Source organism: Simochromis diagramma, unplaced genomic scaffold (genome assembly GCF_900408965.1).
Source record: "Simochromis diagramma unplaced genomic scaffold, fSimDia1.1 OVJJ01000343.1, whole genome shotgun sequence".
Lineage (NCBI taxonomy): Eukaryota > Metazoa > Chordata > Actinopteri > Cichliformes > Cichlidae > Simochromis > Simochromis diagramma.
The window spans coordinates 1,073,749-1,145,837 of record NW_024386831.1 but is presented as its reverse complement, the minus strand read 5'-3'; the positions used below and the strand labels follow the sequence as shown (position 1 = coordinate 1,145,837).

Genomic DNA, 72,089 nt, shown 5'->3' with positions numbered 1-72,089 from the left:
CATACCACAGGTGAATGTTTGATTTAATAATAGTCATAATAAAGTCAAATACATTTAAAATGACCTGAGAGTGATAACGCTAACTGTGGCAGAGGCAGATGCAGGGAGCTCTTCTAACCGAGTAAAAACGGAAGTTGAAAATAACATTAGCTCATGCATTTCACATTTGATATCTATAAACTTTAATGAAAATAAAAACACACTAGCTGTGGTACCACTTGTAGTCTGGAATCGTGTAGTGTGATTTAGGGTAGTTTGGTTTTCGGTTGAGGATCGAGTGTACACTTGCCTTTGTATAGTGCAGTTGGCTTTTTAGGCTGTCTCTGTATGTTTATTTTACTAGTATGTTTAGTATGTATTATTGCTTACTTCAAAGCGACTGCAAATGGAAGCTAAAAGTTAATATATAAATGTGTTTGTGTGTGCTAAGCTTGGTTAATTATTTGTCTATGAAATAAGATAAACAATTGTGCATTTTTCATGCAGGTAAACATAATTTAAAATAAGCTATTTAATACAAATAAATATAGCAAAAAATATATGTATATAATTATGTCATGTAATGTCAGTGTCTGTCAGTATATTGTTATATACAGGCTACATTACTGCTTTATATATATATATATATATATATATATATATATATATATATATATATATATTGTTGGCTACATGTGCATGTATTAGTGTCAGATTAACTAACCTTGCGGTTTAAATTAAAATACCTGTGTTAAATGAATAGCAGGGCAGAGGTGTCAGATTTAACCTGGCAAAATGTGTGGTTATAAAAGTCTATATATCATGTATGTATACTGCATAAACTTTACCATAACCTCAATATATATACAAATGTAAAAACATACATATTTTATGTACTCATGCTTTCTAAACCGGTCAGCTCTAACATTCCTGTAATAAGGTGACCTTTCAGATTTTCTGCTATAGCTTCCATAGTTATGTCAGTCAAAAAAAAAAAAAGTATTCTGATGTGACTAGCATATCGACCAGTTAAGTGTTTAAAATGCTGTTTATGGGAATGTTGTTGTAGTTTTAAATGTCAGAAAAATCGTGACAGGCCAGGCTAGTTTTTTAAAGTCAAAAGCGATGATTACCATTTACATTTATTTAAACAGTCCTGTAATTTATTTCTGTTACCTTAATTATATTCATGAGCATTTTTAAAATTGTATCCACTAGATAAGCATTTTTTTCTAATGGCACATTTGAAGAATGTATCCTGTAAACATGTCTTTGGATACGTTATTTATACTTGTGTATGTGCTTTACATTTATATGTTAGCAACAGTAGCTGCACACGAGTAGCTTTTTTGGCACCTAGCAGGATGTTCAGCAGGAACAAATATAGTCCCAGAGGACCTTGGGTTTGCCAGAAACCTTGTTTTTACAGCAAATGTTTAACATCTGTTGTCTTGACAGATGTTACCCTGCCTGTTAACCTTTAAATCATGTGGTAGCCACATATTTCTCCTTTTTGTTTTTAGTAAAAATGTTTCATACTGTGAATCTTTCAGTCTACTTCTTCACCCGACTTTTCATAGATTTTAAAGGCACTGTTCCTAAATTATGATATTTTGCCGTGAGCCATGGCTAATAGAGTCCCTGCTACAGAAGTCTTTATTTTAAGTGTTTCTGCGCAAGTTATTTTATTACCAAACCATGTTTAGTTTAAAAGTGAAGGTGAAACTCGCTATGATGACTTCCCTGCAAGTTGTTGTTGATCAAAGATTTACGGAGCAACAAATTTATCTGTACTTGGCTGCGGAAATAATAATAGCACACTATAATAGGTAGACGAGATCGCTTTATAAAAACGGACAAACGAGGATTGCCAAGATAAATGTAATTTTGCTTGTACAGTTTGTGTTTTGACATAAAAATGATTATTAAAAAAATTAAAGACATTAAAACCTTTTCAATAAAGGATGCATTTATATTTATTAAATGGACCGAACTTGGTGGTAAAAATGAAAGATGATAGGTACTGGAACAGTTTGTATATTCAATAAAAGGGTGAGGTGAGAAGTTAGCAGTGAGAAAAGGGCACGGGAGCAATTAAAAATTAGCAAGACAGATTCAGTAATTATTTAAAGATAGGTAGTCTTCTAAAATGAAAAAAAAAAATCCAGTTGCAAATAGAGTAAGAGCACAGGAGAAAAGACGTTTCTAGAAGTACCGAAGTGCTAAATGTTAATAAAAGAGTTCCGAAACAGCAGCATCAATGGTAGTATAAGTAGAAATTGTATTAGTAACAAATGGTTTGTGCTGAACCTAAAATATGAGGAACAATTAGCATTCAGTTGTTTATGAAAATGTTATTACAAGTCATCATTATATCAGTGATAATCAGCTGTAAGTGAGTCAGTGAGCGTCTGACGTCGATGAAAGGCTGCAGTGTTTCAGTGAATGGGAAGAAAATGTTGGTGACTAATGCGAGCGGACAGAGGCTAGAGGACACGCTGAAGAAAGATGGATTCCCAAGTTTCAGTGGAGAAAATAGGTCAGCCGTCTTTAATGTGCCTGAACTTTTGACCTGGAATAAGTGGAGCTACTGTTTCAACAAAAGCTTTGCTGTTCCTCATCAAATTTGCTAAACTACTGTTTTTTCACCTCAGAGATTGAGGAGACTGTTACTGCTTTGCTTTAATTTTGCGACTCCTGAGGTTTAAAAAGCAGGCGGCAGTGGCGGCAGCAGTGGTGTAGCGAGCCTCCGCTAAGCGTGGCGGTGATAAAAGATGAATGAACGAGGAGCAGATAATTAGTTCTTTACTGTGGCTTAGGTGCGGTTTAATTAAACGTCTTTTATTGTTTTAATTGTTCAGAAATCTCTCCATCTGCAGCAGAAAGAGGCTCTGAGGTGGGTTTTTGTGCAGAGCTGTTTGCGTCACGCCGCCTCTGACCTCATTTCTGTCCACAGCAAACCTCGATTTAACAGGGCTGCTCTGTGTGCACAAATAACAAGATGGCGGCGTACGGTACCTTAGCATGTCGCTCATCTCTGGCACCTCTTCTTTCTTTTAGATTGAGCCCCCTTGATGAGGTTTTTTTGGCCAACTTGTGCCAACGCGTTTTACGTGAACTCCACGGCGTTACAGCATGCTACACAGACTACAATAAAACGAGCGAACACCTCGTCCTGCTGTCGCTGTCTAAAAATCGTTTTGCCCTAAAAGCACTTTGGCTGTGTGTCCATCCCCTGTTTTTTGCCTGTCTTTTTGGAGTGCTACTTGGAGCCCTCGCTCTCTCTGCGGCGGGGCTCATAATATCAGATTGCACAGCCGGTCGTAGCCAAATGTGAATTTTATACTCTAGTGAACACAGGCTTTACACTTTCATTAGCTCACATTCTCCTCAGCAGTGCAAATGCCATGTCGCTGGTCGAGGGGGAGGAGGAGGAGTGGGGGCCTGATAGCGCCCGATGGGGTGAAGGAGGACAGGAGGGCGGGACAAGGAGGAAATAAAAAGAGCTTCCGAAAAGTGCAGTTCACCTCGAGGTGTTTGTGTGTCTGTGAATGTTAAAATGTGGATCACTGAGAGCAGAAACATACCGGATACAGGTCATTTCAGGCCCTGAAGGTATGAAGAAGTTCGATCAACTCGCAGGTGCTGATGTCATCAGCAGGAAACTGCACTCTTGAAACTGCACAGCGAAAATTCACCAATTCACCTGAAATAATGAAGCGATACCTCATTAAAATGAAACACACCGGTTTTATTAAAAGATCGTTTAGACAGTCTGCAAAAAACCAATATAATTAACTTTATTAAATTGCGCCTTAATGCCTTAAATTTTTAGCTGATCTCACACCTGCTGATAATGTACAAAACACCAAAGAAATGACCTAACTGTATAAATCAGAGCAAATCAGTCTGAACTCAAAAGAAAAGGTATATCATTCCAGATGATCTGCTGACATTATACTTTTATCAACATGGAATTTTAGTCAAGTCATCAAAGCTACACTGTTTGTCATCTGCTGTTACCTCCATGCTTCTGTTTGAAAACATCTTTAGATATGCGAACGATTTTCTGCAGAAACACTGATCAGGAAAATATGAAAAAAGAAGCACAAAAACATGGATCTAGCCAACAAGGGGTTACTCTTGTGCATTGAGGTCTTTGAGAAATGTGTCCACTGACCATATAACTTGTCTGCCATTTTGGATGTTTCACAATTGTGGTGACAATGTAGGATCAAAATAATAAGGCACCAATCATTGAATGAACCCATAGCAACCACCTTTCGCTGAGGACAAAATGTGTATTTCTAACACTGGTAAAAATGTCCATGTGATTTCTCTGGTTGCTAGCATGTTGCTATAGTCACAGTCTGAATGAATGTCATGTACTTGTCTACAGACAGCTACTCTCCGTGCAGCAGAAACTGGAAAGGAAGAAGGTCTCCCTTCAAAGTTAAGGTTATGTCTTTTGAAATATGTCGGCTGTAGCACTGAAGTTTTTACTTTGAAGGTGAATCTTCCATTTCCGGTTTGTGTTGCATTTTTTAGAGTGTCACTTCAACTGGGCTAGTAGTTAGCAAGTGTTTGCAGACAAAAAAAAAAGAAAAACAAGAAGCAATCTGCGATGAACCAAAGCAAACACTAGGAGCCGATTTTATCCAATGAGAGCCACCAACCTGCAGGAGCCACTTCCAGCCAGGCAGGGAATGCACGTTTCCCTAGCAACCAGTGGGTGTATCACGTCCAGTATGGTGGACAACTCTGAGCAATGGCTCATGACGTCTCATATGAAAGCTCAATATAAGTCCATGAGAAAATGAGCCCACGGCTCACTTGATCTGTGACCTAAGGAAACTCTTCTCTGATGTGTTTATGGTCTCAATCATTGTGTCGTGTCCTTTCCTGAGCTTGTGGCTTCATAGCAGGACTTCACCAGCCAATGAACCATGTTGTCAGAGTGTCTACGTCCATCGTTTTTATACAGTGTAGGAACTTTGAGTTAAAATTATGATGTTTCCTGATCAAATACTGTTTAGTGTTGTTTTAACAGCACTGAGCTCCCTCATTAGGATTGAGTTTTTTCTTTCACTTTTCACCTTCTGCTGGAGAACAATAATCAAAAGTTGAAGTGCACATGTCTGGATATGACAAACGGAGGAGGGGAGGCAGAAAGGAATGAAAATCATTTGTGTCAGTGCTCCCCCTGAGAGATGAAAGCAAATGCTGGCTGTGTCTTAAGCTATTAGGGTAAGAAGCGGCGTTTGGCTTGCCTCCCCCTCGTCCTGCCGCCATGCCAGACATGGACGGGTAGAAAATACTGCCCCACTGCCACAGATCTGCCCTTCTCCCACTTGAGAGAATTAACTTTCACTCTGGCTCTGTGAAAGTGCAACGCTAGGTATTTGTATGACTTTTTGCCCCGCCATTTTTCCAATTATCCGCACGCTGCACTGTGGCAGCGAGCGATGATCTAACGAGACAGCGACATATCTCCAGGGCTCCGCTGGATGACGGCACAAGGTTGTCATCTTCCTATCAGCACTTGTTTCTTTTAGCGTGCTTTTATTTTGAAACAAATAAGAGAACAGGTCTCTTGAAGCCAAGGGGATGCAGGGGGCGGGTTAAAGTCTAGTCACATGGGGCAAGGCGGATACAAGTCACTTCCTTTTTAAGGTTTGGATTTTTTTAAAGGAACAGGTTCACGCAGAGGGCAGCGATTAGAGATATGAATGGAGCTAAAATGGAAACATCTTCGGGGCACTCGCTGACCTGTCAGCCTTATTTTTCTCGAGCGGATCCGTGCCGCGATGCCATCACTCTTTCTTTTTCCTCTGTTTCCACATCTCCATCCTTTCCTCTAACCCTGCCAGGCCGGGGTTGGCACACAGAGGCCACCTCCCTCCTCCTCCCATAGCCCATGCACACACACAGAGACACATACACATATACTTGGTCCATTGTGAGCAGCGCCGAAAGCAGATTTGCTCTTTAAACTAATGGCCCGTTATGTGAAACAGACCTGATTACTGCCTGACAGAAGGAATTAAGGCCATCCGAGGCCAAACGAGTGTGCCAGCATCCATGACCTGGCACAACCACTTAGGCTGAATTTTATTTATACTGCACGCAGTAAACATGCATTTGATATATTTAGGAGCAGAAGAGAAGAGAAAACACAATATTCTTGACTTTGGTGGGACGTCATATTGATTTGACTTTGCCGAAGTGACTGTTGATGATTTATTAAAGTAGGAGAGAGGAGGGAGGAAACATAAAACTCTGTGTTAGAGATGTTAAACAGGAGAGGAGATGAGATCTGCTCATCCTAATGCCAGCCATGCTTACCTTTAAACACCAAAAGGACTTTTAAGGTCTTGTGTTCTGTACTTGTGAAGCACTTTGAGTGGGCAATAAAAATTAAAGCAAGGGCTCCTTATAAATGAAGTCTGTTCAGCATTTCTGTTCTGACATTAAATTCAGATTCTAATTTGTAATTTTAATTTTCAAACTATTAAAAGTCAGCAGTTTAAGACAGAATTACCACAGGCCTGCTTTTCACTACTCACCTAGAGCCTGTACTATAACATATCAAGGATATCTATCCTTATCCTTACATCAGGAACCAGGATAAGGAGTCACATTAATGCTTATAAGTTAACCCAGTGAATTATTGGTACACCTAGAAGTATTTTCATATGATTTTACAAAGGAAGATAAAACTATGGTATTAGTGCAATATGAAGAGATTACCAGCAACACAGCAGCATGTGGCGTCATGAGTGTGTGTGTGTGTGTGTGTGTGTGTGTGTGTGTGTGTGTGTGTGTGTGTGTGTGTGTGTGTGTGTGTGAGAGAGAGAGAGAGAGTGAAAGTAAAGTATTAAAACCAATGTACAGGTTAGGTATGTAGCAGAAGTTATGACAGTTATGGAACCTGCTCTGATGTTTCAGGATTATGAGTTAGAAGAAGATACCTCGGTATGCCTGAAATCCTGCTGTGTAGTACGGACTTCTGGGTTTGCTGGGAATCCTCTGTTAATCATTGATTAGCTTCTGACTGGTGAGCGATTAGAAGCAGTAAGGCGGGCACAAGTGAGTGGTTTCCTGTAGTCAGTGCACTGTTACAAGACAAAATCATTGTAGTGAGGTTGTATATACATTTAATGTAAATAAGTACATTAGTAAAATAAACTGCATTTACATGCAAGTGGACAAAATAACAACATAATACATTACATGTGCCCATATCTAAAGTATATGTCAGCAGGATTTGTTTTATTCTTATATTAGTTTATATTTTGGTTATTTATGTTGTATAGCAATCCTTCCTTACCTGTGAAGGCCGTTAAGTCTATTGCTCCCTGAGTTTCTGAATCAAGCAGAGGCTTAAAAATGTTGCAGATTCTTTCATCTCTAGCAAAATATTTAGGCTTTACCAGGTGTTCCAATAAAGTTTCATATCCAGTTGTCCATTAAAAAGAAGATTTAAGAAGGTTAGCTAGTTAGTTTCCATCTAAAGCTGATATACCATAGTCTGACTGAAGTATTCCTAAATACTGAAAAGGTTCTTGTAAACAAAGATTATTAAATAGCAGCAAGATTTGGAGGTTTAGTAAAGTTGGGCTAATACACACATGCTAAGTACTATCTGATGGCTAGCTTCAGAGCTGTAGTCAAACTAATATACAAACATGAGCAAAAGGAAAATGGAGAATGAGAGTAAAGTTTGTATCAGTGAAAGTAGGTGTTGGTGTTTCCCAACGGGCAGAGACAAATCCCATCATATAACAAACCACACAAACCAAACTCCAGCTAAGAGAACGTCTGAGATGATCCATCCACAACACCAGGTGAGTCATTAATATGTTGCTGCGTGGTTTGGGTTGCTCGCTATGAATACATCGATCCTCAGGGTAATCTCCACACTGAAATGTAAGTCAGCCCATGAGCCCATGGGCGGTAGTCACACCATAAGTTTTTAAAAATTAAAGACGTGTTACTTATAAAAAAACAAAAAACTGAAGCATGTTAAAAAGACAAGAGCTTTATCTAACACGTGAGACGCTTGGACTGAAAAGTGACGGAGCAGTTTAGGAGTCCAGGCTCATATTTGACTCTTTCTTTTATATTCCTAAGATTTTGAACTGATTTACAAATGTAAGGGGAGATATGAATACAGCTTTTCTTACATTGAAATGCAAAAAATTCCTAAGTGATTAAAAGGAGCTGTAAATGTACACATGTATAACCTTAGGGACAGTTACTTTACTAAGGTTCATATATACTTTATACATATAGTTGATGAGGAGAATATTTCTGCTTTAATGATATTTAGTCTGCTTTAACATATTTGTGATGGTAAAAGGCAACAAAGCAGAAACTATCTGTGGCATGATGAGCACTTTGCCAGAGCATTAGCAAGCTTTAAATTTCACTCTAATTTTCTGAAGGCCAAGGTGAAGTCTTGGGGGAATTTCTCAGTTTTTAATGTCTGCTATATAAAGTAAAATATGTTTTTTAAAGATTTCTGAAATTACAGAGCTTGAATTTATTGTTGATATGTTTATTTATCTCTGCAAAGGTATTTGTCTGTATATGAAGAGCCTGTGAGGCAGGGGACATAGGAAGCTTTCTCGTTCATGTTTGAGGTCTGTTAGTCTAAGCTCTAATAATCATGCCTGGACAGTCTTTGGCAGTCCGTTTTAAACAAGCATTTGTCTGTTTTTGAGATTCATCTGAATTTATAGACAACAGATGCACAAAACAGGAAGTATATGTCTGAGTCACCAGAAGCTACACTGCAGGAAAATTGGACCTTGTTCCAAGTGGGCTAAAGAGGCCTTCGCACAGTAAGAGACTAGCAGCAATGTCAGGGCAATTTAGAAGCTTGCAGCTACAACAGGTGAGATAATTGCTAAAAATGCAAGTTGGGTAAGGCTACAACTTGCATTCAGTCTCATAATTTTGGGTTAAGAAAAAAATGAAACTATGGAATTGTGTGAAAACATGTTTGTTAGCATGGTGATGCTTAAAATCAGACTTTATAATGTTTCTGTTAATAAATATAAAGTCAAATAATAGAAAGCAGGTTGAATTCATTTTCCTTTCAGTTAATTCAGGAGCATTATTGGTTGTGGTTGGATGCCATATTAATATTAATCTTAATATTAACAGCATTCTGCTTACAGCAGTATAAAGTTGCTGAGTCACATGACCGGGCCAGTGTGCAGATGGAAGTTGTGACTCATTGCTACTACTGCAGGGACTGATGGGAAGAAGGCCCCACTGGTGGAATAGCTTCACATCAAAGAGGAGAGTTTTGGGTCACATGCTGCCGCTCCTCATCCATCAGCTCATTCCCACTCCACCCAGTAAAAATGATGGGAGGGGCTGGTGCTTTAAAATGAAATAAAGGAGAAGCCCAAGGAAGAAGGCGGGCCAAAGATGACGGGAGGGCAGTCATGTGATACCACTACACAATGTCCTCACTGATCTACAGGTGCCGGAGTGGAAGAGATGTGACTTTGTGGTGACCTGCGAGCACAATATGTCTGAGCTGCACACATGCATGCACACACAGTTCTTGGCATGAACATGCATGACACTCAACAAAAACTCATGAAATTAGCAAGTGTGGCTTTTGAAAAGCAGAGGAGGAAACACAGGAGAAATGCATTAGAGATCCCACATCAGATGTCACAGAGATGTCTTCAGAATCAGCAGCTTACAAAGCAGAACAACAACAAACAAATTCATATCAGTTTCATTTATACAGCATTATTTAAAACAACAGGAGTCAAACCAAAGTGCATTCTAGTCAAAGAAAATGTATTAACATACGAAGACACCAAAACAAGGATCACATTACATTATAATAAATAAAAAAAATAATGGAAAAACCTTGAAATGAAGTTTTAAAACAGTGTCTTAATTAACAATTAATTAAATCTAAAAATAGAAACAACAAATTAAAAGAGCAGAATTAAGTCTTGTACACTTCCATGCCCCAAGAGACTGTGTCTGCTCCCAGACCCAACAAAACAAGCCAAAAATCAGTAAAAAAACAAACAAACAAACAAACAACTCTTTAAAAGTCACAAAGAAAGAACAAAGTAGTATTCCCAACTGCACCAAAGAGCATGGATATGGTATGGAAGCAGTCTTCCACACCAGCTTATCAGTTAACTAAAACCCAGGCAGAGTTAAATTTCATTTTAAACCTGATGCTTAGCCTGGTCCACCCTAACTGGAAAACTCAAAACAGTTTTATTTGTTGATATCAGTAATGGGAATAAAGTCTTGTGTAGTTAGTGTGTAGTGTTGTGGATAGTTTTGTGTTGTGTGTCAGAACAATGAGGCGACTGCTGTCTCTAGGTAGAAAAAGGAGTGATACACCTGCTGCTGTCAGACCTGCAGGTATCAGGCTGTGATGTTCTCCTTTATAGTGTACAGAAATATTTGGAGTGGCACAAATAATTTGTGTGGCAACTGATTGAATGCAGAACAGATTGTTCTGTAAATAGTTTGAAATGGTTATTTAAAAAAATCAAGGTAAAAGGTAAATGGATGCAAATAACTTTGTTGTTTGCAAAACTTGTGCATATAATTTTAAAATTGACAATTTATATTTGCATTTAAAGTTATGAAATGTGATTCATTAAACATGTTTGTGGTTGTTACAGTAAAAAATATATAATAACCTTTTCTACTCAGATTTAATGTTTTTTGTCTGATTTTAGATCAATTGTGTTAATACAGTATGTCAAAATGAAAACATGACTGTAAACTCAGACACCTGAGGTTGTGCTGAAAAGGACGATACCAAACAAGGCAAAGTAAATCGTTTTTAAAGGTAAAATGTGGAGGGAAAATCAAAAGTAGTTAAAAATGGCCAATTATACCCTGGACCCCAGAGGGTTAAACATTTTTTTAAAGTAAGGCAATAGTTACTTTTCAAGTAATTAATTACTTTTAGAATATTGTAACTCAGTTACTAACTCAGTTACTTTTTTGAAGAAGTAACTTCTAACTATAATTAATTACTTTTTTAAAGTAACTTGCCCAACACTGGTTGATATCTATTCTCCACCTGGCTTTTACTCAGTTTCCATGTGATTTTTCAGACTTTAAATGAATTTAGTGCCCAGCCCAGATAAAATAGTTATTGTGGGTCATTTAAACATCCATGTAGACACTGAAAATAACAGCCTCAACATGGCCTTTAATGTATTATTAGGCTCAGCTGGCTTTTCTCAAAATATAAAAGAAGAATTTTGGGTAGTTTGATTTTGAAACATTTTATTTTTTCATTTTACCTGTTACAGTTGTTGCTATTATTATTGTTACTTTAACACTTCACACTTGACAGTGACTTATGGATACAAATATAAGACCTCTTACAATATTTTTGTTCTTTTTTGTTCAGTTACATGATATTTGTCATTGGTGGAGATAGTCAGGTAGAACAATGTTTCTTTCCCCCCCCTCATTAATCAGTTATGGGGACAACCAGTGTGACCGGCATGAAAACCAACTTTACACTCCATGTTTTAAAAGAACATTCTGATCTGTGGTCTCAGATGCTGTGTTGATATCGAACGTGACTCAAATGTTACAGGAACCAAAGGCGACAGATGAAAAGATATAACTCTAACAGAACAGATTCTCTACTGTGCATGCTCTGAGGTAGAAAATGGTTGTGTTGATGGTTTGGATGCAGTACCAAATGAATCCCAAGTGAGGCCTGATGGAAGCTTTCTCTGGCACAGAACCTAAAGGATATAAAGCCTGAGTGAAAGCTGTGAGAAAAATTCAATAATGGAGCAACATTTTTCCACTTTTCATTTCAAAGTGGCAGCTTTTGTTATTGCCCTGCACCTTCTGGCTGGCTGCTTCAGGGCTCGAGGCAGCGCGAGCTCAAGTCTACCTCAGTCCAAGCTGCTCTGTTATAATAATATTCCAGCCCCGCTCTCGGGTTTCATTTGCTTACACAGCACGTTTTAGCATGCGTGATTATTCTGGTTTCAGTGGAAAGTTTTTGCTATGTCTGTGTCAGCCGGCTTATTACTTTTACTGCTGGTTGCTTTTAGTGCTGTTAATGAGGAAACTGGAGCTTTTTCTACTGAAGTGCGCACTCTAAAGTGAGTCACATTAAATAATAGATGAAAAATAAATTGCAAGTAGACACACGGAGTTGCAGAACATCAGCTAAACACCCTCAAAATAAGATGAACGAAAAGACTCCTGCGCAAGGCCGTGCTAGGACATCAAGCCAGATAAGTCCAAATTGTTGCATCTCCAAGAAAATGATTAGTGTGGCTGTTTTCCCAGGTCTTCTAATAAATATCCAGGCATCCATGAGAGGAGGATTTATGAGATTTAGTTTACTGAGAAGTTAGCAGGAGGTTAGTTGTGCAGACATGTGAAGATAATACAGGTTACATGCAACTTGCTAGAGCTACAACATAACTGTTTACCTGATTGACCATGAAGGGTACTTCTCACTATTAAATCAGCCAAATCTCTTAATTTGTATTTACTGAAAGTCCATTTAGGCTTTTTTGGGTTTCCCCCCCATCACTAACTGGTTGTCAAACTCTGTTTTTTTTTCTCTTTGTTGGAGTTTTAAAATCAGATGTCTCGAGCAAAGGTCTTGCAGAAATCCTCCTTTCTGACTGACAAAATCAACTTAATGTTTTATTCAATATGAACTGGAAATAGCCTCAACACTAAATACCGTGTATATTTCAAAATCCATATGTATAATCCATATAAATATAGATTATTAGGAGATTATGATTTAAAGTTATCCTTGGAAGTCATCGGTGAGTAATGAAACACGTCTAAATTTTCTAAAATACAAACTTCTTGCCAAATCTCTTTTATAAATAATGTGTTAAACTGTCAGAAAGACAACTGAGTTTCAAGCACAAAACACTCGAAATGAATGAAACCAAACCTCGGACTCGTTTCTGTGTTTGAGCACGTCGGTTATTTATCGCCGCTTCCTGTCATCCTCTGCCTGTGGGCTGCAGCGTGTAACAAATGGAGCCGCTGAATCAATAAATTACATTTTCTGAGCCAAGGTGCATATTTTGTGGTGGACCCAAAGTCATCTGATATGAGCGCGTTTTATCCTATTGAACATGCATGAGAGATTTTCATACTGTACCCTCGCACATTTAGTGAGGGCTGCTATACTTTACCTTCTTTAGCACATCAGCACTCACATTTATGAGCATTATCCAGTCAGATTTAATAATCACACATCTAATAAACAAACACACGGAATAAGCAGCCTGTACTCGATCCAGCCCATTAAGCAGCATATTGATTTTATCAGCAACAGTAATGTAATTTGCAGAGTAATTGTGGTAGTAATTGAATGAATTCAATGGGAGCACAAAACGTCTGTGTTGCCACTTCTGCGTGATAATCATAACAGAGCTGGCAAAGCAATCTCACCCCGGGGTCCATTTAGCTTTCAGTTATGTTACATGAGCTTCATCAGCCTCATTGAATTATAGATGTTCATATTTCCCTGTTTTTCCCAAACCATTTTAAGGACTTTTATGTTTATTAAAAAGTGAGATTTAAACTGATTGCTTCACCTGAGAAACAGAAATCTGATCGTGTAATAAACTGGAGCTCCTAAAACATAGAAACAAATTTAATAATATTAAATTGGAATAAGGATAGAGTTACTAGTGATTTTGTTGTGCACTGTGTTGAGATAAAATTCCAACTTTTCCCCAAATTTTGGAAAAGCCCCAATGGTAAATATATATTAAACATAAAAGAGCAAAATTAAATTTAAAAAAAATTAAAAAACTGTTTTATTCTGCTCTGCTTGATTATGGACGATTATGATATAAACAGGTGGAAATGAAATTTAAAACATCTGTCTGGTTCTTTAATTCCTGTTATAACTTACAGGTTTTAGTATTTAGGTATGTATGGATATTTAGGATTGTAGGTTTTAGTAAGTATTATTTAATAGTTCACAAAAAGGAAATAAATACATTTAAAAAGCACAGACTCAAAAAAATTGAAATGGCTTTGAATAAGCTAATTTGAATAAGCCTGACTTCATTAGGTCCAAATACTCAAGTTCCTCAAGTTGAAAATGGTCCAAATTCATCCAACTCCAATCAAAGGATGTGTTGCTGTTCTCCCAGGTGTTAAAATAAAGTTTAATGTCTGTCATAATTGAAAAAGGATTTGTGGAGGTTAGCCAAGTTACAAGTTAGCAGGGAGTTAGCTGGCTGGTTTCCATTTAAAGATGGTCTGACTCAAGTATTACTAAAAATATATAATGTACCGCTCTGCTTGAACTTTGAACATAAGCAAAAATGTAAAAATAAATAACATTTGGAGGGTTAGTGAAGTCAGGCCAGCTAACATATGACATGCTTCCCAGTGGATAGCCACAGAGCTATGGTGAAGTTCAAATAAACACATTGGCAGAGGGAAGAAGGAGGATGAGAGTTAAACTGTTCCTAAAAAGTTCCTGTTGAGGGTTTAGTGGACTAAACCTTACCCAAGAGAATCTCTAACTTTTCAAGAGATAATGCTTTTTGTTTAATTTCATGCAGATTGATAAAAAGAACAGCATAAAGCAATTCTTAGACACAAATTTCAATGGAGCAGATGGTCCATTGGCCCCTCCCTGAGCCTGGTTGTGCTGGAAGTTTCCTCCTGTTAAAAGGGAGCTTTTTCTTCCCACTGTCGCCAAGTGGTCATCTAACTGCTGGGGTTTTCTATCTATACAATATCTAAAGTGCCAATAATTGGAAGTATGGTTGTTGTGATTTGCCACTATGTTAATGAAACTGAATTTCCACCACAACTAACGTGGAGAAAAGACTGATTGTTATTCAAGGCCACAGTGTTTGCTGGGAAAAAACTGAAGCACGTTAAGAAGACATGATGCCTGAACCTGAAAATAATGGCTGGTTTTACACTAGCAGATCTTGATATCTAGTAATCCCCCATGACTTGTCTTTTTTTGTTCTTATGAGCAAAATTATTGTCTGTGAATGAGGAAACATGATAGAGCCTTGGATGTGTCGGAGCAGTTCAGTTCCACTTGTCCAGCGGTTACCAGTCTGAATAGATGGGGGTATCAGAGTTGAGGATTGGGGTCACCCAGAAGTCCCAAACACACACTAATCACGCCTCAGGTCGCGGTGCTGGAAGCGATACATGGCGGCCTCTGAATTTCCAGCCACAAACATCACAATTTCCAGGCAGTGCTGGCGAGCGAGGGGCAGGAAAACGGCCCCGTGTTTAGAGAGGCGCTCTGTTTATGGTTTATGGACAGTTTCACAGTTCAGCCTGAAATTCCCCGCCACGCAGAAGCGGTGATATTCCAGGCGCCTCTGTGACGCTCGGTGTCATTACACCAAACTTTTCATTATTTTAAATGTGTTTCATTTACTGGTGTTTTTCTCTGTACAAGCTGCACTGAAATATGTAAGGAGATTAAGTGAGGGGGAGATTGTACAAACAAAACACGGTTATTAGACGTGACCTACCACCTCTCCCAGAATCTCCCCCTCTGTGGCTCTCTCTTTTATTAAGATGATTAAACATGAAATGAAAAAAACAGTCTAATTCTTTAGATTGCAGTTATTTCAAATGAGGCAAACACAGGTCTCTCTTTGACAGCTGAGGGTCTGGAGCGCTCACTCTGCAGTCTGAAACTTGTGTGAACGATATTTGACAGGCATCCTGAGGGGAGAGTGAATGCTACAGAGCACAGATTTAAAAAATGCTGCATGGGTTACAGGAAAGCATCAAGTTGCACCTTGGCCTCCAGTGGAAAACCTTCAAAAAGACAAGAAATAATTCAAGAACTTAAACATGCTTTATGTCACACTGCAGCCATAATAATAATCAGTACATCACAAATTCAAAGCAAAGAGCGTCACAATCACCAGCAGATTGGCTGCCGAGGAGCGTTCGGTATATTTTAAAGCATTCAATAAGTACAACTGCTATCTCAGAGGCCTGCAGGCTTTAACTAAAGAGTGCCATAAAAAAAAGCCATCTGCAAATGAACTGGTTGGAGGCTTTAACAGATGACAGCACTGGAGGCATTCTGTAAACAGTTTAATTCCACTTACATTTGCAGGAGCTCATCTGTGTATAAAATAAGTTGGCGTGAGACCCAAAAAGAAGTACAAATACTCATCTGGGACAGCTCTGTGCAGACAGATATACCTTCTATCATAAAATGAAACACGTAACTTCATATGCTTAATACACGGAAGGTCTGCAGGTCAAAATCAAATGTAAAACTCACAGTTTCACATATTTTATGTTTTACTTATGCTCACAGTTGCTTCAGAGTTGATTATTAATGCTTCTAATTGTGATGTAAGAAATTCACTTTTTTGCTTAATATGAAAATATTCCACCTTGGCGTGTTCAGCAAATAAACAGCACACCATTATCAGTGATTTTCATCGTTTCAGTTCTATAATGCGAAGGCGCCCCAGCAGAATTTTTGTTTTAAATTAGAATAAAGTTTGCAGACAAAGCATTTCCTGTATTGAACTCTGTGGGGCTGTTGTTGTAGAATAAAGAGCCATGCATAATAACAGTTTGTTGTTGTCCTGTGTGTATGCATGAAATGCCCCTGGCTCACTTACAGCCTCTGTGGTTTCCTTTTTTAAGAACAGGCAGCGAGAAAGCCAGAAATCCTGCACCGCATGAACTCACCCTCAGTGTTTGAATAATCAATGCACTGAACACAGCATGCTCAGCCGGTTCCTTCAGCAGTAACAGACTGTTATTTAGTTAATAATACAACAGAACACAGCCCACAACACGTCTACAAAATACGAAAAGTGTTTGATTTTATTACCAGTGTGTGCCAGTGGGCTGCTTTGGGTGTGCTGGGACTGTCAGTCTGCCTTCTGCTGCCTCGGTGGTGTTGTGGTTCAGTGTTACTGCTGAAATAAGATGGCATTAAAGCTTAAACGTTACGGTCCACTCAACACAGTTTGAATAGAGAAGGTAGCTGAGGGCTCACAACAACAGCCATTCTAGCTGCTCAATGAGGCTGGACCAGAAGAATGAAACAGATCTTCATAAAGTTATTGGAAAAAAGGAAAAGTTTCATTGAACAAATATAACAAGTTTTGGGTTTTTTTGAGTGAGAAGAGAACGTGGTGTGAACAGAACTTCCAAAGAGAGATCTAAAAATAGGAGCTGGAAGCTGTCTGGAGATGTCCAAGAAGATGATCACAAAGGGGAGATCAGTCAAATTAATATCAGGTACGAATTCTGTTGGAAGTTTTCATTCACACCTCCTGCAGCCTACCTGCCAAACAGCCCCTCAGCAGCTGTGGCTGTATCTTGTTATGCCCCAGTTACTTCTGCTTGAATGAATGAATGAATGTATCTCCAACAGTAAAAGAAAACCAGGACTGCAGTGTCACACAGCAGCGGATTCCGTGCCATGGAATTGTTGTGTTGACACTTGAGTGTCAGAACTTGAAGCGTGTGAAACCACCGCTGTCAGAGACAGTGAAGAACACTTCATCTGTTGCACTCCTGCAATTGTTTCCAATTTATACGAACTGTGGGACAGCGGTGAGATATCACAGGGCAGGACAGATGGCAAAGTTGTTTTTTGACCTCTGGAAAGAAACATTTTCACTAGTGGAAGTCAGACTGTTCTGATTCATGGTAATAGCAAAGTAAAAAGTCTGATTACAGCAATGCTGCTGTTTGATGGAGATTTAGCCAACAGATAGAACAGTTCCTGCTGGCAGGGCTCACTGAGTCAACACAGATTGAAAACAAACAACTGATTTCCACCCCGACTGATGTCCGGCTGCCTAAACGCAGCTTAAAGACATCAGATATCGATCTCGACCCTTTAGAAGAAGAAAAGAAACCTCTAAAAACCCTTATCTGAGCCTCTGTAATTCTTCAGGATACCAGCGATTCAGTAGAGTTAACAGATATGTTTCTGAGACATGAATGAAAAACAGGCGGTGTTGGAAGGCAAAAGCATATCAGTGTTTGTCAAGATGCCCTTGTAACAGTTGGGCAGTACCACTAAAGTCCTTCTGGAAGTCTGACTTCTTGGCAGCCATTTTGCCATTGACTAGAAGGAACTTAAGAGTGTTTGCAGAAATTTGAAGCATTTTCTAAATTAAGTTTAATTTAAATGGTCACAAGTCAAATCAGATTAGAAACATTACAAAATAACTTCAGGCTGTGTGGTTTAAGCTTTCAGTGCTCATAGTTTTACCCAACTGTAGTAAGACACTGCTTGGTAAAGTTTGCTTTAGCTACCACTAGCCACATACAGCCAGTTACGTGGCATACATTTCTTATTAACATCATATCTGAATTATGGTAATGATGACCTACAGGCCGTCTAAATATCAGCAACAATACTGAAGCCAGAATTTGGCACCAGTTGGGAGTGTCTGTTAGCATGTTTATTTCTGCTGTAAATGTGGACATTTTAACATGGGAGTTTATTAGCATTAGCGTAAGTGCAGTTTTAGCTTATTTTTCAGGACTGCTTTCAGTTGGTTTTTGCGTCTAAACTCAACTTTTTATATTTTAAGGTAAGAACATAACAGAGTCTTTCTTGAATGAATAGAATCTGTTCCTGTTTTACAAAGTTTGTTTGGTATGCTGTGTGTGCATTTTCCCTGCATCCTAACCGCATCCACCAGCTATATTAAACTACATCTTGGGAATATGACCAAACCACAAGTGTCTCACATGAGTTGAGTCCTCAGAATTACCCAGTGGTGCATATGTGGTCCAGCAGGTACAGTAATGAGATTTAAATCAGGCTTGTTATGTTAGGCTGCTAATTAGTCTTTTTTGCTGTCTGATAGGGAGAATTTTCAGATTTTGTAGAAGAAAATTTAACTACTTAATGATGTTAATGTCCAGAGGAAACAGGAAGCTTATCTATCCAGATGTACTGCAAATGTTTAAAATTGGTATAATAGCATCTTTCAGCTGAGAAATGAGCAATTTCTTTAAGGCTTCCATGAGGGCAGTTCAATGAATCTGCTTCTCCCTGTTTCCCGATCCAGCCAAGTGAGGCCGAGCCAACAAACAGCCCAACAATAAGAGAAAATATCACAACATCCCTGTGTCGTGCCTTTTAGTTTCCAGTGAAATTAAATCTATTTATTGTTGGCCAGCCAGTGCAAACATCTACAGTATATTTTATGTTACTTATTTATTTTTTTTCTCCATCACTGTGGCCTGTCAACATGCTGCAGAAGGAAAAAATATTTTAAAAGCGTGTATGGAGTCCAGCCCTGAGGCGACTCGTGTCACTTCTTGGATTTGGTCTCAGTCGCAAACATTTGGCCTCGGCTGCTCTTGAACACTGACTGTTTCCCACACAAACACCGTTACAGATACTTTCTGTGCCTGATTCAAGCAACAGTTCTAATGTACATGAATTTAACTCGTTCGTTTTCAGCTAAACCTTAGCACAGTATCACGTTTCCTGGTAGTTTAATGAATTGCAAACTTAAATGGAGTAAAGTTACTACATTGTCCCGTGGGGTGACATTTCTCTTGGATGTAGTGGGGGAAACAAAAACAAACAAAAATCTTACTTTACTATACATAAAAATTTAAAGATACCCAGTTTTAAAGGATTGTATGAGAGTGAAATTCAAGTGAAGAAACTAGAAAATGACCAAAAAGCTATTTCTACAGATTAAAATCCAAATGAATGAATTTGCTGGAAAATATGCTAAATCTGTGGTTAACTGAATGTTCCAAGTTTGGACAGTTGCCTTGTGGTCCCCTGTCAAGATTGAGACCATCGATGGTGCGAAGTGTCCAGCCTTCCACAGTTGGCTTTCTGACCAGTAGAGCACTTGTATGCTTCTAGTATTCATATTTGTCAGTGTAAACTAAAAATCGGAAGTGTAAGTGGACAAATATATGATCTGAGATACACTATTAGACTCAAGGCAGAAATCAGCATGTCTTAAAAAGGTAGCGGTCACTGTGTTTTTCAGCAATAACAATATCTGGCTTTAGTTGACACAGCTGAGGTAAAAACTGTATGGCTCTATTTTAGAAAATCTTTATGGAGGTGAAGAATGAAAGAATGACTTATATCCGCAAAAACTGTGCATTTATTTGATTTCAGGATTACCTGATGAGTCACAGAATGAGACTGAGGTTTATGCTCTAGTGCAGGGGTGTCAAACTCAAATACACAGTAGGCCAAAATTCAAAACTGGAACAAAGTCGCGGGCTAACATTAATATTTATTGAAAAAAAATCTTCCTCCAGATATAAGAATGAATCTTTTCTTATGGACTCAAATAAGTTTTGCTGGAAAACTGAATATGGAACAAGCAAAGCTTAATACTAAACAATATATATATTAGCTGTATAATACCAGTAGGCCAGCTCTAATAGTAATTTGGTATGGCTTCGCGGGCCAAATGTAATTAGGCTGCGGGCCAAATTTGGCCCGCGGGCCAGAGTTTGACACCTATGCTCTAGTGTGTAGACGAGCTATACTTTATCCCGTTTCTGAGTGGGGCCTGTGAGCCAGGATGGGTGGTCGATAGCTCTGATGGGATTTTTCTCTACCTCAGAGTTATTTCTGCCCGGGCTTAATAGATCTAATTATGGCCTCGTTTAGTGGATGAAAGGGTTGCTTTACTGTGGTCTTGGCCAGCAGAGAGCTTCAGAGAGCGAGGGAGAAGATGTTGTTTATCCATCATTAATTTTCTAATGTAGTTTATGAGTTTTCCTACATGCCAGGCATCTCTTCCAAGCAAAACTTGATGAGGTGATGGAAATAATACAGAAAGAGTTCTGATCTTTTTGTGCTTTTCAGACAGATTTGAAGTTGGCTGCAGTTGATTCTTTTAAGAAGCAAAACTGTAGAGTTACTGTGGGCAGCATCATGACAATTTACCACAAAGTGTAATCACTGGGTTGTCGCTGGGCTGGAGACGATCAGACTGGTTGAGAAGCTTTTACCTGCTGGGAACAGCTGGGGGTGGTTGGTAGAATGCTATTATTTTGAAAAGTAGTGTGGGGGAGAAAACAAAAGGTAAGTGTGTTATTTTGTGAATACTATTTTTGTTTGAACATCAAGTTTTGTGTGTGAAGTGGGGAGGACTACATTAAGGAAGAGGTTTCTTGAGGATTCAGCTGTATGTATCTTTAACTTTTATAATTTTCAGTCTTTGTGTTTATGTCCTAAAGCCACTTTAAATACTTATTCTAGGCTTTTATCTCAGGCTCCTGCTCGAAAATGATATACCGAAAATAAATGAAATGATAGTGTTTCATGTCGGAGTGTCTCTATTTTTGGCTTCTCCAGCTTTTTATTAGCACTATTCATGTGTGGCATGTTTTTAGATTGAGTTTTTAAAAATTTGACCTCATGATCAAGGGATTTCACTTTGGACATTTCATAGTGATTAATCCAAACCGCAAAGCAACATGTAATGAATTATCTTGTTGTCAGTGGATCACTTCAGATATTTTCTTGGTGTAAGTTTGGTCTCTTTATGTAGGGCTATGTAGCATTTCTACTCCTTGTCCTCCTGCCCCACATACTGAGTGAATTTCCCACGTTTTGATTTGTTCCGTTACTCTAAATTATTCCCTTTTCACTTCAGTTTTATTTATATAGCGGCTTCTTTTATTGTCTGCGATACGCCCAAGGTGGAATTTTACAAGTTACAACAAAGCCACAAGCTATGATATTTATGGAATATGATGAAAACTAACACATTACAAGCAGAATATCAGTTACAGTAATGACTGTGGCAGTTCCAGTGACTGAGTGAAGCTGTTAGAAGGTGAGTATTATTTCTCCAACAGAGATGTGACAGTTGACAGATGAACCTCTACACTAACCCAAACGACTACAAGATAAAACAAGAACTCTGTAGTGTCATGGTCCTGGGTCATTTTGACCCAGCGTTCTTAGTTATCTTGTGTTTTCGTATTTTGTTCTTTATTTATTCTATGATTCATAGGTTGTTCAGTAATGTTTATGAGATTTCCCCTCGTGACCTTACCCCATGTGTCCCCTTCCACACATCTGTGAGTCCCCATGCCTCGTTTCTCCTCCTTGTGTTTTATTCCATGCTTTCCCCAGCCTGTCTGTATTCTCTTCCCCTCTGGTCTGCGTCTCTGTGTACTTCCTGTTTAATTGAGAGCAAACAAAACAACTGCTGTACAATGCCGTCCGCCATCTTAGTTGATATGGTCACATGACTGCATTATATGACTAAAATGCGTCATCGTTTTCGAAAGCCTCCGTTTTCGCAGTCCACACTGCTACGCGAAAACAGTTTTTTTTTTCTTCAAATGTATCCACTTTGGAGAGCGTTTTCAAAAAGCTCAGTTTTCCTTGACCAAAAACAACGTCTCAGTGTGGACGAAAGGCCAAAACATATTAGAGTGGACATGGCCAAAGTGGGCATAATAACATGTTAGGTTAATACCACCTATCTGAACAAAAAAGACTTTAAATTTCAGGAGTTTAACTTTTAAAGGTTTACCTAAACAAATTTATCTGTTCACATTACATCTCCCTTTTTGTTTAACTTTGAAAAGCCTTTAAATAAAAAATAAACAAAACTAAAACTGGCTTTTGATCTTTAATTAAAGTGGATTAAAGTTAAAAGGATGGGACTACAACCAGGAAACATTAAAGTTTAAGATGTTATCTTTACTACTTTCATTTTTTGATTAAAAAAAGAAATTGAACAACAAATAAAAACATTTTGAAGGAACTTTTTTCTTACACTCACACACACACACTGAGTAACAGTTCTGAATAAATGCATTATTTCCTATTACTTAAGATTTTGTTAACGCTACAGTCTCCAACTTTGTTTTTTAAAGTGCTTTCACTTCATCGCTTGGACACTTTCCCATTGCCTCAAACAGTGAATGGTTATATTTTTCATGGCTTATAAGACTTCTGTGGTTCATGATATGATTTACTTGTGCATTTTTCTCATGTGGCCTAATTATACATATTAACTATGAATCAAGTAAACATTACGTTGCATAAAAAAAAATACAAAAAGAGGCCACTTTCATCATTCTTAGGAGGCTTATTTGGAAAACAAACATTTATTAGGTCTTTACTTTTCAACATGATCTAATAACATAATATCAACAAGTTCCATTTTATGTCAGCAGAACATGAAATATACACTCTTCATTTGCAATTTAGTTTGAATAGTCAGTCCCGCGGAGTTCAAAGAATCCATTTTTGTAGGAGACCCCCTTATGAAGTGCTAAACTTAGACTCATAAGAAATAAATTAGACTTCAATCAAAACAGTAAAAGTGATATGGAAATAACTGCCGTCACGGTGCCAGGACCTCTAATTGTAATCTGCTCGGTTGAAAACAGGCCACGAATGCCTCCGAGCCACACTTCCAAGAGCTGCGGGAGAGTGATGGACGTCTAAAATGAGCTCCTTTTGTACTTCACAGTGCAGCAAAGGTTTAGAAGTTGTGCTGGACAGCAGGGGAGGCTTTTGAAGAGAGAACTTAAACAAGAAACTGAGCTGATAGAGTAACTCTCTATTATGCAGAAAGTATCTTGAAATTTGGTAGAAGGTAGAGCCCACGGTCATAAATCTGTCACTAGTAATGAAACACAGGATGTTGCAATAAATTGTTTGAAGGGGTCTCAAGGACGGAGTGGAAACATGCACCTTGATGTGAGCAGATGTGGGAATATCATTTTAAGGCTGGACAAAGAAATAAAATGATTGTAACAATGTTTAATATAATTCAAGAAGAAGTGCATGCATATCAGGCCAGACTTTTTTTTTTTATGAACCTGATCTGCCTGAATGTCTGCCTTCTAATTTAAAAGCTACTAAATTTATCCCTATCACCGAATAATCTTCTCTTTAGACAATGTAATCACGGGCCTTCATCTGTTACTATAGTAACTCTGTCAGACCTCGCTATGTTTCTGTGCAACAGCTCCAGGAAATATGAAGCTTCTATTTATCCTTCCTGTTTTCCACTGTGGCAATTTCTGTCTGTAGAACAGTCATCATGAAACTCTCTGTGTCTCTGTCTTCAATTAAATTACATTAACATTAAAATTAAGCAATGTTGAGCTGAGAAACTCTTACCCTAAACTAGGGGTCAGCAACCTTTAACACCCAAAGAGCCATTTGGACCTGGTTTCCACGCAAAAGAAAACACTGGGAGCCGCAAATACTTTTTGACTTCTAAAATGAAGATAACATTGTATATATTGTTTTTTACCTTTATGATTTGTGTGAACAACTAAGGTGTGTTGCTTATGAAATGCATGAAGTGCTACAGAGAAAATTACATTTTATTTATGTAATTAATACATTTTGAACTCTTAAAGAAATATAACTAAAGGAAAGACACCCAGCTGAACTAAAATGATCCATGTAGCAAACAAAAACTGTTGTGAGCTGCCACCCTTATATCGCCTTTGGGCTTTTGGAGCCTTGACCTGACTGAATGAAATGAATGAAAAATAGATATTTGCAAAATTCTGCCTAGATATGTATTTTACCTGGTTATGTGTGTGGCGGGGCGTGGTCTGCAGTGCTGCTGCAGGGGAGGCGGACGCACGTGAGGGGCACCCGCAATCACGCCTCGCCGCCTTAACGTCTGTGCTATCTATGCTGTTGTGTTGGTATGTGTCGGGCTGCAAGCTGCAAAGCTACAGCCGGCTGTGTGCGTACAGCAGCCATGTGTGAAAAGTGGTCAATAAAGAGAAGCTGTAAAGCATGTTCATGCAAACATCGTCGGGTCTGCTGTGATATGTTTACAATGGGACTTCTGCCCCTGAACCTCTGCGCACAGCGTCTGCAAATCGGAGCTGTACGAAGTCACTTTCATCTTTACGCAGAACTGTAAGCTGTCATCTGTGAGGCGTGAGCGGTGTTTGTTTTTAACATAGTTCACGGTGGAGAACAGCTGCTGACATAATGTGGACCCGAAGATCCATAATTGGCCTACCTGGGGTTGAAAGTCAGTGGGTATACCGGCTTCCGCGAGTGTGACGCTTATTTTGAGCGATGAAAAAATAATAGAATATAATTATATTTTTATATTTCAATATCACAATAATCTTCCAATTTAGAATTACAAGTTAAAAAAGAACTAACATAAATACACTTCAGCTAAATACTTCTAATTTATTTTCCCAAACCACGCGGAGCCGCACTATAAGGACTAAAGAGCCGCATGCGGCCGACCCCTGCCCTAAACATTCAGAATATGTGATTTTTGTTTTATTAATTTGTTGTATTCATTTTTCCTTTATTCAAAAATAGTTATGTAGGATTAGGGTTGCCAACTATTATTACATGGGCCTCAGAGTGTTTAGATGCGCTGCTATCCTTCTACAAATTCTGGTTTGTAACTTGATTTTAAACTAAGGGCATCTTTTATTGATTATAGGACATTTTTTGTTGCTACTGTCTAGATTTAACTTAAAATATGAGATTTTTATAAACTCAACACTTATGCTTGGTCCAAGGTAACACTTTCTTAGAAATGAAATCCACATTAAAAACCATTACAAAAATGTGGCTTCACAGACGATTTAAATGAGAATAACATCAAGCTGCAAGCTACAGTTAGCCAGCTAGCTTGGATTTTACTACTTTTTTTTTTTAACCATGTAGGCTAATGTTAGCCAACATTAGCCAAAACAAAGCCAGGTTTATCTAATGAAGTCTGCGTGTTTAAACAGCAATTTTACCATCAGCAGAAACCTGTTATCAATATATGCGGGACTTCTAAATTATGGAGGGATCATTTGGTTTTTGTTAACTTAACATTAACTTAGTAACATTAACGTAGCGAAACAGCAAGCATCTGCTGTTGGTAGGTTCCTCATGTCCATGTCAGCTTAAATAGGCATTACACTGATACTCTAGTGTGCTGTAAATACACTATTCACTCAGCGGCTGACATACAAAACACTGAATTGAGCAACATCATATTACAGGACTGCTTATGTAAAAAAGCTTTTGGGTACCAGGTAAATTGAAAAAAGCTCAAAATTGAAGAAATAGAAACTAAGGGTGTTATCACACCTGCACTGATTACTCAGTTTAAATCAAACTCTTTCCCCCTTGGTGTAGTTTATTTGTGCAGATGTGAACACTCATTTCCCATTATGCAGCTCAGAGACTTTAAAACACTTAATTCCTACTCCACATTTTGAAAACATAATTACAAATTTAAGTTAACATATATATGTTTGCACTATTTTTGCACTAAGTGTGTTTCTTGGCTGTTACTGATATGCCTATAAATTTTTATTCTTCTGTGTAATGTATACTGAACAATTTAGCAAACTATCATTAAGAAGTGGGAGGTGAGACCCAGCAGAGCCCCAAGGTTCATTTACACCCAGTATGCTGTGCCTGCCAATTCATGACCAGCTTATGTGTGTACAAACTAAAATGGAAAATTGCATCAGATACCCAGATGGACAGACATTTGTGCATAGTAACAAAAAGGAACTAAAAACAAAAAAATATATAAATACAATAGAGAAATGTCAGCTCCCATGCTTTCTGCATGGAAGACGTCTGCTTTTCCAGATTTTTCAAACACAGGATGTGGAAGTAGTCTAAATGAAAAAAAGGATTAATGCAAAGACCAACCAACACCAAATTTAAAAAAGTAGCATAGGAATCCAAAAGCAGGAAACCGCAAACCCCAGGAAAACTCAAAGACCACAAACAGACAAACTGGCAAAGAAACATAGAAAGAGTGGACTATACACACAAGGGTGATTAGTGATGTGATACAGGTGAAGCGATCCACAGCAGCCGAAACTAATGAGGGCTGGCTAGACACGAAAGAGGGGAAGGAATGAAGATAATATTTCTAAAAATCTAAGACATGCAGAACGCAAGTTGAAAGTAGAATCTGCTTATTGTGTGAAAGGGAGGTAATGTAAACCATACCACTGACAGAGCAATGAGGAATGCCTCGGCCTAGAGTAGTTAGTAGACATGAGTCAACAGATATCAGCTGAATATCTGAGAATAAAACCCACACATTAGACACACACACACACATCATATTTCCCACAAACAAGCATTTGACTATCCTTGTGAAACCACTGAGATGCCCTTCAGTTATTGTGGACCTTATTAATTGATACACGCACTTTATACTTATTCAGGATTGAGATCAATCAGCTTAGCATGGGGATGAACAGTAATTTCACAGATTAGCATCTGCCACCATCATATAATTCCCCTTGCCTTTTTTTTAATCTATATTAAGTAAACATGGTTCTTAAACACAGGTTCAAACACTGGCTGCTGTAGCTGCATCTGTCAATATACAGACTCCTGGGCTTACTGGACAGGCAGGTTGTCACTTTCTCCATGACCAGGCTCGTGACCGTTGGTTGACTTTCAGAATGGATTGTTTCCTGCCAGCTTGAGAGCATCTAATATTTCCAGTCTTTCACATTTCTAAAACCGTTTTTGATTCAGTCTCAGGGGGCCTTTGGACTCCTCCTGGGAGAAAATGGTCTGTATGGCATTTGGGTTTTAGTCATTCTTTGTGACTCTTAGAGAACTTCCAAATGAGCGTCTGCTGTATTCTCTGCTCCTTTCTCGATGCATTTAGTTGACATTGTCCATGAGCATTTTGCCTCTTTTTTTACTTGCCATCAGGGAAGATGTGCAGACTAATATCACTTTCCTTGTTTTTATGGAATGGAATTACAATCTAAGGTAGCAGAGTGTACAGGTTTTTCAAATTTAAAAATCTCCTGGGGTCAGAAATAATAACCATAGCTCAGGAGTATAATCAACATTTTGCAAGTCAAAATACATATAAAATGATTCAGAATTGCAAGACAGAACTACACTCACCAGCCAATTCATTAGCTACACCTTGCTAGTGCTGGGTTGAACGCCATTTTGCCTTTAGAGCTGCTTTAATTCTTCATGGCATAGATTCAACAAGGTGCTGGAAACATTCCTCAAAGATTTTGGTCCATATTGGCATGATAGTATCAAACAGTTGCTGCAGATTTGTTGTCTGCACATCCATGATGAGACTCTTCCATTCCACCACATCTTAAAGGTGATCTACTGGACTCAGATCTGGTGGCTATGGAGGCCAAACTCATTATATCCAAGAAACCACTTTTAAAATATCTGTCACATGGCACATTATCCTGCTAAAGCAGCCATCAGAAGATGGGTGCAGTGTGTTCGTTATATATATATATATATATATATATATATATATATATTAGGGGTGCAACGATATTCGTATCGATATTGAACCGTTCGATACAGTGCTTTCGGTTCGGTACGCATATGTATCGAACAATACAACATTTGTAATTTATTTTATCAACTTTCCTTCTGACGATGCTGTCTGTGTTGAGCGCTCAGTGAATCTGCGTTCGACTACTCCGCCTAGGCTGCACTGTCGAGCGCAGATCCACTGAGCGCTCAACACAGACAGCATCGTCAGAAGGAAGAGCGCAGGGCAAGCTAGCAAGACAGAAGTTAAGCTCTCTTTGCAACATGGACCTCCCCCACTCTCATTCAGATCTGGCGTTTGGAATTATTTTGGTTTTCATGTGACGTATGACCCTGAAGGTAAGCGAGTCATGGACTAAAGTAAAACAGTATGTTGGATGTGCCATGCAATGCTCAATTACATGGGTGGGAACTAGTGTGTTAGCGCAGTTAGCTCGTTAACGTGTTGGCCGTCTAGCCCCATGCAGGGGGCGATCGGCGGTAGCTCGTTAACGGAGATTTGCCGTGTTGTGGCGTTAAGGTCATTTCAACGAGATTAACCTGAAAGCACTAGTGGGAACACAACGAATATGACTGCACATTTACGCCGACATCATCCTAGTGCAAAGACAAAAATAACAAGCATGCTACTAACTTTAGCCGAGTCATTTAGACAGCTGTTAGCACATGATTCTCCTTATGCTGCTGAGAATATAGCCCAGAAGAAGCGGATAGTATAGCTTTTATTTTGGAAAGAGCCATTTCTCTGTAATAAACTCTCTTTTCCAAAGATGAGTGATTCCTCAATCAGATACAGGGCTCGCAATATTGCTAGCCCGACGTCCCGAAGCTAGCGATTTTTTTCAGTCGGGCTACCAAAATCTATCTCTTCCCTGCCCGTCGGGCTATTGTAGGAAAAATATATGTCAATGCTTTTGCATTCTTTCAGAAATGTAGCTGGGTAATTATGTCATTGGCATCGGTGAGCCACTGTCAATATGTGACATATTGAAGTCGCGTTTGAATTTGCGCTTGTTTTTTTGCTTTCACTTTGCAATCGCGTGAACTGTGTATAGAGAGCGACAGCACTGATCTGTGAGTGATGATAATTTGTGCACCAATTCCTCTGACATCGTCTTATTAATTGTTAGCTTACTATGCAAACATGACAAGTGAAATCTCCCGCAGCTTAAACATGTGAGAGGTTGATCACACAGAGGATCGCTGAGCTTATGTGAGTGAGTGTGTAAAAGCATTTCAGTTCTGCTGAGCCAAATAAGACAGGTCAGGGTGAAGAAGTGACAGCCAAAGAAAAGCTTACCACAAAACGGAGAAGTTATGACAAATCAGACTATAAGGCAAAAAGAAAGTGCAGCTTTATGGTTTCATGGACAAAAGAATTTCTGTGGCTGCAATATGATGAGCTAAATAACCAGGGCTGCACATAAGTGGTCCGCAGGTGCGCATTCGCTGTCAAAATAAAAAACACGCACAAGGGTTAGGGTTAAATTTAAAAACTGTACTTTTGAGTTAAAATATATATTTATAATTTTAATAAATGACAAATTAAAAATGCATGAACATTTTTTTGTATCGAAAAAATATCGAACCGTGACACCAAAGTATCGAACCGAACCGTGAATTTTGTGTATCGTTGCACCCCTAAAAAAAATATATATATATAGCAGATATCACTATCTGCAATAAAAATCTATCAGGGGCGCATACAAGGACTTCGGTTTCCCCCTCGTTGAGTTGGAGGAAATTTGCAGCCATCCAACGTTTGATCAAATCTAAGCAATCATTCAGACGCTGAAGCTTAGATAAATCCTCGGGGATAAAAGAAACGTACAACTGAATATCATCAGCATAACAGTGATAAGAAATGAAGAAGAGCCCATTATATGCTGGAGGGGAGAAGATATATTAAAAACAATAAAAGCCCCAAAACTGACCCTTGAGGGACACCATAAGTAAGGGAAGTAGAGGATGACCTAAAATTGGAGACTGCCACAGAAAAAGGATTGGTGATGGAGATAAGAGGAGAACCACTCTAATGCAGTTCCAGATACACCAACCCAATTTTTCAGCCTTTCAATGAGGATGTGATGGTCAACTGTGTCGAAAGCTGATGTGAGGTCCAACATGAGTAGAACAGAGCATTTTTCTGCATCATTATTCATCAAGATATCACTTGAGACCCTAAGAAGAGCTGTCTCTGTGCAGTGAAATCAACGAAAACCGGACTGAAACTTATCGTAAATGCCATGTTTATCTAGAGCTGCCATAAGTTGCTTAGCCACAACCTTTTCTAGAAGCTTAGCAGTTAACGGTAATTTAGAAATAGGTCTGTAGCTGCTCCAAAGAGAGGGGTCTAGCTGAGGTTTTTTTAAAAGTGGGAGAATAGCAGCGTTTTTAAAATAAACCAGAACTATACCAGATGCCAGTGAAGAGTTGATTAAAGTGAGCACACATGGGCCAATAGACTGGAAGACATTTTTGAATAATGATGCAGGTATAATGTCAAGTGAACAGGAGGATGCTTTTACTGAATTCACTAATTTCACTAGCTCAGGTAGTGAAACAGGAGAGAAAGTATCCAAGATAATGGGCCGAGATGGGGTAGAGATCGAGATAACAGGTGCTGAGTGTGTAAAATTCATTCTCACGTTATGAATTTTTGCAAGCAGAAAAGAGAGAAAAATTTCACAGTCCTCGTTAGAAAAAATAGGGGCCGCAGGCACAGCAGGAGTAACAATATCACTAATGGTGTTGAATAGCACCTTAGGATTGCCTCTGTTCTTTGTAACCAAGTGTGAGAAATGGGCAGCCCTCGCATCTCTGATCGCATTATTAAAAGAAGCTAAAAGGTCCTTAAGATAGAGGAGGTGAACATTTAGTTGAGTTTTCCTCCACCTGCGCTCCGCTTTACGACAATCACGTTTTAGACAACGAATACTGTCATTTAGCCAAGGAGGAGATTTGGAGGCAGAAACACTCCTCGTCTTAACCGGACAAATTTCATCTAAAATAGAAAGGCAATAATTATTAAAAAGACTGGTTGAGAAATCAACACCATTTTGAGGAAATAGCTGTAAGTTAAAAGCATCCACAAATTTCTCCGCTGTGGAGGAGTTTAAGATGCGAGAGCTAACCATCCGTCTAACGGGGGACAAAGGCTCATTAAAAGACAAGTTAAAAACAATAACATAGTGATCAGAAATAAAAATGTCTTCAGCGCAAATAAAATCAATATTTAAACCGAAAGAAAAAACAAGGTCCAGTGTGTGACCTTTGCTGTGTGTAGGACCGGACACATGCTGAGTCAAATGCAAAGAATGAAACAAAGGCCCAGACGAAAGACTAGAGGGGACCAAGCTTTTGCAATTGCCGCACCCAAACTCTGGAATAATCTTCCTATCGATGTCCGCATGTCAGATTCCATTCAATCGTTTAAATCACGCTTAAAAACTCACCTGTTCCATCTAGCTTTTGAAGCAAATTAGTTTGGACTTTCACCCGGTCTGCAGTTGTGCTTGTAACTGTAACTATAACTGTTGTTAATTGTCTTTAACTGTTTTTGTTGCCTTTGTTGTAATCTCCTTTGCTACCTTGTGTGAAGCACTTTGATGGACACTGTCCTTTTTAAATGTGCTATACAAATAAAAGATTGATTGATTGATTGATTGATACATGCCCAAAACCAATAAGTTGCTGCCATGTGATTGGCAGATTGGATATTTGCATTAATGAGCAGGTGAACGGGTTCTAGATATGTTTTACTGTGGTTTTTAGCATTTGCCTTAGCAGAAGAGGACACTTAAACAGCTAAAATCCTCTGATGTGTTTACACTATATTTCTTAGTTAAATGACTGTCATCTCATTGATGTTATTCAAATCTCAAGTCATGCATCTCTAAAGTCTACCTTACTTTTCTGACAAAACCCTGGCTTGAACAAAAAGGCGTCTCTATTTGTTTTAAACCATAGAACGTCATTGTGTGTGTTGTCTCAGAGTGATTTCAGAGGGGACAGTCATATGCCGGACAGGGAGGTCACTGGATCCCACGGCGTCTGGAGGAAGACTGAGTAGGTCATTACTGTGGAGGTTGAGGCTGCCAGAAACACTTGTTCCGAACCCACAGATGAAAGCCAACCCAGTAATGATAAACAAATTAGGCTAGGGTACACGGAGATGGAACCTGCAGATGTGGTTGCTGTCCGCTTCCAGACATGAAAGCTGCTGTGTCGTCCAGATTGAATTACATTACTCGTTTACACGGCAGCGCCCTTTTCATTGGGGAGGCAGACACAAGATCCACTTTATGAGCTCTGTCCTGTACATTGAGAGCAGATGCTATGCAATGTGAACTTTACACACCTCAGTGATTCCTTAAGCCCTCGATCAGCAGACTGCTCAGATTTCTGCTGCAGCTTGCATCCACGATCAGTCCTATGGTGTGAAAACAGGTGCTTGAATCATCCTTGTGATTGTCCACTAACACTAAATTGCCAGTGAAAACAAAAGTTACATAAATAAAGAAAAGTAAAGAAAATTACGGTCTCACACAGGAGTCAAACCCTAGTTTCTAAATGATGTCAGTAATAGGAAATTCTATCTTAAAAAAAACCCAAATTGTTACACCACTTTGTCAGCCTCGCTGGCGTCAAGAATCATTAGTATTACTCCTATGCTAAAGCTTTAGTAGAAGTTGCACATCAGTTGGTGTCCCCGCCCCTTATCCCCCTTAAAATCCTAACTTGAAGATGCAGAATTTGCTTCCTATTAATATGGATGTCATTCATGAAGGTAATACCCAAGCAAATAGCAATTTTATTATGATCTGTGCTGCAATTGTAAGACCTGGCATTCGAATCCTTCCTAAAACCCTCTCCCCACTCCCTACTGACATTGTCGTGATGTTACTGCTTTCTCACTGCAGTCATGCAATTTATTCCATAAAAAGCTCTTAATGTTTTGCTTTTTCCCCCCCTTGTTTTGTAGTGTATTGCATTTATAAAATGAGGTTGCTGTTGTAAAGTGTGTGACTTTGGGTTATCCTTTAAGTGTGTGAGCTCTCATAAAAAGAAAAGAATTTGTGGGATTAAAATATAATTACATTTTATCATAAGAATCAAGAATCGCACTAACTGTACCATGACATAAAAAATATGGCAAAAAATATGGAATATGGAAATTGAGGCACTAGTGGCTAACACTGTATTTTAAGCGAAAGCATAATTCTGGCAACCACTACCAATCAGCAATCAGAAAACAAAAATAAAAATAATGATGAGGAAAATGCAAATAGTTCATCCAATCTGGGAATCACATCAGCTTTAAGTAAATCATGCTAGCTCACAGCATGTGACAATCCCACCACCTCCTAACAAGAGCATGTTGCTGTCATTAGAAGGACTACATTGTGTGATTATTTCACCAAGTGTCTGAATAAAATTTGACCAACTAATTTAGTTTGTGTGGCTATTTCTGTGTGTATAGATTAATAAAATGATTAGGTTCCATTCAGTAATCCAAATCAAGTGAGTAAACTTTGGAAATAAATCAAGAGAGAATACATACACATAATTCGGTAGTAGAAGTCATGAGCCGAATCCGACAGGCATTGGCCATTGCATGAACTCCTCTGGGGAGTTAGCTTGCAGCACATGTTCAAATTGAATGTTCTGGGTCTTATTATGCTGCAGCGAGATTCAAATCCACAACTGCGATGTTTTTGTTAAGGAAGAAAGCTAAATGTTGTAAAATATGTGAATGAAGTTATTACCAGGCTGGATAGCAGACTGTTAGCAAGCTAGCAGCTAAAGAAACCTGGCTACCTTTCCAATATGGCGGCTGATACAAGGTCAAATATCAAGATTATGTGTTTTTGCCTAAGAAAATTTGGTTAACAGCATTTATTTTTTCTGTTAATATTTTTTATATGGGCCAGCCTGTATCTTTATGATGTTAAGACTGCTAGATGAGCTGTTAGTGACACTGAGTTACTCATGACTATGCTTTCTGTGTTTTTTCCCTCCCCTTTTGGTATCCTGTTCCTGCTGGATGAACCACTTCATGATAATCCTCATCTGATGACTCCGCTGCGCTATCCTGCCTGGTAGATTCTCCTTGCTGCAGGTGTATGCTTCTGCCAGCTGGATGCTGTTACTGGATAGTACACCGTTCCAATGGAGCGGTAGGAACAAATTGAAACACACTAAAAGAAAAGGGTTATTGTTTAAAATTGTGTTTTAATAAATGTGTTAATGTTAATTAAGTGTTCATTGTGTGCTGGAGGTGCTACTGGTCCTATGGTGGAGCAGCTACTACCTCTCCTTTAAGAAACTTGCCTCTGATGGGATACAGATATTTGGGACACATTTCAATTCTTGTAAGGGTTTAAAAAATACACAAACTTGGAAGAGTTGACTGGATTTGTACAAAATGAGATGGCTGGCAATGGAAAGATGCAATTCGATTGTTACATGTTTAACCCTTTAAAGCCGGTCGGAGCAGGCACGCTCTGTTTTGCGTAACTATTTTTAAATCCCTGTAGAACCGGGAACCGCGTAAGCTAGCGCAATAATTTTTTTTGTATATGAAACCAGAGTTGTACTTACATCTTATGCCATCAGCTTGTCCTAGGTCACGGTTTCCTTCCACATATAGCTTTGCAAAAATTGCATAAAAAGCGCTTGCAGTAACAAAAACATAATATTCCAGAAACACGCTTTGCCGATCCGATCAGCTGTTCGTATTCCAGATGTATTTAATTTTCAATTAAGATGGCAGAGCTGGGACTTCCGGGTATGGCGGCGGAGCGAGTGGAAGCATAGTTGAGAGCTCTTGGCGACGGTCCAGTATTCCCCCATTTTTTCAACACAGATAACATTAAGTCTTGATAAATATTAATGGGGAAAACTAAAAAGATAAAAACCACAGAAAGGAAAACGGACGAAGAGAGTGAGGAAATGGCGACAGGAGACGGGAATGAAGTAACCCAGATCACGATGGCCGCCCTCCAAGCTAGCATAGAGGCTATCCGAGAAGAAATCATGACAAGACACACGGATATGAAAAAACACTTCAGCGATGCTTTGGAGACGGTGAGGGGCGACATGAAGCACGAATTTGGGAACTTTAAAGAGGAGATGAATAAGAAGTTGGACGAGGTAGGGGCCAACGTGAAAAACATAGAGAAGAGAGTAGAAGAAATAGAGCAAAGAGTGGGGGAGGTGGAGGAGTGGAACACGAGTGCTAGAGAGGTACTCCTTCAGACTGTAGAGGAACAACAACGTATGTTGGCTAAACTAACTGATCTAGAAGCTCGGTCTCGGAGGAATAACCTTCGTATATTTGGAATACCGGAGGGCCAGGAATCTGATAACCCGACAAAATATGTGGAGAAGCTCTTCAAAACTGAACTAGATCTGCAGGACCTGGAGTTGGGGATACAACGCTGTCATAGATCACTTGGTCAGAGGCCTCCCTCACATGCACCTCCCAGATCCATGATTGTCGGCTTCCTCGAATATAGCATCAAAGAGCAAGTGTTGAAAAAAGCATGGATGAAGAAGGATATACGCATAGATGGACGTCGGATTTATGTGGATCACGACTACCCGGCAGAAATCATCCAGAAACGAAAGGAATACGCCCGGCTGCGGAAAATGTTAAAGGAACATGATATTCGATTCCAGACACAGGCTCCAGCGAGGCTTCGGGTCTTCTACAAAGAAGGCCCGATTACTTATGAGAGCGCGTCATCGGCAAAGCTAGATCTGGAGAAGAAAGGATTGCTAAAAAAAGAAGAAGATGGTGGATCGGAGGAAATCCCCACCCACCGCCCAGCTCTAGGGATTAACGGGACTCAAGCAAGGCTAGAGGACAGCTCGTGGAAGGTCAGCGGACGGGACGAAGGACGGAGAAGAGCTGTGGATGTTAAATGGGCGCGGGAAAAACTCAAGAGATTTCATCATTCATCTCATCTGAAAGACTAAACTAGTTGAGAGGCTCCTTGTGAGTAAACACTCCGTTTATGGTTGTTAAATAGAGTAAAGGAAAAACTTTATGGATAATTAAAGATAGAGGTCCTTAATATTATTATAGTTCAACAAGAATATTAGGATAGTTATCCTGTTAATTTATTAGTAGACAGCTGTGGGTTGATAGAGTTTTAGCAAAGGACCACCGAACTGAGATGAGTGAAGCGCGCTGTCGCCACCTATTGGGAGTTGTGAAGGAACCGGAACGGACACCATACTCCCACGAGGGGCCCTCCGCATGGAGAATCCCCCTCGCCGATTTAGAAGTTAGTTTCATACTTCTTATTTGGAAGTCATATGTAGTTTGTAAGTTCAATTGTTGTTTTTTAAGGCACAGGTTGTTTTTTTCAGGACTGATTGCTCGGGGCAGGGAGAGTTTATCTCATAGATGGTATCTTAGGAGAAAACCATGTCATTTCAGGAATATAGGATAATATCATTGAATGTTAATGGTCTTCAAAACCCCATTAAGAGGAAAAAGATAGCAACTAAAATGAGAAGGGAAAGGCATGATATAGTGTTTTGGCAGGAGACCCATTTAAACAATATGGAACATGAGCAGTTAAAAACCCTGGGGTTCAAACATGTATACTACTCATCATACAGACAAAAGTGTGCAAGGGGGGTTACAGTACTGATCGCTAATAAAATAAATTTTCAATTAATTCAACAAATAAAGGATAGAAAAGGACGATACGTTATGGTAATAGGTCAAATTGATCATAAACTAGTGACTCTGTTAAATGTTTACAGGCCACCAGATAATGATCAGGAATTTATTAAGAAACTATTTAATCTGATCGCGGAACACACCAAGGGAACCCTTATCTGTGGTGGGGATTGGAATATACAATTAGAGCCCCACTTAGATTCCAACAACAAAACTAAAAGGACGACTCCCGAGACCAAATCAGTTAAAAGGCTTCTTGTAGAAGGAAATATGATAGACGTTTGGAGGGAACTACATCCCAAGGAAAGAGCCTATACGTTTTTCTCATACCCCCATAAAGTACACTCCAGATTGGATTATTTTTTTATGTTTAACACTGATAGACATAGAATTCTTAGATGTAACCTAGGAGTAAAAGATGTATCAGACCATGCAGGTGTTTACTTGTCTATACATTTGGAGACTGAAATAAAGCAGAATAGCTGGCTGAATACGAGTTTGTTAAATGATACCAAGTGTATACAATTTGTAAGAAATGAGTTTAAAAACTACTGTGAACAAAATGATAATCAAGAGGTGTCCCCAAGTGTTACATGGGATGCATCCAAAGCGGTAATGAGAGGAAAATTGATTATGTGGTCCTCGTACAAAAAGAAAGAGAAACAAAGGCAAATTAATGAGTTACTACTTACATTAAAGAATTTAGAGACTAAACACGCCACTGTTGAAGACTCTCAAACATTGGAAGAGATAAATTTAACAAAACGTAAATTAAATGATATATATGACAGACAAGAAGAACTAAAAGCCAGATTTGTTAAGCAAAAGTATTATGATTACGGCCCTAGGGCAAAGAAACTATTAGCCTGGAGAATTAAAAAACAACAAGAAGAAAGAGGAATTTATAGTATAAAAGATGATGAGACACAAAAAATGTGTTACACTGCTAAAGAAATACAAAACTCATTTGAAAACTATTATAAAAACTTATATTCAGAGACACAAAAGGCTGACCCTCTAAACATTCAGAAATTTTTGCACTCTTTGGATTTACCTAATATTGGACGGGAACAAAACAAAAGGCTAATGCAACAAATTACTAAACAAGAACTGGACAAAGTCATTGGGAAAACAAAAACAAATAAGATACCGGGTATGGACGGATTTACATCAGAATATTATAAAACTTTTAGTGAATTATTATCACCACTATTATTAAAATGTTTTAACTATGTGTTGGAGGGAGGGGAGTCACCAGCATCTTGGAGACAGGCAATCATTTCAGTAATTCCAAAGGTGGGCAAGGACAAAAGGGAATGCAGTTCATATCGACCAATTTCAATCCTGAATATGGATTATAGATTATTCACCTCAATAGTAGCAGAAAGGCTTAAAAATACTATACCAGAAATTATTGACGAAGATCAGACAGGATTTCTCAAAAACAGACAGATACAAGACAGTATAAGACGTGCCTTACATTTAATGGATTATATGAATAAATCCCAAACGGAATCAATTGCATTAAGCCTTGATGCAGAAAAGGCGTTTGACTCCGTCCAGTGGGATTATTTATTTTTGGTTATGGAGCGGTTTGGTTTCGGAGACCCTTTTATTCAACTGATTAAAAATTTATATTATTTACCTTCAGCAAGAATAAAAATAAATGGGAGCTTAACTGGAGTAGTGGACTTGCAGAGGGGATGTCGGCAGGGATGTCCGCTTAGCCCATCCCTGTTTGCCTTATTTATTGAACCACTGGCGCAAGCTATTAGAGAGGATGAACTAATTAAAGGGATATGGATACTAGTGATGGGTCGTTCGCGAACGAAATGGCTCTTAGAGCCGGCTCCTTATCGCTAGCCGTCACGTGGGTTTTTTTTTTTCTTTCTCTCTCTCTCGCACTTTTTTCCCGCTTCACTCTGCACGCGAGCCTTGTGCTTTACGCTGGGCAGAGGGGGGAGGGGCGGTAGTTATACTCAGTAGCACAGGAACAGAGCCAGAGGGAGAGAGAGAGAAAGAGAGCCAGGGACAACAATGTCACATTAGAAAGGTAAAGTAATCATCCACAACTATTTTCGGTTGCAGATGATAAAGGATTCAGAAAGTTTATTCATGCGGGTCCATATGACAGAGAATATGCATGTTCTTTTTGTTTTCATATTATAATTTATATTTAATTGTGTTGTGGTTTGCAGTGTTTTGTGTTGTTTTCACTTTAAATTTGTAAAAGGAAACAGCTGAAAATTTAAATAGTTAAAAGTTGAAATGTGAATAGTTGATTTTTGTATTATATGATTTATTTATTACATTTTATGTGGAGTGAATAAATAAAAGTATATTTACGGTGGTCCCTAGAGACAAAGCACATACAAACTTCAAATCACGTACGAACTCTGAAGCATGTACAAACTCCAAAACACGTAAAAACTCCAAAACACGTACAAAAGACAACAGAAGTGCTCCAGGATGCTGGGCGCAGTGTTGAGCTTTTGTTATCTTGTGGCTACACAAGCCAGCAAGTACCAACGACCGGATTTGGTGTGTGGTAGTAACAGGTAAATGAACTTTTTTAAAAATTATTTGAATATGTATGAGTGCCTGTGTATAAATACACAAACAATACACACATGCTTTCAGTTGTGTAATTTAAGTGATCTAGTAGCTCTGCTTTGGAAGTTCAGTTCATGTGTTTTGGAGTTTGTACGTGTTTTGTCTCTAGGGGCCACTGCATATATTTATATATAAACATATATAAATAAAACCACTTTTTTTACGTTAGTAATTCCTTTTGTGCATAATTTTATATTATTGTTAATATTAAATTAATTAAAGCAACAAAACAACCTGAAGAGCCGGTTCGGAGCCGAAAGAGCCGGCTCTTTTTAGTGAGCCGAACCGAAAGAGCCGGATCTCTAAAAAGAGCCGGAAATCCCATCACTAATGGATACAGAATATGGAATACAAAATGGGATTATATGCAGACGATGTTTTGCTGACCCTCACAGACCCAGAAAGAAGCTTACCTAAGTTATGGTTAAAAATGGAAATGTTTGGAGAACTTTCTGGATATAAAATAAACATACAAAAAACACAGGTGATCACATATAATTACGCTCCCACAATAAAGATCAAAAGTACGTCTAAATTTAATTGGAATAATAAAATAATAAAATATCTAGGTATTAAGATTCCTAAAACATTGACAGAACTCTATGAAATAAACTATTTACCAATTACAAGGGAATTGAAAGAAAACATTCAAAGGTGGAATCTACTGCCACTTGATCTGTATAATAGGATTGACCTGATCAAAATGAATATACTTCCACCACTGCTTTTCCTTTTTCAATCTATACCGATACACGTACCAGCTAAACAATTTGCGTTATGGAACAGAATGATTTCGGGATTTATATGGAAAGGCCGTAAACCAAGAGTTAGATATATAACATTGCAACTACCTAAGGAAAGAGGTGGACTCTCCCTCCCAAACTTAGAAAGTTATTTTAAAGCAGCACAATTAAGATATTTAATTTATTGGTGTGATCCAACGTATGAAGCAAAATGGAAATATTTAGATGTGACACAATTAAAATTACCACTACAGACAATATTAGGAGATAAAAAATTATATTTGGAACAGAAAAATAATCTAAATGAATGGACTAAAACTCCTCTAAAGATATGGTTTGATGAATGTGAAAGTCTTAAATTAGGAGCTGGTCTTAAACAACTCAGATGGGTCACACATGATAAGGAATTTATCCCTGCACAGATAGATAGACGTTATACAACTTGGTTAACAAAGGGGATTGGACCATTTTGTTCATTGTTAGGAAAAGAAGGATTACAAAGTTTTGAAAAATTAAGAGACACCTATGGTTTGGAAAACCAAGATTTTTTTCAGATATCTCCAAGTTAGGTCCTATTTCAATAGTAATATAAAAACTATAGAAGAACGTAATGAAGGCCTAGTCCCCGTTATAAAAGAAGCTTATAAAGGTCAGATTAAAAACAAATTGATTGCTAAACTTTATCAGAACTTACAATCACTTAAGGATCAATCAACCAATTATATTAAAATTAAATGGGAGACAGAGGCTAAAATCAACATATCAGAGGACAGTTGGTTAAATATATGCAGGACACAGATGGAAACTACTAGCTCGGGTTATTGGAGGGAATTCACGTGGAAAAATTTTATCAGGTTTTTTATAACACCTAAAATAAAATACAAACAAAAAGGTCAACTGACAGATGGACAATGCTGGAGAAACTGTGGGGAAAACATGGCAGATCATTTCCATATATTTTGGAAATGCCCAATAATCCTGTCCTACTGGAGTGAATTGGTCGAATCAATTTACTCGGTGACTGGACTCAAACTAAATTTGGATTTTTGTACTGTGTACTTGGGCGATATCCCATCAGCAGCCTCCTTAAAGGACAAATACTTGATAAACATCCTGTTGGGAGCTGACAAAAAAGCGCTTACCAGGAGATGGCTGGAGAAAGAGCCCCCAACAAAGAAAGATTGGATAGGAATAATGGAGGAAATATATAGGATGGAAAAACTTACTTTTTTTTTAACCTTAAAATGGACCAATTTCATAAAAACTGGAGGAAATGGGAGAGATTTGTTGAAGGTGGTAACGTGGGATGAGGTATTCATGCAACTACTGTAAGAAGGAAGGTCCGTTAAGGATATGTTCTTTATTTCTTTTTCTTTTTTTTAAAGGTAGTTTACCCTTCCATATATGATCAGGGATGGACTGTAAAGTGCTGACCGGACAGTAGTAAAAACCTAACGACATGGGACCTGTAAAGAGGTGGAGGGGAGCTCCCCCAGGCCGAGTAGATCTGTGTGGTTCACTATGCCATTATGTTACTGTTAGAGTGTAGTATCTTTGTTTGTTTGGATTTTTTTTTTTTTCTTTGGGGGGGTTGAGTTGTTTTTTGTTTTTGTTTTTTTGTGGAAAAAAATAAAAATGATGGGAACAAACGGTAACATATAAACCTAGCTTTTTGTGTTTGCATCCCTATGCGACATTATCACGGTGTGGTTTATAAATACGTTTTCTGTGATTTTCATTTAAAAATGAAATAAAGGGTTTAAAAAAAAAAAAAAAAAAGATGGCAGAGCTGTAATCATGCTCTAAAATTATATATTGTAATATGAAAATTGTAAAGTTACTTAACCTGTGAGTCCTTGGTAAAGACATTCTCTTCAAAGTGAACGCTGCAAAGATGAGATGCAAGTTTCAAGTACAGTACATTTCAAGTACATCCTTCTTATGTTAGCTAGCCACTAGTTCAGTCTCTGTGCTACACCATCACCTACAGGACAACTGCGGTTTCCTTCCACATAAAGCTTTGCAAAAATTGCATAAAATGCGCTTGCAGGAACAAAAACATAATATTCCAGAAACACGCTTTGCCGATCTGATCAGCTGTTCGTAACACTTCCCACATTGAAACAGACATCAGCGCGAACGATCGCATGTCCACCATTTCCTGCCCGAAACCGGAAGTGACGTCATTTTTCGCGGAAAATGTAGTTTTTTTACTTGTAGGCCTTAAGAACCTATACTGGTGTTTTTATAAGTCATGTTTGACTTTATGCTTTTCTGAATAGTTGCTGGGATGCTTAGAATTCGAATTGCACTGCTTAAAATAGTTTATTTTGATGCACATGCTGTTTTCTTTGCAAATTTGCATCATAGGATTGTTTTTCGTTTTTCCTGCAGTATATAAAAATTGGTGTATCTCAAAAATAAAACTATGAAGACACTCAAAATAAATTTCCTGTTGTTGGAAACAATTTTTTGCAACTTTTTTGTATTTAAAGTTTTGAGGGATAAGCCTCTTAAATTTCTCCAAGTAGAAATATATGTAAAAAAAACCCAAAAACGATTTTCAATTTTTTTTGTAGTTTATTGCACTTTTTTGCAATTAATGTAGTTACTATGAACTTAATGCATACATATTATTAAAGTATGGGCTATAACAGTTGTATTGATGTATAGCAACTTAAAATGCTCCCAAAAATGGCACTACAGCATGTAAAAATATAAAGTAAGCTCTGGCGGACTTGGTTCTATGGTAGGTCTTAAAGGGTTAAACAAATAATGAAAGGATAATGAAAGAAAGTTTAATGTGAAATTACTGAATTATATGAAATATTATGGCTTTGTCTGCCAGAGTGGTTTTCTTTAAACTACTTGGGACACTGCCTTTTAGTGATGTCACTAAAAGGCAGTTGTTGTGTTGTGTTGCCATAGTCTCCGGAGTTTACTTTTAAAGCTCACTTACAGAACTGACTTATACAGCTTAGTTAGAAAAGTCAAGCATCCAGACATTTGAAGGACTATTCACTCATTAAGGTGACATTTTCTATTTTAAAAGTTCTCAAAAAATTAAAATGAAAAAGGAAACAAGAAAAGTTACGACTGAGGCAGATAAGAAAGATCCAGGAGATCAAAGTAAGTAAAAAAAAAAATCCCCCAAATAACAGAATCTACATTTCTAACAATGTTGAGGCTCTGTGTATAAAATGATTCATTTTTAGAGGATTTAAATCCTGCTTTTGATTGAAACTATCCTAAGTGCAACATGTCTAATCAAAGAAAGGTTACTGGGGCACTTTGTCTTTTGGTAAAATAATGTGACAAGTTTATTCTTGGACTGAGCAGTGAAAACAGAGCAACAAGTGTCATCAGTATCTAGACTTAGTAGACCTAGTATGGACTCGCGTTGGTGTGTTTTTTATCAAAAGGATAAACTTATATTGTAAGCAATACTAATTTAAAATTCAATGGCATCAAAATCCTTCTAGTCCTGATGTCGAACGTTCTTTTTCACTAATGTGTTGTTGTTGTTGTTTATAGATTGTAAGAGCAGGATGGCTAAAAGAAAGGCCAGTCCTGAAAAAACGACCCCCATAAAAAGAAGGAGGGTCTCTGAGCAGGCTGGTCCTTCCACCAGCTCAGATGCTCATGTGGTCAGGGGAGTCAAGCGAAAGGTCCAACAAGATGAAGCGGGGACAGCCAATACAGCAAAGAAGCGTAAACTTCTTGACCATGTGAGCGGTGACAAGGGGCAGGCATCTTCCTGGTTGGACACTGGTAAAGGTAGGCTAATTAGTTGAGTGAGGGGTAGATTAAGTGTACATCTGGTTGCTAGTTTGAAGATATTAGTGTTTGGGAGATATTTGTGTCTATTATCTAATAAGCTGACGTGCTTTTGGTGTTTTCCACATCTGCAGACTGCAGCATAGAGATTTCAGAGAGCTGCAGTAAAAACAAAAAGGCTGGCAAAAGGAAAGCTGCGGGAGACACCAGGAACCCACCTAAGAAAAAGAAAGTGGACCAGGACAAAACCAAAACTGTTGCCAAAAAGTCAGTGGCTGAACAGAAACGTAAGTAGCAAGCAGCTTGGCTTTTATATTCAGGTGAAGAGCAAAATGAACATTTAGGGTACAGCAGAGAGTAATTTGTGTGACAGCTGTAGTAAAACCCAATTTGTGTTTGTCTGTTTAGGTGACTTCCAAGCGAGATACGTGGAGGAGCAGCGGCTTGGAGAAGGAGGATGCGGAGCAGTGTTTGCTGGCTACCGCATAAAGGATCATTTACCAGTAAGTGTTCAGATGGTGATAGTAAGACAGGCTGTAACGCAGATAAGGGATAATATCGTAAGCTGAGACATATACTGTTTTACACCTTTAATTATGTCATACTGAGGAAATGCTCATCAATGCCCTGTGTCTTTTAGGTGGCCATCAAACACATCCCAAAGGGGAACGTGTACTGCAAAGTGAAGGTAAATGTGCAAGACTTGAATTGTTTTTACATTAGTGGATTGCATGCAGTGTTCACCTGTGGAACGTCTGTGCCTCATCATCCACTTTGTTGAAATATTTCAGGATGATAACGGGAAGAATCTGTCAGTGGAAGTTGCCATCATGCTGAAGCTTGCAGCTGAAGCAGATGGATCAGTGGAAACATCAGCCCCAGTGTCTCTGTTGGAGTGGTTTGACTTTGGCAGAGAGCTGATCCTGGTGATGGAGAGACCTGTCCCCGCTGTGGACCTGGATAAATACATAGAAGAAAATGGAGGATTTTTGCCAGAGGACAAGGCCAAGGCAAGTTGACTTGCCTTAGAAGAGTCTTAGACTCTACATTATTCAATCAAAGCACAGAGTGTTAGAGAAACATTAACCCATTGATTGATTATTGTCTTTTTCATCGTTTCCAGGTAGGGCTGGGCTATATCATACTGTTCACGGTAATACCGGTGTAATTTTGGGCAACGATAGGAAAATGAAATATCGCGATAGAATATGGGTAAAACGCGCATGCGCAGTGCCTATGTTTACATACGCACATGGCGGTGACGCAGAAAGAGAAGAGCAAAAGTGGATCGTTGAATGAAACGGATGAACCAGAATTGTTTTGTAAAAATGCTGCAACTTTAGTGGTGTGGAACTGGTTTAGCTTTTGTCCGTCAGATACACAACAAAGCACAATTTTTGGTAGCGCATGCTAGCAGGCCGTCGTTATTACCGTGTTGTTTGGAAAATACGGCACACTTAAAATCAATCCTTTGATTTTTCTGAAACTCGACAGTGCCCCTTATAATCCCGTGTGACTTATGTATGAATTCTGGTTGTGTTTACTGACCTCAAAATGATTTTATGTACACGGCGACTTTGCTAAGCTACGAAGCCGCACCGCGCGATTGATTGTCGGAGCATTACGGCTATCGTAGGCAGGCGCCTGACGGAGTGATACGTACTGCACCTCAACATTATATTACCGTATTGTGTGTGTATAACCTCTTTTTAAGTTTTGTGGATATTATACATGGTTATGCTGAGGATATGTCGGCCAATTTCCACTGGAAATGCCTTTTGGTTAAACTGTCAGCAAGGAATTTGCGCTTTTACATTTTTATATAACTTTAATGGACATAAAAAAACAGCTGCTTGTTTAAGTGAAAATACATTGATGGGGTTTTTTGCACTAATAAAGTTGTGGAGTTGTAAAGTATTTTGTCTAGTGTCAATTATATCGTCAGTTATATCGTTATCGCAACTTTTCAAATGTATATCGTGATAAATATTTTTGGTCATATCGCCCTGCTCTATTTCCAGGTCATTCTGAAGCAGCTGGTTGATGCTGCGAAGCACCTGGAGGATAGACACATCTTTCACCGGGACATCAAGAGTGAGAACATTCTAATTGAGACCGGCTCAGATGTACCACGTGTTCGTATCATCGACTTTGGACTGAGCTGCTTTGTTAAGGAGCGGTCGCAGTACCGCGTCTTCTATGGTAACATATTCTGCTCTTGCTCTTCACAGATGTCACAATTTTCGCCTTTTGTTTTAGAAGAAATTGCAATTGTGTCTGTTTATTAGGTACAGAAATTTACTCCCCTCCCGAGTGGTACAGGCGCAGTTGCTACAGGTGTGGACCCACCACGGTATGGCAAATGGGAGTGGTTCTGTACGAAGCGCTTCATGCGGGGGACTTTAACACCACGAGCTTCCTCAAAAAGCGCCTGAAGTTCAAAAGACGTCATCCAGGGAAATAAATCTCCAAAAGTCACCAACTTGGAGTGTTTCAGTTTGCCATCTTAGGGAGAAATCAACACACATGGGTGTATGTCCTTTGTTGCTGAGATTTATTGATAAAAACAGTACAAAAAACCAACCATTTGTACACATATTTACGGGCTTTGTGCCTTCAGAACTGCCTTAATTTTCAGCAAGATGATGGAAAGATTCCTTAGACTTTGACATGATAGCATTACACAGTTGCAGTAGATTTGTCAGCGAATATCCATGATGCACATTTCCCATCTAAGGTGCTCTACTGGATTGAGATCTGGTGACTGTGGAGTCCATTTGAGTACTGTGAACAAGGAATGGGAATGGATAAGAATTTAGTAATTCTGATTCTATTATTGATATCACTTACTGATTCGATTCCTCATTGATTCACTTTGACAATGACCACCATTGCTAAGCTGCATACGAAAGACATTACATTGATACAATGTTGTTGCATGTTTGTTGTGATCAGTGTTCGGATCTCTACTCAGAAAAAGTAATTATTACACACATTACACTGAATGCGTTTCCCTAAAAGTAATGCAGTATGTTAATTACACCAAGAAAAATTAATTCCTCCACTTTACCATCGCGGTGTTGTGCAATAAAAATAAAAGTTATGTCCATATCCACACTATATACTGCAATGCCATTTCCCTCCTCTGGCACACAACCTGAAATCGGATGGATAAACAAGCAGACTAGCAAATTCAAAAAATTGGATGCTGGGTACCCGTTTTCTACAAGAACCAGTTCACGATTTTTCTATGGTGCCAGTTAATATTACTTTTTATTTTTCGCATGTATCTTTTGACAGTCTAGTCTGGCCATGCATCTTGCGGGGGGTTACCAGGGTTCCATCTCTAAATGACTGCTGGTCAGCAAACCTGGGAAACCCACAGATAATTGGAACTATGGCACGAAACCGCTTCCAAGACATCATGCAACACCTACGCTTTGATGACAAGTCCACCCGCAGTGATCGAGCAAAGTTCGCTGCAATTTCCAGTGTGTGGGGATCATTTGTCACCAACTGCATCACGTGCTACAACCCTGGTCTACATATCACTGTTGATGAACAGCTTTTCCCATCAAAGACTCGGTGCTGTTTCCTGCAGTATATTGCAAGTAAACCTGACAAGTTTGGGACACAAACACACAAATGCAAGAACAATCATGCCACTGTGCGATGTGTTCACTGCAACAGATACACATGTGGTAAATGCAGACTACAGATACCATGGCAGTGCCAGGATTGTGAGTGATTGCTGAAAATGTTGAAATGTACTCACTCACTTTTTATTATTATTTGTAAATATGTGTACAAATGGTTGGTTTTTTTGTACTGTTTTTATCAATAAATCTCAGCAACAAAGGAAATACACCCATGTGTGTTGATTTCTCCCTAAGATGGCAAACTGAAACACTCCAAGTTGGTGACTTTTGGAGATTTATTTCCCTGGATGATTGAGAATGCATCAAGATCAGAATCAGAATCAGAATGGGGTTTATTGCCAAATGTTGAGCAGGTTTACAACATTAGGAAATTGCTGCGGTGCTTCAGTGCAAACATGGTGTCATAATGTAATGTAATCTAATGTAATCATATACTTTAAAGTAATCAAATAAAAGACAGTAAAAATCTGAAGACTTGAAGTAAACTTCCATTAAAATAAAACTTGTTTAATTCATCTTTGCTGAGGATACTGTGTTATTACTATTTCAAGGATTGTATTTTACCTACGATGTGTTTTGAAAAGTAAGCAAATTAAAAGGTAAATCAGGTTCAGGTATATACAAAAAAGTCACGCTGCCACTGCTCTGAACACTTGCATCTGTTGCCCTAACCCCCAACCAGTCTTGACAGATTTCCTGGTTCTAGCAGAGGTTGCAGCAGTTTTTCCTTCCCACTGTTGCTGATTGTTTGCTCATAGTGGGCTGTCTGATTGGTGGGATTCTTTCTCTAATATGGTGGAATCTCTACCTTACGATGTAAAGCGACGGATGTGATTTGATGCTATAGTTACGATTGAATTTATTTGTTAATGTCCGTTCAAGAAAGTTTGATATTTCTTAATATCCGTCTATGCTCAGTGTGAACTGTGAGCTGTTTGACTGATCACCTAATGTGTGACAAAAGAATGCGCTGTGATGCTAATGACAGTCTGCGCTCTCTTACCTGTCTGCAAAGGTTGGCCATAAAATTACTGCTGCAATTTATCGGAGATGTGCAGAAGCAGAGGCAATTTACCGGATTTAAAAATGATGTAATTCATGCAATATTGGTTAAGCTACTGTTAAGACATAACGTAATAATTTAACAAACTGTGTTTATTTATTTATTTCTATAAATATTTCTATATATATATATGTGAATTCCACATTTGTTCTTTGTACTTAACCTAAATATTCAACATCCTCACTGAGGACTGCAGAGATTGACAAAAACAATCTCAAAAACTATATCTCAATCTGAGCTTGGATTGAATTTGCGTGTATGTCCGTTCACTGAATTAGTCAAGTCAGGTGTGACTTTTTAAAAACAGAACAGAACCACTGTTGTTAAGCTTTATGCAACAGTTACCCTAGATTAACAGTACTGGTGATTTCAAAATATGTTTTTATGTTTCTGTAATAGTTAGATCAAAAATATAATGCTTAAAATTAAGGAGCTTGGAAAGAAAAGCATCTGGACTTCTTTAAGTTGCTTGAAGAAGAGTCAAATGGTGGAGAGTCCCAGAATTAAACCCAGTGGGAGTACCCCCCCAAAGAGGGACAAAGGACCCCCTGATGATCCTCTACCTAATCACATGTGCCAAGGTGTGAAAACAGGTGTGGGTCACAATCAGCCAGGGTTTCGGGTGAGCTCATTGTGAAACCTGGCCCCACCCTATCATGTGATTTCCTGAGGCCAGATGCAGTGTTGCCAACTTAGCGACTTTGTCGCTATATTTAGCGAGTTTTCAGACCCCTTAGCGACTTTTTTTCTAAAAAAAAGGCGCTACAAAAAGACGTGAAAGCGTGTATTGCTTTTACTCTCAACAAGCAGCGGGTGCTATAACGCAGTCTCTTCTTCTTTTACTCTTTTACTGTTATGCTGTTTTGTGGATCACGAGGTTTAAAACTACTTATAAACAAACACACACAAAGTAGCTCCACCACAGTGCCTATTTCGGGTCACTTTTGCCGGTCCAAGCCCGGGTAAAGGAGCAAGGTTGAAATTGTGACATTAAAAAAAAACAATAATTGCTAAAAGAAATTTAATTTGTAGTTCTAAATAAACTCTAAATGCATTTAGGACATTTTTTACTCACTTTATGTCTCTTCCATGATGTTATTTCTCTCTCCAACAACATAGGTTACAATTAGATTAGCATGACCAATTATGCAAATTAGGCGATGACGTCATTTAGAATCAGAATCAGAAAGGGGTTTATTGCCAAATGTTGAGCAGGTTTACAACATTAGGAAATTGCTGCGGTGCTTCAGTGCAAACATAGTGTCATAAAGATATAAAAATAAGAATAAGAATTAAAAGTGCTACGTAGAAAGATATGTGCATGAGATATACATGAGATATATACATGGGAATAAGAATTAAGAGTGCTACGTAGAAAGATATATACATTAGTGCAGGTGGTGATCAGTGCCAAACATGGAATGATGCAGTGACACAGCGTAGGGTCATGTGATAGTGGCGGGGACAGTCATATGGTTATTGTTCATGTGTCCAACAGCAGAGGGGAAGAAACTGTTCTTATGGCGAGAGGTTCTGGTGCGAATGGACCGGAGCCTCCTGCCTGAGGGGAGCAGGTCAAACAGACTGTGTCCAGGGTGAGAAGGGTTAGCTGAGATCCGAGCTGCACGCCGCAATGTCCTGGAGGTGTACAGGTCCTGCAGGGATGGGAGTCTGCAGCCAATCACCTTCTCAGCAGAGCGCACAACACGCTGCAGTCTCTGTTTGTCCCTGATAGTGGCTCCAGCGTACCACACGGTGATGGAGGAGGTGAGGATGGACTCGATGATAGCAGTGTAGAACTGCATCATCGTCCGTGTTGGCAGGTTGAATTTCTTCAGCTGCCTCAGGAAGTACATCCTCTGCTGGGTTTTCTTGATGACGGAGGTGATGGTGGGCTCCCACTTCAGGTCCTGGGTGATGGTGGTACCCAGGAAGCGGAATGAGTCCACAGAGGTGATGGGGGTGTCAGTCAGGATGATGGGGGGGAGTGGGGCTGTGTGCTTCCTGAAGTCCACAATAATCTCCACTGTCTTCTGGGCATTCAGCACCAGGTTGTTGTGGCTGGTGCGACTTCTAGCGACTTATAGGACAACCAATGGCGATTTTCCTTACTGAGGAGTTGGCAACACTGGTCAGATGGCCCAGGATGTGAGTGGGTGTTAAGAGCCAGAGGGAGAGAGAGAGAAAGAGAGCCAGGGGCAACAACATCACATTAGAAAGGTATAGTAATCATCCACAACTATATTCAGTTGCAGATGATAAAGGATTCTGAAAGTTTATTCATGCAGGTCCATATGGCAGAGAATATGGATGTTCTTTTTGTTTTCATATTATAATTTATATTTAATTGTGTTGTGGTTTGCAGTGTTTTGTGTTGTTTCACTTTAAATTTGTAAAAGGAAAAAGCTGAAAATTTAAATAGTTACAAGTTGAAATGTGAATAGTTGATTTTTGTATTATATGATTTATTAATTACATTTTATGTGGAGTGAATAAATAAAAGTATATTTATGGTGGCCCCTAGAGACAAAGCACGTAAAAACTCCAAAACATGTACGAACTCTGAAGCACGTAAAAACCCTGAAGCACGTACAAACTCCAAAACACGTAAAAACACGTACAAACTCCAAAACATGTACAAACTCCGAAGCACGTGAAAACTCAGAAGCACATAAAAACTCAAAACACGTACAAAAGACATCAGAAGTGCTCCAGGATGCTGGGCGCAGTGTTGAGCTGTTACCTAGTGGCTACACAAGCCAGCAAGTACCAACGACCGGATTTGGTGTGTGGTAATAATAGGTAAATGAACCTTTTTTAAATTATTGGAATATATATGAGTGCCTGTGTATAAATACACAAACAATACACACATGCTTTCAATTGTGTAATTTAAGTGATCTAGTAGCTCTGCTTTGGAAGTTCAGTTCATGCTAGAAATGTGTTTTGGAGTTTGTACGTTTTGTCTCTAGGGGCCACTGCATATATTTATATATTAACATATATAAATAAAACCACTTTTTTTTTACGTCAGTAATTCCTTTCGTGCATAATTTTATATTATTGTTAATAATAAATTAACTAGAGCAACAAAACAACCTGAAGAGCCGGTTCGGAGCCGAAAGAGCCGCCTCTTTTTAGTGAGCCGAACCGAAAGAGCCGGATCTCTAAAAAGAGCCGGAAATCCCATCACTAGAACGCGATGGACGCGAACGAAAACGCCCCAAACGCCCCTAATTTGACGTGTGCACATTCGCGCCTCAACGCGTGTCCAAGAAAAATCCATTTTGACGCGCGTGAACGGGGAATGTGGGAGGAAGTTTTGCCAGACAGTATCTTTGCAAGATGGCAGCTGTCGAGCTAGCGCTTGAAGAGAGAGTCTCCCTTCTCTATGTACTGTGGAGAGCAGAGCAGTGGCGTAAAAGACGTCCTCGCCATACCTGGGTCCATCAGGTCCTCCAGAGGCGCGAGCAGTTTGGTGAGTTTCACCATTTGCTCCAGGAGCTGCGCCTGGATGACGGCCGATTCCAGCGATATCACCGTCTTTCACTCGGCCAGTTTGAGGACCTGCTTTCCCGCGTCGGTCCCAGAATCGCCCGCCTAGACACCAATTACAGGCGCTCAATCCCACCTGCAGAGCGCCTGTCCGTCTGCCTGAGGTTAGTAAAAGTATTTAATACAGTAGTCCTTTATTGATACCTGTGCTAATATATGCTAAACCATCTGTTTATACACTGCTAACATGGATGTGCTATGCTAACAGTGAATGCTCTCGGTGTTTACTGATAGCAAACTGTGGTACAGCGACGACTGTTTATAATATTTCTAGTGATACTCAGAAGGTCTCATCAAGTCCCGATTTAATTCGATTTATGCTGTTATCAGTGTTTGCAATGATAGCATGGCTGTGGTGTCATATCAATGTATGCGCTCGGTGTTTGCTGATATCAAACTGTAGCATTAGGACCACTGAGTTAACCTTTGTAGTGATACTCACTCCTTTTTATTTAGACCTGGTTTAATTCTGGGATAGTTGAATATTTGTATATAATCACCGCAGACTGTTTTAGATTATATCTAATATATATCATGTAATTATCCTTATAATTAGAAAATGTTTTATGTAAGATTTATGTTTTGTAATTTGTAATTTTGGAATTTCAATAATGTATTTTGTAACTGCAGTACACATAATACTCATTTTAAACAATTTTGTCCAGGTTCCTTGCCACCGGGGACTCCTTCAGGACCATCGCGTTCAGTTTTCGAGTTGGTGTGTCAGATCTAGTGATGGGATTTCCGGCTCTTTCGGCTCGGCTCCGAACCGGCTCTTCAGGTTGTTTTGTTGCTTTAATTAATTTATCATTAACAATAATATAAAATTATGCAGAAAAGGAATTACTAATGTAAAAAAAGTGATTTTATTAATATATGTTTATATATGGCCTCTAGAGACAAAGCACGTACAAACTCTAAAGCATATACAAACTCCAAAAAGCACGTACAAACTCCAAAACACATTTCTAGCGTTAACTGAACTTCCAAAACAGAGCTACCCAGATCACTTAAATTACACAATTGAAAGCATGTGTGTATTGTTTGTGTATTTATAGACAAGCACTCATATTTATTCAAATAATTAAAAAAAAAAAAGTTCATTTACCTGTTACTACCACACACCAAATCCGGTTGTTGATACTTCCTGGCTTGTGTAGCCACTAGGTAACAAAAGCTCAACACTGCGCCCTAGCATCCTGGAGCACTTCTGTTGTCTTTTGTACGTATTCTGAGTTCGTACGTGTTTCTGAGTTTGTACGTGTTTTGGACTTTGTACGTGCTTTGTCTCTAATGGCCACCATAAATATACTTTATTTATTCACTCCACATAAAATGTAATAAATAAATCATATTATACAAAAAACAACTATTTACATTTTAAACTTTTAACTATTTAAATTTTCAGCTTTTTCCTTTTAAACAAATTTAACGTGAAACAACACAAAACACTGCAAACCACAACACAATTAAATATAAATTAAAATATTAAAACAAAAAGAAGATGCACATTCTCTGTCATATGGGCCTGCATGATTTCTGAATCTACTATACCGTTCTAATGTGACGTTGTTGTCCCGCGCTCTTTTTCTCTCTGGCTCTGTTCCTGTGCTACTGCGAGTGTAACTAACGCCCCTCCCCTCTCTGCCCAGCGCGAAGTACAGGCCGCGCATGCGGAGTTTAGCGGAAAAAAGGGCGCGAGAGGTTGAGAGAAAGAAAAAAACAAAACACCTCACGAGCCGGCTCGCGTCGTTCACTTCAAAGAATCGGCTCAAAGAGCCATTTCGTTCGCGAACGACCCATCACTAGTCAGATCATCCCCCAGGTAGCGACGGCCATCTGGGACTGTCTAGTGGACGATTTCATGGCTGTGCCTTCAACTGAAGACTGGCGGTCCATCACAGAGGGATTCCAGGAGCGCTGGAACTTCCCTCTGTGCTGTGGAGCTCTGGATGGGAAGCACGCCCAAAGGAACCCCATATATCATATAGGAGACACACACATTGATATACACTAAATATTTATTCCATTTCTTTTTTTGTGGTGCCCAAATTTATGCACCTGCTTGATTTTGTTTAAACAATTATTGCACACTTTTTGTAAATCCAGTAAACTTCTTTTCACTTCTCAAATATCACTGTGTGTGTCTCCTGTATGATATATTTAACTGACATTTTTTATTGTGACAACCAACGATTTATACAGGAAAATAATGTCTATTAACAAGGTTGCCCAAACTTTTGCATCCCACTGTATTAGTATATTTTGTCATTAGTATAATATGAAATAAATTCTACATGTGTCAAGTCGTGTGCCAACATTTGCTGTGTAATAGAACTGAGACATTAGTCATTATAAAAATTTATTTGAAATAATATTAAAATTCTCAAACAGAAAAACATTAAACATAAATATATAAAATATAAGTATTTACAGAGAGACAGGAATAAAAAGGACCCAGCTGCTCTCCAGAGCAGGAACATGGCTGAGGAGGAAATGCTCCATTGGAGACTGGTGTGGCCTCTTCAGGGACTCCAGGATGGCCAGCTCCACCGCCGATGGACCGTCCTGGGACCCGTCCCTCATCTGCCTCGGAGCTGTCCTCCTCTGTGGGCCTGTAAAACAGCACAAAACACAAAGAAATGAGAAGACAATGAGAAGACTGCTACTAGATTTTAATTTCAACATCGAAAAAAAAACAACAAACAGGATATAATCAGATTGGTTGTAGACATTTAGTAAAGGTGATCACAAGGGAATCCCACTGAGTAAAAAGCTATCAGTGCTTGCTGTACATCTGATGCTACAATTACATACTAGTGATGGTAAATTTGATTCTTTTTACTGAATCGAGTTTTAATGTGTCACTCACCAAAGTGAATTGGATTTTTGAGTCATTTGATTCACTGGGTCAGTTGACCAGAGAGTGCAAAAAATTTACATTTTCACTCAAACTTAATTTGTTTCTCTTTTCATGTAAATCCCACTGCTAAGATGAATGATTCTAAAAAAACAACTATTTTATAGAGCAAAAACATTTCTAAAATTAAGCAATTTCCTATCAAAACTGCTTAATAAACATTTATTTTGTTTATTTTTATTTTATTAGCACTTTCCTTAAATGTGTTAAATATATATTTTCTCATCTAAATGTCCACTGAGCCAGGGGGCGGTAATGCACCTTAACATTGGTTGCCAACCAAGAAGAAGAAGAAGAAGAAGCTGTGAGCCAGGAGGGAGGGGGTGAGCGAGTCCTGAGTGATCCGCTTATTCAACACAGGAAGGGAGGGGGTGAGTAGCTCAAATGTGCTGTTAGCATGTTAGCAGAGCGATGCTACTGTGAACCGAGGAGCTATTTTCTTGATGTGAGCTTCTACTCAGGGTTTTTTCTTCCAGTTCAGAGCAGAAATGCTTTTGTTAAGAAACAGGCTGTTGTTCCCCCCCCCACAATTTTAATTATAAGCAAGATATATTTCTACTAAGCGAATTAGTTTGCTAACAGAAACAGGGATGAGTCAGTGAGTCAGTTGGGCTTGTGAATCATGATTCACGAGTCAGTAAAGTGATTCTCGAGTATTGAACGATTCGTTCATGAATCGAACATCACTATTACATACCTGTGGTGCAGCAGCAGGAGCTCAGGGACTGGGGAGGCAGGAGAAGCAACAGGGGATGCTCTGCTGCAGAATCAGTTGGTTCTATCAATACAGTATTAAATGTTAACAGGTTGAATATAATAATCATAGAGTAGACAGTGGTCCCTCATTTATTGCAGCAGGGGTTCTCAGAATAACTAGCCCCTCGCCACACACTTTATACACTTTTTTCCCCACACACATGAACATTGGTCACAGTTCTCACAATTGATTCTCAAAGTGCAAACCTTTGTAGATTGCAAAACGTAAAAGTATTATTATGCCGCGTTTTGTCTTCATCTGCCTGCCACTTTCGTGCGCCTTTTCCCCTCACAGTGCAGGTGTCTCTTTCCGAATGAGGGTCATAGTTATGGGTGTTTTTGTGCTGTTTTTTCTATTGGACATGATGGTTATCAAAACCAAACGTGATAAATTTGGCAAGCGCAGGAGACACGACACGGAGCAGATTTGTCAATCAGGCTGCAGAATGCAATGCTGTACTGTGCAATAAAAAATCACCGAAAAAGCAAAGCAGTGACGGATGAGCGGGACCACTGTGTGCTGTTTATTAATAAACAATAAAATATATTCCTATATGACAACATGCATAAAAGCAGAACGGTATTTGTACGTGAGTGGGAAAATAGCGGTGGCTTGCTAGCTTTTGTGCGGCTTCCCCGGGTCAGTGAAAACTTTCAAAAGAGAAATGAATGAACTTACCAGGTTGCCCGATCTCTTTACATATCTTCCTCCAAGCTCGGTCCTTTATATTCCTGTCTCGGTACAGAAAGCAGCTGGTGTCGTACAGCTCCGGGTTGTTTGCTACGGCATTGATTAGCCTTCCCTCCATTGAAGTATGAAGGGCTTTGGCTGGATCTGCCCCTTTGACCTAGGTCACAGCCACGTCACCAGGCTCCTGATTGGTTGTCGCGGCGTGATTTGACAGTTTAGATTTTGGAGTTTAGATTTTTCCAACTCGAGCGGTAGACGCAAAACGCGCATATGCACAAAATGCAACACAAAAACTCACGCGCGTGGTTTTTTTCGCGAGTCAAACAGACTGACGCGTGTTTCAGGCGTTTTCGCAACTCAAATCTGCTTCCGAATTTTCGCGGGAGCCGCAATCGCGGGTCATCACGCTTTTCCATTGACTTTACATGTAAACCTGACGTTCTATTCACGTCCATCGTGTTCGGTGTGAACACACCGTTAGTCACATTACCATTGTTTAATTATAGTCCACAGACAGTGCATACCTACCTACAACAGCAAATGTCACATTGGCAGGCGGTGAGTCACGACAGGGTAAAAGTAGCGGGGCTTCGTTAGATGTGACACCGAGAGGCTCCATCTCACAAGTTTCTGGATGTTTTTTCTGCTTTTACCTCTGAACCTTATTAGGCAAAAAAAAAAAAAAGTAAAAGGAGAACCTGGAGCCGACGACAGGAGATGTCTAGAAGAATTAATGAGGTCAGCCATTTTGGTTGGTTAACAGTATTATTTTGCAGTGGTTGGGCCAGGCTGTTGTCTGCAGGAAGAGAGGAACATATGACATTTGCCTAATTAACTTGTGCCGCTGGTGACGAGTTGGACTTCTACCATCACGGCGAGGACCCGCCGAAGATGTTTCTGCTGCTAAACCATCATTAAAAGGAGAAGCTGCTGGCTAGTTTCCCTTCAGCCTGTCATATTATGACTTATTTTTTTATCTGCTCTCTGTTCTTTTTAGCACTGAATCTTGTGCCAGAACATCTGACAAGGTTCAGAACGAGGGCAGAAGAAGATTATCAGGTTGCTGTGTTTTCCCCTGTTGAAGTGGGCAGACAGGGCTATGTCACCTGTGCAGAGATGAGAAGCTCTTAGGGCAAAGCCTCTGCTTTGGCTTAAGAGCTGAGTTAAACCAGGCAAAAACAGGCGAAAAGAATACATTTCTTTGCAGGTCTGTGTCTCTCTTGGTTAAGACTGTAGGGATCAATAAGTGAAAGATTTGAATCAAAATGTCACTGGCTGGCTGTGAAATTTAAGTGTAGCCTTGAATGGAATGTATCAAAAATTCCATAAAAGTAACATAAAAGAACTTAAAAAAAAATCAAACTTGAAAGTATGTTCCACATCAAAAAAGTGAAGCCAATGAGTGACCAGCAGGGGAAACTCCTCTGGCTGTGAAAAGAAGTCTGATTGTATAGAAGTGTGTTAGAAAATGAGCCTCCTACTCACCTGAACTCTAAGCTCAGTAACTGTTTCCCTGATGAGTTTATGGTCTCAGTCGCTAACTGAATGAAATGTGATGATCATTTCAAATGATCAAGTCACTGCTGTCTGAACATGCATTATTAAAAAAATTATGATTGAATTTGTTTATAAATTTTATTCTTGGCTTAGCATAGATGTGATTTACTTTTGGAGTCAAGCTTTATCCAGGAATGTTTTAAATGATTCTTTACTTTTGCAAAATAGAGCAAAATTGGACATTTTGCATCATATTGACAAATCTAGCCATCCATTTCCACCTGCTAATCAAAAGTTGGGTCATAGTGGGTATTCTGAATATCCTTTCCAGTTCCTCCTGGGGGATTCTAACACCGTCTTAGTCAACATGAGACCTGTAATCTCTCAAATGATGTTTGGGTGTACTGTAGGGTCTCCTTCTAGCTGGGTGTGAGTTTAAAACCTCCAAAGGGAGACGACTAGGAGGACCAGATTCTTGAACTAAATAATTTGACGCGGCGGAGCAACAACTCTACTTTGATTTACTCTGAGGTGCTCACTCTATCTCTAAGGCCCAGCAGAGACAGCCCGAGTGGATGAACCTTATTTCAGCTGTTTATGTCTGCGACTGTGTTTGAAAGCTCCTCCATTCAGAGTTCAAAGAGGTCAGGATCCTGTTCACCAATGAATATAAAGTGGAAAACATTAGGGGAAAAATAAGGGGACATCATTTTGATTCTTAAGAAAAAACAGATATCCTTCTGGATGATGAACATTACAGGTACCGATAAAGTAAAAAAGCAGGATGCATGCTTTGCAGTGTGAATGATAAGTAGCTAGCTTATAATCATACAGTGTACCTCAGTTTCGTAATCTAAGATTTACTTTCAAAACAACAAATTGTTGGCAGCACAAATGCTCACATCACGTATGGGTGACGTCAGGGTGACCACGTCAGGGATGGAAGGTATCAATATTCAAAATGAATTTTGTTTCACAGTTGGTTTGATGCTCTGATTATCTGTACAGCATACTTAAGACATACATAGATATAAGACATACAGGGTGAATTTAGTAAAAGAATTTAGTCATTGTAGAAGTGAAGTAATTTCTTCCCTCAAGTTTGACTCTAGAATTAATTTTAAGTGCTTCCTACAAAAACAGCCAATTCATATTGGCATGTGTAATTCCAGGGATTAACCATCACACTGGATTAAATCCTCTGTCAATTCTGTCCCTTAACAATGCTGAGTGTTTTCATAGCTGTGTGACACTGCATCCTCCATCCTTCATTGATTGGCTCATTGAAAGAAGAGATCATCCTCTTTCTGCCTGGCCCCTGCTTATCTGACAGGCCCCAGCATCGTAAAGCTGATTGGAGTGGCAGACCTGCGCTCCTCGGCACCGGAGATGGCCCCTTTAGTGGCTGTAAATGACAAGCTGACTGACAGCTTGGGATTTAACCCTAATTACACCTGGCTAACCAGAGCCAAAACAGAGCATTTATAAGGAGAGCCCTTCGGCCGACGGAGAGTTCCATTCAATCCCCTGGAAGCTTCTATTTCACCTTCATTTTTATTTCCTGTCCCTGGAGTCTGACAAGCACCATGAAGAAGAAAACAACTTTATGCTTACCACCGAAATTTAATAACAGGTTTACGTGGGCAAAACAAAACTGCAGAGTCTGACAGCTCAGGGGACAGAGAGTGAGCCTAGCCTTGTGTTAGCATCATCGTTCTGTTTGAGCTACTGACGACCACAACCAAACCCCTTCCTCCAGGTATCACATACAGATGTAAAATGAAACCGGAAGAACTTAATCTGTCATAGTTGTCGGTATCACCACCATCTCTCTGCCTGAGCTGTAATTCCTGTGTCTCTAGCCGTTTTCTCCTCGCAATCACTCTCCTTCTTTCCCTTGCCACCTCACACCTCTCTACCTCCCAGCTCTCTCTCTCTTTCTCCCTCTGTTCATCTCTGGCAGTCCCTGCGGGCAGATCGTAGCCTGGCAAGGCGCAGTGGCTTTATTGAACGCCGTCTCCTCATCTTTCATTTTATCGAGCGCCCCGGCCGTTGGTGCAGCCTGCCAGCCCCCTTCCTATTGCACCCCATTTGTCTTCATGTTTGGGCAGCTTTTCTCAGTCAGTCACTGATTGCATAGTGGACAACACCCTCTTGGTGCCGGCCCACACCAGCACAGACACATATCTGCACATGCACAAACACGTACTGGACCATATGTCTGGAGTATGCAGTGTGGGGGAGTGCAAGTTCTGCCGATGCATCATAGTTGTTAGTGATTGTGAAACTAATGCGCGCTTAAACACATGAAGTATGCTCCAAGCTGATCTTTGAGAAACCATATGCTGGGTACTTTTTTTGTTATCAGGATTAGCACTGAGAAGGCTCCAAGGGTTCAAGAACGTAGTTATCAGCTGCACAATGTGACTGCACACTGTGGATTTTCTTACCATTATAAAGAACCAGAATAACCAAAAGTGTACACACTTCCAAACAGTTTGAATAAACATCTGGGAACTGAGGAGACTGGCTGTAGGACTTTTGGGAAAGGAACGTTGCCCCATGTCTCTTGTCTGATACTGGATTGTAGTTGCTCAGGAGTCCTGGGTCTTCTTTGTTTGTTGTTATTTTTTTTTTAAAAAAAACTTAATTCTCCAAATGTTTTCAGTCAGTCAAAGGTTTGAACCGCAGTTGGACCAGTTCAGCATCCAGACCCCTGCTAGATAAATGCAGAATAATGCTGGATAATTGAGTATCTTGCTCTAAAACCTGTATATATACCTTTCACTGTTGATAGTGGCTTCCCAGATGTGTTGCTGTCAATTCCGTAGGCACTGAGGTATCAACCTCCCCCCCTTCGGATGATACATATTTCTCTTCCAAGAACAATAGACAACAAGAGGACAAAAAAACAAGCCAACAAAGTTATATTAATGATATGAATAGCTGACAGGAAACAGGTGAAGCAAGTGACACTAGTGATGTTACAAAGAAGAATTACAAAATAAAACTGGAGGTGACTTAACAAAAACCCAGCATCATGATATAAATTATGAACACTGCAGCTACCCATGACATAGAGCATAAACAGTGGCTTTCTTGCCTTACAATACTCATGAGAAAAAGATTCTTAGAGTCAGATTTACTAACAGTCTGCACCAACACAAAACCTTTTGCCTCTAAAATGCTCCTGTGGGGATTTACAGTGTCAGCTTTGTGACTGAAAGGTGTGGACACAGATATTTTTCTTATTACATATGTTTTTGTAGGAGTTTCCCTTTCAGAGCACACAATTTTGTGAGGAAAAGATTTAAATGAACTGCACAAATATAATTTACTAAAGTCTGCAGCACACAGTTTACTAGAAATCGTGTTGAACTGAACATAGAAAAGTCTAATTTTGTGCCCGACGTGGTCATTATGAGAACAAGGTTGTAGTTGCCGGGGTGGATGTCTCAAAGCTCTGCGCAGAATACCAAAACTATGCCTCTGTCCTGTAACTCTTCATTGATTTCTCACCCTGAATGTTTAGAGTCACACGTTTGTTTGGTCCCTGATAATTCTTGTATTTTGATGAGACACAGGAGAACCAAGAGGAGTAAATGGTCGGAAACCACGATAATGTCTCTGCGTGTCTTTTCTAAGGCGTTCCCTTTGTGACCTTTGGTAAGATGGCAGTATCTGATATCCTGAAAATGCGCAGTTAGGGGCAGATTTTTGTTGACATGATCTCAGAGCATTATCCAGAAAATTTAGCTCATGCTGAGCTACATGTGCGAAAATAGTAAATTTATATCGAAGCGTTTGGAGCAGCGTGAGCTGTGTGTCTCCTCAGTAACACAGACTTCAACAGAGGAGCTCGTGTTAAATCCCCTGCAAAGTTATGAATGACGCTCTAACGGCAAAGTAAATCGTCCGAGGAGAAAAATCAATTTAGAAAATTGCTTGAATTCTTGCCGGCCTGTTTCATTGTCATTAAGAGATCAGACAGAAGGAGGGGATGAGATGAATGTCTCCTTGTGCTTAGGGGGCAAGTGCATAGCTTATACAGCGGCCTCTGAGGGCTTATTAATTTTGTCGGTGTTCCACCAACGTCTGCTGCTTCTCCTCTCTGCCTTTTTAAAGGGTCTGTCCAACAACGAACAAAGGAGGAATGTGAGTAATCGATGAGAAACTCTCTGGAGGAATTTACTCAGTCGCTTGTGTCGATCTTCACAATGGTGAAGAATCCTGTCTGTACTTGGCTCTGATCTCTGCTGTTTTCCGCTGAATAACAGCAAAGTGTGCAGCAATGTTTGATTTTATCCTTTAACTACTTGAAGCAGCCGTTCTTTGGTACTCAGTGATGGGACATGAATGCAGTATGCCGTGATAGGGAGGAAGTGAACAGATGTTGCTATTATCTTCAGCCAAGATGTGCACAATCCGTGAATGCAGCTCCCAGTCACTGTGTTCCTCCGTCTTTGTTTCCTGCAGCCTTTTGTTGCCCAACAACAGCCTGAATTAGATCACTGTCCACTGTTTTGCTCTGATGATTAGCTCATAAGCTACTGCAAGCACCCGTGATTACTGAGGCACGAGTGGAACAAGAGACAGCAGAGAGTGACTAGTTGTCATGCACAAGTCCGCCAATAGCCATCTGTTCCAACGTGTAAAATCAGTCTGTGTGAGAGCCTCGATGTATCCCAGAGGAACCGCACACACATTCAGCCACAGAGGAAAAGGCTTATTTAGGCCAGCTATACCTACAGTCAGAGTATATCAAGAATGAAGGAAGAAAAATTCACTTACATACTGGAGAGCCAGCCTAACCCTACAGTTAGGGTTAGTTTTGGCAACATGCTGAACGAAAAAATTTTAAGAAACTAGCAGATGTTACACTTCAAAATGAAGGCTCCGGTATATTTTGCCATCACATAATTTTTGTGAAAGATTTTCCAGTTGGCTGTTTTCACATAGTTAAAAGCTGTATAGAAAGGGATGAACAATAACTCTCTCAGGTCAAAGTTGTAATCAGTGATTACAGTGATCACTGGTGATCCCAACACTAATCCTAATCAACTGTAGCTAATGAGAATATGCAAACATGCAATCGCTCTCTCTCTCGCTCCCTCGCTCCCGATTTCCCTGTAAATCTGATGTTACTGTGTCCTAAACCTCCTCCATGCCCAAAGCTGGCTCCAAGAAACAACTCTAAGGCTTTGCTTTTTAGAGGTCTCAGCAAAATTTACATCTAGAGAAGCTGGGACCACAAAGAAAAATATTTTAAAATAAATTCTTATGAAGACTCTTCAATTGAGAAGTGGGAATGGGCAGACCTAAAGACTTTTATCAAGTCTTTTACAAATCCAGATTCAATTCAGTGATGGTTCTTAGTGGGCAAAAAGTGCCATTTAAACTCACACGGTCATTCTGTGGTCATTCTGTGACCTTTGTTCAATGTTAAGGTCCTGGGTATTTTTCTTCCTCACTGTCAACAAGTGCTGCTCATAGGAGATCACCAGATTGTTGGAGTTCTCTCTCTCTTACAATAGAAAGTGCTTTGAGATGTCCTCCTATGAACTGGTGGGCAAAGTAATTTTTGTAATATCCATGTGAGATGGAGCAAAAGTGGAAATATTCCAATATCTTCAGGCCACATGAAAATCATGAAAAACAGGAGATGTTATCTTGATGTTCTCAAGAAAACATCTTGGATCCAGGAACCCAATTCATGCACGGTGTGGAGGAAGTATTTAGTCTTTATGAAAGGTACGCAAATCTTATTTATTAATGAAATTAATTAAAACATTTTGTGTTATTTGTTAATTAATTGATTTAATATCAACTTAAAATATCATAGTCAACCATTTCCTAAAGAACTAAGCCAATAGTCCTCTGACCTCACAGTTCTTACACTGTTTCTGTGACTGTGATCCAGACTGATAAAGGTCCTGTAGTCAAGTGGTCAATAAAATGGCAATTTATTAAAAAGCTGGTCATTTTGTCAAGTGTGTAAATGTTTTAAATATAAACATTTATTAAATCGCTTTAAGTGAGTGTTGTTAAGGGCATTAAAACCAAATGATGGCGGTGTAATTACCCCTTTACTGTTCTCTTATTACTTGATTGCAATTTGTCTCTTTATGGTTTATTTATTGTATTTGCAGCGCTGTGTTGTGTAAAAGTCAGAGCGGAGGTATTGCTTCATAAAACCTATGAGGGTACAACATAAGAGTTACAGATACTTGCACCTGATTCAAGTCTTTCACATCAGTAACAGAACGCTGTTTTCACACCCTGCCAAGCACTGAGGTGGCAGTAACCTCTAAACTACACCGACTGAGGGGAAGCGGTGATGGTGGGGATGAAATGTCAGATTAGGTGTTTAGATAAAGTCGGGGCTTTCACAGCTTCGCGGGATGACATGTTTTCATAGCCAGAGGTGGATTCCATCAGCAGCGAGTGCTAACGCGCCTCCTGATGCGTCCCAGCAGCGTGACTGCGGAGTGAGACAGAGTTAAGGGGTGTTTGGGTTCATGCATGTTAAAATGTGCTCACACTGACTGCACACTTTAGCTGAGGATGTCATGAATATTGATCTGGAGGTGTGAGTCTGCGTGTGTGTTTGTGTGGGTGTGAAGCATGTGTAAATGACTGCGTGTCAGCTGTGTATATGTTTTTCTGTCTTGCGGGCTCCTCTGTGCCTGTTTGTAACTGTGGTGGCCCAATTTCTTGGTTGTGATCATTAAAGTTTAATCTTAAGCAATTACATGAGGTTGTTTTACTTTTTGCAGTAGCTGCTGCTGCGGTTTTCGGAGATTTTGCCTGGATTTTGGTATGTGGAGTTTAAGTAAATGTTAAGGATGGAGTTTCTGTAAAGGTCATAGCACTCACTGAAGACATTTATTGAAACTTAAGTTCATATTTTCAGAGGAAAGCATTTAAACTCTTAGTTAAGATGCCTGCTAAATCATGGATGGGGCAATTGGGCTACCTCACCAGGCTATGACTGAGTTGTCACATTCACAATGAAAGGACTTGGCACAGGCGGGATCCACATGCTTGTGTAACCAAAGTGGAAACCTCCAGGGCTCCAGCGTAGCTTTTGTAGGAAAAAAAATGTATTGTGTATGTTTGCATCAAGCGCAAACCTCTTGGGCTAAAAATGAAGCCAACACTTAGTGCCAAACTCTCCAGTTCTTCTAACATCCACTAGAGGCACCAGCGGTACTTGAGTTCAGAAAGAAACACGTTCATAGTCTGACAAGGAAAATAGTTTTAGTTAGTATGGATGGGTACCTCCTTTATAACTCTATGTGGGGGTGAGCAATTTATAACTGACATGTTTGGATGTTTGGATTTTGAGGCTTCAACTTAAGACTGTGGCTTTTGTGGATGACAGGTGTGGTGCAGCGCTGTAGCCTCATACAGATGGTAAAACATGAAATGGCTGCACAAGATTTTGTTGTATTTAATAACTGTTTTCTGGGAATTGAGTATTTCAACTGTTTACTTCAATAAAAGTTTTAAGCTTTCTTTAGTGATAGTACTCAAGTTTTAGCGCCCATAAAGTAGCTAAAGTCAAATACGTGATATTACTGGGCCATAATCATGGATTCATGTGTGTCACTAATGTTTATGTCATATTAATGGCATTTAATTCTATTGTAGTTTGCTGATTTTTAGTTTAAATCTACTTGAATCACTATTATTGTAGATAAAGCTAATCAAGAATATAAAGCCTAAAATATCAAATAAGAAACATTGAACTTAATTTTATTTTTCAATTTTGTTTTATTTATATAGCAACAAATCACAGCATTCGCAATAACAGCCTCACTGTGCTTTATGTTATTATAAGGTAAAGACCCTGCAACATTAGAGAGAAAACCCCAACAATCAGATGACCTATGAGCAAGCACTTAGGTGACAGCGGGGAAGAAAAACCCCTTTTAACTGGATGAAACCTTACCAGACTCAGGGAGGGGCAGCCATCTGCCATCTGAGGGTGAGGAGAGAAAGAAAAGACAAAAAGGACTGTGGAACAGGGCCAGAGATTAATGGTTAAATGATGAAAAGTGAAAAGTGTTGTATAAACACATGGCGAGTGAAAAAAGGTGAGTTTAATGATCCACATTTAGCTTTTTACTTATTTTTTGATGGTCTGAAGGCAGACACAGTCTCTGTGGGGATGGGGTTTTGAGGGGATGACAGGTGGGGAGAAACTGCAGTGACACGTTTAAGACTGAAACTCTGCTTATTGGTCCAAAAAATGGATCATCATATATGTTATTGTGGGGGAGTGGGGTGTCAATAAATTTGGCCAGATTTCGAGAAATGAGAGCTGCTCTACCCAAAGTGAGATGGATGTCATCTCTACTATCAAGACTGGGTTTTTCTCAGAAAGCTTACAAGTCATTGATAAAAGCAATAAACACCACAGGGACCTTCCTGGTGAAACCTGCACAACCAAGTTCAGTTTCCCTGTCGCTAACCATCTCTTCCTTAACATTCCCTGTCAGTCCACATTTTTTGCTTATACTGCTGTCAGGACCAGCAGCTCTACCTTTGAAAGAGCTGCCTGTCCCCAGTCTAAGTGTTCTACCACAAACCTTTGGTGCAGGATGATAAAACAAATCAGGTGATATGTGGAGAGGAGCTGCATGCTTCACAGGAGGTGATGGTAAGCTCTGAGCTCTTGCGAGCTGTAGCTACAGGCCTCGTTATGATTGTCAGATTGTCTAACAGCATCTGACCCCGCCTCCCCCTACACCTTTCCCCATGTGGGTTGTGGGAGCGCTGCATCCGACAATTTCTGTAACCTTTCAAAGTGGACAACCTGAAAATTGCACCTACTTACACAGTGATGGGCCAGCTGTGCGGAAGTGAGAACGTTTACGGAAAGTCCAACACTAGCAATGACCTGAAGCAAGGACTGTCCTAAATTATATCTTCTTATGGCCATTTGTGGTACTCAACACTTCTCGCCTCACTCTTTGAGGGGAGTACAGTTGAATACTGTGAACTGACATGTTGCCATTTTCTTTTCTAATATAAAATGGATCGAAACAAAGACTCTTGTGCTTCAGACCTTGTGAAACAAAAGACGATCCATGAAACTCTGCTCTAAAATGTTACAGAAGTGCAATATTTTAGTAGTGCAACTACACAGCCTTTATATCCTCTTGTCCCCCTGTCACTCATATTAGGACAGTGTCCCACATTGTGGTTGGTTAGTTTGCAAAAGTCAACCATGTAGGAGAGACATTATCCTAAAGTCTAGCATTTATTGAACATCTTTTGCTGCAAGTAAGGCTTGCACAGAGTGAAAAATTGCAAGTCAAATGAAGACTATGTAGATTTTTGTGCTTTATGATTAAAACTGCCAGCAATAAACAGAAAGCTGCATGAGGATCATGCTCAAAAAGAGAGCAGAGAATCAGCCACTGTTCTTTGTGAGTTGCATAGGTGACTTAGGTACCATGACAGGCTAAGCAGGGATGCCACCTTGTTGGAGCCCAACTTTCTTTAGAAACCTAAAGAGGAAGTCTCCACCATGTTGCAGTCACAGGCATGTGTGATTGCTGTGATTCTCGATTGTGTCATTGCTGCGCATCATTTTGTGCACAGCCGAGACTCTGGGCCTGCGTCTCACATTTATTTGTTGGAAGTGTTCATCTGCAAATAATGGGGTATTTGCTGCTGAATGGGAAGTATGAAATAAATCGATTTGAGGTTATGACTGTATTACGACCAGCTGTGAGACTGAGGTTAATCTGAAGTTAAAATTGTTTTCATGATAATCTGCAGTTGTGTTTAAAATCAAACTAGTTCTAATACATGGACTGTCCTTAAAATCTCACTTTCCAGCAGTTCCATACAGACTCTGGTTTTTCTGCCCAGGCATACTGCAGCCTTTACACTGTTTCCTGCAATGAAAAACGCACGGCTATGTTTCTGCAAACTAGTGAAAGTTGCATAGGAGGAGGTGATTGATTCCCAGAAGACTGTCACCACCACTTTAACATGTCCATGTATAATGGTGCATCTTCCTGTGTGGGCGTGCAAGCTCTGTATACAGAAGCAGCACAATGATAGTGATCAATAATAGTTGTGCTAGCAGAGTGACCCGAGCAGCCTCACAGGCCGCTCAGAAATACATCAGCCAACTCCTAACAACACCCCAGCTCGTTATTTCCTCCCTGAGGCCGCCATGCAATGCAGAGGCTAAAGGCAGCTGCAGCCCCATGTATGTATATAAATATATATCTGCAGTGGGAGGTGGAGTTTGAAGGTGACAGACAAAGTCTCAGTCTCTCCAAAGTGGCTCAAGGTTACAGCTCACCCCAGAGGTTTGTCACTGAGAGGAGGGAAAGGACAGCGAGACAGGTGTGAAACGAATCGACAGTCACCAAAAGAACTGCGAAGGAGAGGTAAAGAGCTGCGTGTCTGATGTTTGCGCTGACCAAATTATTGGACGGTCATACAGCCGTTTCTATTTTGACATCATCGATACTTGTTGGTCGATTTTCTAATGACATTAATGCATTCAACTGGCGGGACGCTAGGGAGTTATACCTCTGTTACTGTTGTAAACAAGTTCAAAAGCACCATTCTGGCTCTGTGGGTGATTTGTGATCCAAATTCGGATTCATTCATTCATCTTTTTGTGAATCTGGAGGAATTCTTTGCCCTGGTGACTCATGAATCTTCCAAATGAAGAGCAGAAGCAGCCATTAGGCGACTTGTGAATGATGTCGAGTCAGCCAAGCCCCGCCACAGCCAGTTGCCGTGTGTAATTGTTCACCCTGTAGCCAGTCCTATCATTCATCATGGGCTGGTCAGTGGAAATCCGTGAGCAGGGTAAGAGAGAGGAGAGGACAAATGGTGCGAGTTGAAGCTGAGGTTCATTAAGATTGGACCTTTTCTGCCAAAATGTGAGGGACTATAATGTCACTGGAAGCCAAAAGATGCAGTTTGTGGTGACAAGAATGAGCTTGATTTCTTTGACCTGACAGTGCTTGAAATGCCTCCAAAAACCCATTCATTTCCATGAAAGGTCAGGTTTTTTAGCATGAGATGCAAAAACATAATGTAACGAGGCCAAAGTTAATTATTTGGCAACAAAAACTGTCCTTCTGACATGTGTGGCTTTAATCTTCACCTCTTTATAAAGGAATTAACTTGAAAACATTGTTTTCTTAAATCTTACGTATATATAATGTATGTATAATGTGGGGCCAAGGTGATACAGCATAATAATATAGCCAAATTTTAATATGTAACGTGTTTGTGGGTATTAATGATGTAGTATATTCACTTCTCTATCAAGATTGTCCCACACAGTCCCAATCCATGACTGATAATGTTGTGTGTGTTCTTTTACTGTATTTTGCAGTGTGTTTGGGATCATTGTCGTACATTGACACCATTTCCAATCAGATGCTTTCCAGATGCTTTTCATAGAGGATCAACATCCAACAGACACAATCCACTTTTTATGTTGGAATGGTTCAAATGTTTGTTCAACAACAACAACAACAAAACACATTAATTTGAATGTGTTCAGGTGCGAGGTTTGAACTAAAAGTGAGTGACAAAGCAGTCCAAAGAAGTACTTTGAAAACCCATCTGAAAGCCTGGAGAACTACTACTCTAGATCACTTTTAAGTACAAAATAGTATAATATAAAGAAATGAGGGGAGGCTCAATACTTTTGCACAGCACTGTATGTGCAAAGCCCAATTGCATGCAGCGATCTAGTTTCTACTCTACTACTACTACTACTACTACTATACTACTCTATGGCATGCCTTAAAGTGTTAGTTTTTAACAGAGATGTGTATAACTAGTCAAGTCGTATGATTAAACTTTGTTACCATCACCCATCACCACCAGAAATACTGGTTAGTTTGATGAATTAGTTTTATTTCACCACTCTTCAACAGCACAGAACAGATATCAGCACCTCCCTTTTTTCTCTATGATACGAAGTTACAAACAAACAAGGTGGGAAATAATATTTAAATGAAATTCTGCAATAGATACTCTTCAGCTTTATAGGGCTAGCTATATTCCACTGATATGATATTGATGATGATGCTTAGTTAATATTGCTTGTAAAACGAATCCTAATGTCTATAGAGTTATGGACTCTCTTGTCTCTCTGTTTTCAAATATCTTCTACTAGAAATCCAATAATATCCTTCTAGTGAATTTTTTTGGTCCTGAGTGACCTTGGATGGCGTCCCAGCCTGAATTGCTGTTTGAGTCAGCCGCTGACTGTATGCATATTTATGGCCTGACATTCACTTCGTGACGTCTCCTATTATTAGAGAAATGGTTTCCTGTTCAATGTGCCCAGCATGTTTCCATTAAATACTTTATAGAAGAAAGAGGTACAAGAAAGCAGTACACACACACAGTACACGACTGTGTCGCAATTACAACGTATTCACTTACAACAAATCAGAGGATAAATGAGCCCCACTGGCCATGGTTTATTAAGTTGACATTGGAATACATTATTTTGATTTGAATTATTCCGAAATGTCCCAGGCTTTGCCAGAGAGCGTCACTGGCTTTACATCATTAGCAAAGCCAAACAAATAAACTCACATAATCATGTTCCTTCAGGGGAACGCTCGGCTTCACAAATGTCTCAGTTTATCTGCAGAAGTTAATGTTTCTGTAAATAATCCAGGAGCAAATGTTACATTAACATGGTCATATTTCTGTCTGAGTGTAGAGTTATGGGATTCACAAACTATGACCTGAACGACTGCTTCGGTGTTTTGATGCTTTCTCTCACAAAGTATCCATCCATATTTCCCTATTAGCTGGATTTCATGGAAGTATGGCCAAAGTTCCGCGTGAATATTGAAAGAATGTAAATGAAGGCAAATTTGTATCTGTTAACTGTTGTTAGATTATTAGGAGTCATCACATACTGATGCTTGGAGCATTTCTTCTCCCATTTCCATTCCATCCTTTAGCATCATTTTTGGTGGGTTTCCTGATATGCATGTTAAGGGTAGCGAACTGGACTCAAATCTAAAACACACTGGAAATACAAATTCATTTTAAGGCTTGTGTGGGTTGTATCAAATGCTATGAATGAGTTTGAAGTCCTTAGACCATTTTTAATGCTGGCATACACAGAGCAGCATTGGCAGTGCTTTGGCTACCGTATGAACATTACTCTGATTTTTCTTGCTCTGTTTTTGGTCTCCTCCACACTCTCACTTGGAAGCTTTTAAAATAATCAAGAAAGTGTCTGCTACTTTTTCTACTTATTTTTAAGTTGATGTCTTTATTAGGGATGTGAATTGATGAGAAATTAGTGATTTCATTTCCTTTCTAGATATCACTTATCAATATGATTCCTTATCGATTCTCACTGGATGCTCGTTGGTTCTGCTTTCAGAATCACCACCTGATACAGTTGACCACATGCTGTATCAGTATGTGATGACTCCTAATAATCTAACAATCTTGAAGGTATTTCCCCTCTTACAAACGGACTGATACTGATCCAGACTGTTATCGGCTGACCTGTGCAGCTACTCCAACATTCTCTGATCTACCCAGTTGAATTCAACAAAATATAAGATATTGCCCAAGCTATATAGATGATTTTCAATGCAAAGACACTACATAGCTAGTTCCACATGTAGAATTCAGTGAGTGAATCTAATCAGCATCATCTTAAACATAAATTGATGTCTTCTGTCCTTGATGTAATACGGACAATCACTAATGGATCAACACAATACTTCAAACTAACCAGTGTAGCCAAGTAGAAGATTTTCATGCAACCTTTAAATCACACAAAATTAGTATACTTCAAT

At 39.3% G+C, this 72,089-nt stretch overlaps 1 protein-coding gene and 1 long non-coding RNA gene across 3 annotated transcripts; both read left to right on the top strand.

Moving 5' to 3' along the window:
- Positions 1–27,805: 27,805 nt before the first annotated feature.
- On the top strand, positions 27,806–47,087 carry LOC120730864. The gene is made up of 2 exons (XR_005695225.1): positions 27,806–28,097; positions 46,854–47,087. It is a non-coding gene; the product is annotated as an uncharacterized LOC120730864 (long non-coding RNA).
- Positions 34,347–46,595, top strand: LOC120730863 (serine/threonine-protein kinase pim-1-like). Of its 2 annotated transcripts, none has more exons than XM_040027432.1 (8): positions 34,347–34,464; positions 43,874–44,116; positions 44,251–44,403; positions 44,525–44,619; positions 44,757–44,804; positions 44,908–45,126; positions 46,138–46,318; positions 46,405–46,595. In XM_040027432.1, the coding sequence occupies exons 1-8, from the start codon at positions 34,428–34,430 to the stop codon at positions 46,578–46,580; spliced, it is 1,152 nt and encodes a 383-aa protein (XP_039883366.1). In that variant the 5' UTR covers positions 34,347–34,427; the 3' UTR covers positions 46,581–46,595. The 2 variants fall into 2 exon arrangements, with proteins under 2 accessions (XP_039883366.1, XP_039883365.1); XM_040027431.1 differs by lacking the exon at positions 34,347–34,464 and adding an exon at positions 43,097–43,468.
- Positions 47,088–72,089: the final 25,002 nt, after the last annotated feature.

Coding starts and splice junctions, on each gene's coding strand:
- LOC120730863 (XM_040027431.1), top strand. CDS start 43,408: ATGAAAAAGGAAACAAGAAAAGTTACGACTGAGGCAGATAAGAAAGAT. Junction 43,469..43,873: donor GAAAGATCCAGGAGATCAAA/GTAAGTAAAAAA, acceptor TGTTGTTTATAG/ATTGTAAGAGCAGGATGGCT. Junction 45,127..46,137: donor TGCCAGAGGACAAGGCCAAG/GCAAGTTGACTT, acceptor CTCTATTTCCAG/GTCATTCTGAAGCAGCTGGT.